The sequence below is a fragment of the Lygodium microphyllum genome, chromosome 22, assembly GCF_053477565.2.
Source record: "Lygodium microphyllum isolate KBCC chromosome 22, Lygodium_microphyllum_v1.1.10, whole genome shotgun sequence".
Lineage (NCBI taxonomy): Eukaryota > Viridiplantae > Streptophyta > Polypodiopsida > Schizaeales > Lygodiaceae > Lygodium > Lygodium microphyllum.
In genome coordinates this window covers 53,444,975-53,517,063 of record NC_141156.1, presented here as the reverse complement: position 1 = coordinate 53,517,063, position 72,089 = coordinate 53,444,975, and the positions used below count along the sequence as shown (strand labels likewise).

Below are 72,089 nucleotides of genomic sequence, written 5' to 3'. Positions count from 1 at the left end.
TCACTGCACCTTAGGTATATGCCAACGTTTACGAGAATTAGGATAAAGATCTAAGTTTATTCTGATGGTCTGAATCCATGATTCTCTTTTGAGTCTAGTCAGTGTCTGGGCTACGATGTGTCTGACTTTTTGTTCTTTTGAGTGCTTGATTACGAGGTTTCAAGGTGCCTAACTATCTGCATCTCATGAAGCTTTCCGTCACATGAGTGCGTCGGTCATGTTGAATTTTTTATGTAAGATGTGGATTGCTTGGGGAAGTCTGGTCTGGTCTTGTCTATTCTTCTTTTTTTTTTCCTAATATTTTTCTTAGTGGTGGCTTGTTTGGGTTTTACAAGAATTTTTCTATTTTTCATGGTTGTGTGTGTGTGGACATCATGTGTAGTCTAAATGGCATCAACCTCTACTCCCCTGATTGTGATTTAGCATGTGCCATTGCCTCCCAGGGGGTCCACTAGGGTTTACCATATGGTACCACGTGAGTGTAAGGAAGGGGGGTTATTTAAGGGAAGGAAGGTACATTTTATAAGGTAAGGTCCCATAAATAGGGGGTAGATAAGGGGTATTTTCATATATTTCTTGCACGCAAGTGACGTCTCCTTATTACTACTAGTGAATCCCCCGTGCATTGCCTATGCATGGCTATTCCCTTATCTTAGAGGCAGATTGTATTCGCCGTGTTGGTCTCCATTCAATTGTAGCACTTAAGTTTTTGCCAGTAGACAACAAGCTCTGCTACTCTTTCCTGGCATCATATTAAAAATAGTCTGGTTTGTTCTATGACCAACGCTTTTGCCTATCCACTGCCAATATCAGTGAAGCGTTATGTCTCCCTTTTTCAGCTTTCTTTGTACCTAGTGGCAATCAATTATTGACCACCGACGAGATCCTTTCACTTCTTCAAAAGGAGACATCTAATAGCCCTTTGGTGTGCAGCAAAGTTATTATTAGCTATGGGGTTTCTGTTGCTCATATCTCCTCTCCGATGTGGAAGCAACTATGTCAGTTCCTACAAGACTGATTCATGTGTGGAAAGCCTACTTCCAAATGTCTATCCAAGGAGCTTTTTACTGCATCTGTTCGGATCCTTGAGAGAGCCAAGTTTAATTGGGCTGCATTCATGTTGGCCAAGATGAAAAAACATTTTCAAAGAGTCAGAAAATGTCAAGGTAGTAATGTTTCTTACGATGTCTTTCTTTAAAAGATTATTATTTTTGCCCCTCCTCCTAGTGGTGTGCCAATGGCTTATCCTCTTCCAAAGCAGCCTCCACCTTCTATTCCATTTCCTCCTCCATTACAACCAAATTTAGATATGGAGGATGACCCTCCTCCTAGGTTTTTTCAAACTAAGCCTCGAAGTACCACAGGGCTGCCTAGTCCCTCTTTAGCTTCAGTTTTTGCATGTCCTCTCGTACAGGACATTACCCTTCCTGTTTCTAGCAGTTCCCTCCCTTCATTCCTGTCTTGTTCTAACTTATTTGCTGCCCAAAGGGATGGATAGCTAGATCAGCAGATTCCGTCTTCTTTACAAATGATGCTTGTGGCTAGATCTCTGCTTTCCCAATTGATTTTTGGTGTCCAATCTCTACATTGGAGACTTCCCTTACTTTCTATCTTTAGTCTATTTACACAGGGGTTTACAATTCATTACAAGACAAAGTTGATTCTCTGACTAATTAGTTGAGCAAAGCTTTGGAGAACTTGGTATTTGAAAAAGCTACCCTCAGTGACATTTGTAAAAACATATGATTGATTCTACTGCTTTGATGGATTCCCAGTAAGCTCAAATCAAAGAGTTAGAAGCTAAAGTGACTACCTTGGAAGCTGAGAATGTGTCTTTAACTCAAGAAAAGAATGTAGCTCTTGAGGACATGATAGAGTCAACTCGTAAGTTGGGTAATTTTGAGGGTGAATTGCAACGTTCCCAAGACATTGTTGAATCCCAAAAGAAGCTTATTGAAGAGCTTAACCAGCAAATTGTTGTTCTCTCTATTCCTCATCCAGGTCCAGTAGTTTCTTCTATCTTATCTTCTAAAGAGCTTGATCGGTTTATAGCAAAAGGCTAAGCTGTGTAATGGGTTTTCTGCTAAGGTAGAATGCCTTCAGCAACAAATAGACTATGTGCAAGATGACTTTACTCGCTATGCTGAATTGGTGTCACCTCCCCCTCCTTCTGGATTAAGTATAACCAACAGATGTTTGCCTTATATATTTCTTTAAGCAATGTGGATTTGGAACCTTCAAAGGATGGGTGGTCAAATCTATGGACTGCATAATATTTGCTGAGAGCTATCTTTAATAGATTTATGGATGGGCTAGTTTCACATGAAGCCAAGTTATTGTCTTTTATGTATCTCACAGCATATGTACAAAGTCTTGATGAGAAGAATGTGAATGTTTATGTGGGGGATGTGATTTTGCAAGCAGTCATGTATGTTCATTCAGTGGAGCTCTTGTTAGTAGAAATCTTGAAGACTTATCATCGAAAAATGTCCTAGTGTAGAGGGCATGCTTGGCATTTGCCTTTGGAGAATGATGCTTTAAAACCTCATCGTTTACGAAGTGTCTTTCACAAGTCTGATATCCAACCATTGAAAACTCAATTGTTGAGCTATATTGTTGATCCATTCACTACAAGGATATAGGGGAATAGCGACATGCAGTTCCGACGCAAATTAGCGGTGTTCCTATTTGCGTCGCAAATAGTGATAGTACTCAGATTAGAAAAAATGGTTCAAAACCAGAGCGCGACATTTTGCCACAAAGAGCAAAAGAGAGATCAAAATAGATCATGCATTTGGGAGGAAGAGGGAGAGAAAGAGAGAGAAGGAGAGCTTCTCACCACCATTGTTGCTGTTCACAAAGAAGAGGAGGAAGTGCACAAAGAGTGAAGAGGAGCCGCCGTCGCAAAGAGAAGACGAAGAATCCATCCTCGGGTCTTTGCGATGAGTGCATTGCTCCCTCTTGGTTTGTTCTTGTTTGTTCTCCTTTTCTTTTGTTTGTTTTTGTTGAGAATGAGATGCATTGAGGGAGAAAGAGAGGAAATAAGAGAGGGAGAAGAAGAAAGAAAAAGAAAGAAAGAACGAGAGAGAGATAGAGAGAGAAGGAATAAACATGAAACATAATAAAGAAAGAGAGAAATAGAGAGAGAGAGAGAGGGAGGGAGAGAGGAGAATGAATGAGAAAACACGAGGGGGTAGAGAAAAACAAAGAGAGGGTTTGTTCTTGTTCTTTTTTTTATTTTATTTTTTTACAATGATGTGCATTGAGGGAGAAAGAGAGGAAATTAGATAAGAAATGAGAGAGGGTGGAGAATGTGGTGCATTGAGGGAGAACGATAGGAAACAAGAGAGGGAGAAGAAGAAAGGAAAAGGAAGAGAGAATGAGAGAGAGAGAGAGAAAATAAACATGAAAGATAATAAAGAAATGGGGAAAGAGAGAGAGAGGGAGGAAGGAGAATGAGTGAGAAAACATAAGAGAGTGGAGAGAAACAAAGAAAAGGGCAACAAAGAAAGAGAGAAAGAAAGATAGGAAATAAGAGAGGGAGAATAAGAAAGGAAGAGGAAGAGAGAAATGGCCGTCGCGTTTATTGTACTCTCATATTCTGAAATTGTTGAGCAATATATGAAAGGTGAGATGGTGATTGTAGTAGTAGTAGTAGTAGTAGTAGTAGTAGTAGTAGTAGTAGTAGTAGTAGTAGTAGTAGTAGTAGTAGTAGTAGTAGTAGTAGTAGTAGAGAGAGAGGTTTTGTTAAAGGTGCACCTTGGGTGTGTTCGACGCTTCAGGAAGGCGCAGAAGGCTTATGTCTCCCGGCCCGGTAAAGTGAAAGAGAGATTGGACTTGGAGGTGAATAGATGGTTTTCTTAACATGCTTTGCGCTACCTCCTCCTACGCTCTGCATATCGAGTCACACACAAAGAAAAAAAGGTGGCGAAGTCCTGTGCAATACCACAGGACGGGGAACACTATGACGTAGGGTAGCTAGTCCCTCGCCCCCATGCATAGTATATTAGACTTTACATACCATAGGCCCGCTCGTAAGGGGGTGGAGAGAAACAAAGAGAGGGGCAACAAAGAAAGAGAGAGAGAGAGAGAGAGAGAGATATATATATATATATATATATATATATATATATATATATATATATATATATATATATATATATATATATATATATATATATATAGAAAATAAGAGAGGGAAAGATGAAAGGAAGAGGAAGAGAGAACGAGAAAGAGAGAATAAACATAAAGACAAAGAAAACATGAAAGACAACAAAGAAAGAGGGAGAAAACCAAGACTTTAGTTTACGTTAATTTTGTTGAGTTACAAGAGAAGAAATCCCTTCTCAAACAATTTAAGAAATAAAAAGAGAATGAGAATAAAAACAAATTGTTTATCGTAACGTAGAACAAATGGAAAACAATGAAGGTCGTGATGTTCAAAATCGCGAGGCATATCTTAATCAGCGTGTCTCGTGTCCTTGCTCTTAATGCAAGCTGGCAATTAGACAAAAACGTCGATTGTCTATAGAACACGTACAACGCTTCGATGAGTTTCAATCGGAAATCATTGATCAAGCGATCTCCGACTTTGAGCAAATAGTAAGAAAAGTGTATATCAATTATGCATTGTATTCACAAACTAATTGAATATCATATACAAAAACATTGGATGTGGCTATAAAATTATTATAGGGAGGTGGCATCTCATCCCAAGGAGGAGTGCACCTTTTGCAGCCAGTTAAAAGAGTTCGTGGATGTCCGATGGATGGAGTTTCTGAGCCAATCCACCTCTTGGAAGGCACTACCCAGTCTATATTGTCAATACCAGAGGAGAGGCAAAATTTCAAACTTTCCTATAACCTTGGAGCCTAAGATGGAGGCATTGATTGATGCATTGATGCCCATGGATACCGAGACATTTGATCCACTTAGAGAGGAAGCATCCATATCATTATATGATGGGTGTCGAGTATCTTGCCTAAAGACGTTGCTTGCACTCCTAAGTGTGCAAGTAAAATACGGGTGGAGCGATGCAAGTGTGACCGAGTTGTTCAAGTACCTTCTATGTATGCTTCGTTGATTTCTTTTTGGCACCATTATAAAAACCAATTGTGCTTTTTCAAGGTATTTTATGATTTCTTTTCAGGTTGCTAAAGTATCATATATTACCACTTGCAAATACCATGTCTGAGTCTCGTGATGATGCGCGACATGTTTTACAAAATCTTGCCATGGACTACAACAGTATCCATGCATGTGTCAACGATTGCGAGCTATTTCGAGGAGAATACAAGACTATGGAGACATGTCCAAAGTGTGGTGCTCATAGGTATCGACAGGACTTGCAAGGGCAAACCATCTCTCAGTAGACACTTTTCACTTATCCCCCATATATATCACATGTTTTATACGTCAGGCTTGGCGAGCTTGACAACATGGTATATGCAGAATAGATCCACAAATAGAGTCCAACAAATATCAGCAGATTCACGCACATGGAGCCACATTGACTCTACCTTTCCAGGCTTTGCACGAGAGCCAAGGAATCTTTGGCTCAGTCTGTTATTGATGGCGTGAACCCATTCGGTCTCCACTCAACTTCTTACAGTGTGTGGCTTATAGTTCTTGTTAACTACAACATCCTACCAAACACCATATTGGGGAATATGGAAATTTCCCATAAGTTTGGGACACATGGTCAAATCTTTGGATTTTTCATAATTTGAACACTATAACTCCAAATCGAGTACTCTAGTAGCTCAATAGATTCCATTTTTCAAGCGCTTTCCAATGATAGGTCACATCATACGGTTTTGAGAAACTTATTGGCATGTTATCCGAGTGCCACCTTTTTAGTATTCAAAAATTAGGAATTGGGAGATTCCTAAACTCACTAATATTGTGCTACCATGGCTTTCTACGAAGCAACGACACTTGATCCTTAGCTTGCTCGTTCCTGGCTGCTATAAAGTCAAGAATATGGACATCTATCTCCATCCATTAGTCGATGAGCTTAAGATTTTGTGGAAGGAGGAGGTCGCCATGGAAGATATGAGCAAGCACGATGGTCGATGGTTTGCCAATATACAAGCCATTCTCATGTGGACCATGCATGACTTTCTTAGATTCGGGGAGTGATCAGGTACGTAGGCTTCTGTTCTCGTTGGTAATATCTATCATAGCTCGTTCAAGATTGTATTCACAAGATAGAGGTGTTGGGATAGGTCTGGTTACCTCTCAAGTTATCATGCATGTCCATTCTGTGAGCCACAGTTAGACTCCTGAAGGTCACGAACCATGAAGAAGATGGTATATCAAGGACACATCGCTTTCTTGCCGGAGGGTCATGAACTGAGGGAAGGTTTTCTGGGACAACCTCCAGCACGAATGAACGCCCAAAGCTAGTACGAGCTGAAAATGGTCCACAAGGAGTCACATCCAAACAGAATGCGATGATTATCAGTTTTCTACCAGTTGCCATATTTGACCCACTTACAGATCAACCACTTGTTGGATCCCATGTATATTTTCAAGAATGTGGGCAACTTACTATAGGACCACATCACAGGAAAGAGAGACAGTGCAGGGGCACGAATGGATTTGAAGGAGGTAGGTAAGATGGAGGCACTTTGGCCGCATTTGAGTGTTGATGGTTGCTTGCAACTACCTCGCGCTCCTTGGGCTTTTTCCACTAAATAATGGCGCTTTGTGAAGCAAATTATCAGGTCTATCTACACTCTGATGGGTATGATGTGTTCTCTCAGATCTACATTTTCTAAAGACGACAAATTATCAGGGCTAAAATCCCATGATTGGCATAAGATATATCAGGTTTGTACTACAAATGGACTGTAAGGACCTTTGTATTTTGCTATTTGGAGTGTAGTTGTTGACCGCAATGCTTCTTCATTTGTGGCAGTTTGTACTACTGATCGCGATCGCAGGATGCCTTAGTCCAAAAATACGCAGGGCGATTTATACGTTGTCGAATTCAGTGCAATGGATCTCACAGAAGGAGATCAAGACATCCTCTATTGAATACGCAAGGCGGGGAGCAATGGAAACGGTATGTCTCTTTGAGAAATACCTGCCCACTAGCATGCTCACGATACAAACCCACCTCTTGGTGCATCTTGTAGATGAAGTGGAGATTGCTGGATTTATCCATACGCGATGGATGTTATCCTTGGAGCGCTTCATGAAAACCCTGGAAGGCTTTGTGCGACGAGATTGGCCACCAGAAGGTAGCATGGATGAAGGTTGGTTGGTGTCTGAGGTGTTAATGCATATTTTACAGTGGCCACCAACGGTGGATTCAGACAAGAGTATGCTATGGTCACTAAAGGACGATGATAGACTGTGACCAGAGATGTAGTTGGAAATGGGGTAGAAAAAAGGATGGATGCTGCAATGGAGGAGAAAGTGAATCGTTTTTGTATGTTGCACCATTCCTCCATGGATACACGGCTCGCTAGGTACGAGCAAGCCAGGAAAGATCGGGAAGAACCACAATCCGAAACCGATTTGATATCTCGAGGGCATGGAGGAGATACCACGGTTTATGTCAATGTGATGGTTACATAGAGCTTTGATCACAGCCTCTCGCGAAGGGATGGAGGTCTCAACTAAGAAGTGGAAATTCTCGAGGGGATGTAGTCCAAAGGTGACCACATGTTTTATAACCTGTCGTTTCTAAATTTTATATGTAACAACTAATTAACTATTCAATGTACAGTATAAAATATACAGTGTAGCATGGTTGTGCGGACGACATTTCGGCATGGAGTATATCAACAAAATGCGCTCCACAATGAATTGTGGTATCATGGCAAAGTTCAAGCAAGAGAGGTGACGGCGAGGCACAAATCCAAACACCATTATAGATGAGATGGAGTATTTTGAAAACTTGCAAAGTATTATCACGGTGGATTACCGTAGCTTCTCCATGATCCTATTCAATGTGCAATGGTTCAAAGTGGTACTAGAAGGAGCCAGGGCAACTACTTGATGAGGTCCATCTGGATTTCTTGAAATAGATTCTGAAAAAAGATGGATAGATTTGCACGACACGTTTGTATTGCCAGCCTATTGTGAACAGGTGTATGAACTCGTGTTTTTTAAATTTTATTACAACATGGTATATGTCACAAATGTTAAATCTCTCTTGTATGGGATTTTGAACATGTAATTTTCTATCCAAACCCCCGATAACCTCGATGGTGGTATATTGTATCTTCAGCTTCCCAAAGTGTGAGAGTATATGATGAAAGCAATGTTCCCAGTGTAGATGAGGATAGTATGTAGATAGAGGGATCGATATTGCAAGAGGTGGAGGCCACCCAAAGCTTGGAGCATGTAGAGGAGGCAAAATCAAGTAACAATGATGGAAAGATAGGAGGCCAAGAATTCTTTGAGAACGAGGTGGACTCATCCTTTTTTGGTGACCTTTCTATCGACCTTCCAGTGTATGCGGAGTTGTGTCAGGAGATTGACATGGGACCATAGGCTACATCATACTTGGAACATCCACCTACTCAATTCATTGATGAATCACTTATAAGGATACTCTAGAATATGCATTTTAAGTAAGATGATTTTTTTAAGAGTTATATTACCGTGCTTCGCTTGAATCTTTATATTGATTATGCTAACATCAATTTTTTTCTATGCAAGTGACCTTTGTGGATATTTAGATAGCACGATGAGTCGAGGGATGAGTGATGAGGAGCTATAGGAGATCTTCACACTTATGTCTCCAGATCAGATGGCTCAATTCAGAGATATGGCAGACTAGGAACTATCTCAGACACCATCATGTCGTTCCATTAGATCTACTTTGGCACGCTCTGATGCTTCGGTTTTCAGTAGATGAGGTCAATACTCCAAACTTGGGTCGGACGAAGGGAGTGGTTCTGGGGGATATTGTGGAGACATGGATACGGTGACCTCGTGGTTGGCTCGAGATACAGGTGCTACTCCTTGCTCACATGCAGGTTCGAGAGAGGGTGGCTCAAGTGGTTATTATGGAGGTACTGACACAATGTCTCCATCTCGTCGTTTTGCTGGAGTTACGTCACCTATGGGATTTTTCACACCTATGGGGATGTCTACTCCAATCACTCTAGCTTTTGCTCAACTGTCAAGTGATACCCCTATGGATGCTACTTCGAGAGATACCACCCCCATGGGTACACCAGATGTACAGAGGTCTTCCGGATATACCCAGGAGTACAGTCGAAAGTGAGAGAGGACACATCTTAGACATACCCCAGTGGGGTAGGAATACCTTGTAGATGATAGGACAAGAGCCGTCATCATGAATGATGAGGGGAGGAGAGTGATGGCTCATATGAGAGAGTTGTCTCAACAAATTTTTTGGCACAACGTCTTGGATCATTAGAATAACATACTAGAGGGGAGCAAGGACTACATAGTAGCATCCTTGCATGAGGAGTTTTCGGTACCCACCGGAGCAACAAATAGGTTTTCCACAGGCTGGATGATGGAGTGTATACGTGTGTACATGTCACACAGACAATCAGTCGTACACAAGGCACTTAAAAGTGGGGCCTCAAAGCATAAGTGGCTAGATGTAGATGACTGGCACCGACTCAGGGAGGAGGCTACAAATTCTCCAGGGCATTGGAGATAGTACCGTGAGGCAAAAGGGCACGACTGGAGATAGGAGTGGTCCATCATCTTGGGAGTGGCGACCACAAGACTTATCTGGAGGACTTTGTAAGTTTTTCTTTTGTTCTTCTCACTTGTTTTTTTGCAATATCGCTTGTACTAACAATCGTGTTTCCAACATTTATATTTTGTTTTCTTTACAACACTCCATTACAAACCGCAATCCCACTAGCCTCCTAGAGACTTGATATGCAGAGAGACATGGTCTCACTATGTTCATCGATAGATTGTATGCACGCAGTGGCCTAATAAGCCACTCATCTTTCTTGTCTGTAATTATTAATTTTAATTAAAATACATTATTGTATGGTAGACTGATGTGTAGTTCTTTCTTTTTTTGCAAAGTCCGTTGGATGCTCCTTTGTGGTGGGACAAGCTTTTGGATGGCGAGGATCTATAGCTCGTGTTTGGATCTGTGGAGTGCACATCCTCTTCTGTTTTGGTCATGATTTTTGTTATTTTTGAGGGTTGAATGGTTGATTTTTTATGGATTTTGAGTGATGATTAGTTGTTTTGGAAGTGTTTGAGAGTGTTTTGGATGAGGTTGATTATGTTTTGGAAGCTTATGATGATTTTTAATAGAGGTATGAGGCTCTGTGATGTTCTAATAGGTTCTGTTGAGGTTCTGATAGCTTCTATTTTGTTATCTTTTTCTTCCGTATGAAGCATGGAGTAATGATTAATGAAGGTTGAAATTGCTTGAAACCTCATTGAATGGTTTTTGATAGTTTGGAATGATTTTAATATGAGTTATGTGGTTATTATGCTTTCTGTTGACTTTTTGTGACCCTTTGTTGAGCTTCTGTAGAGCCGTTGTTCCTATTTTGTTCTGTTCTGTATGCCTCTGTAGGTGTTCTGTGTGCCTCTGTAGGTGTTCTGTGGAATGTATGTGTGACTTTGAGAAAGCCTTCTAGCTTTGGAAAGAGGTGAATGTAAGTTCAAAAGAGCTCAAGGAAGTGAAAGAAGAAGTTGTTGAAGACTCGAGAGAAGAGTGAAGTGACAGTGATGACCTATGAGGAGTCACTGTAGTAGCTCTGGTAATCTTTCATATCAGACACACATTTTGGAAGGGGCATCCATGACCAAAGAAGGATTATGATGAGTGATTATTGAGTATTGTAGTGAGGAGATGATGTATTATTGATAGAGGGAGAGAGTGTGTGTTAGATATAGCCAATTCTATACAAAACAATGTATCTATCTATGAGAGATTGTGAGAGAAAGTTGTGAAGTCTTTGAATATGAATCATATGTGATATTTATCCATTCAAAGTGGAGTATTTCTTTGTTTTTTTAATATCTATTAAAGAATTCTATGAAGAATATGAAGAGAATGATGGATTTTGTTAAAGTTAAAGCCGTGGGAGAATTGTTCCTATGAAGTTGCATGAAGATTTCTTATTCCTGGTGTTATTCTGCTTGTTGAGATCATATAAAAGATGAAAAAGATGGTTGTTGATGTTACAAGATAGATTTTCTTGTAGTGGAAATCCTATTTCCTTGGTATTCCTTTTAGGGCTCCACTCTTTGTCTTGGTTGTTCTCCTCCATGAAGTTTGACTTTTTTTTGAACATGTATGTCTCTTCATGATATCCAATCTTCTTAGAGTAATCTCATTTGAATAGATGTTTCAACCTATACTTTGTGTCAATATGTCCTTTCCTTCTACAATGGTAACATTCCTTGGGATCCTTCTTTGTAAAGAACATGGTGTCCTTTCTTGTAGATAAGTCAACGTGTCCTTTAAGTTCCTTCTCTTTCAAAATATTTGAAGATATGCACCCTTCAAGGCCAATAGGTGAAATGTATGCATTTCAATATTGAAAATAGCATTATCATTTGATGAAAATAGTCATAATGATAGTATACTAATACAAAATCCAAAAGAATGGGTTGTTATAAATGACTGCAAATTAGCCTCCAAAACTCAACCAAAACAAGGAAAAAATAGGAGGGAATACCAAAGTATATAGCTATCCGGCCTAGTTTGGCAATCTATTGCAACAAGTAATAGACTGCCAAAGTATAATGTTTTCTCTCCAAGACAATATTGAAAACTAAAATTACAAAAATGTTGAAATAAAGATAGTAGTATGTGTCAATCCAACTATGAAAAAATAGCCAAGAAAGAAAGCTCCCACTACCAGGGATATTCGAGTAGCGATTGAGATACAAAGAATGCAACTTGCAATGACTAAGCATAGACCACCGGTACCAAAGACTGTAACGAACTCAAAGTGTTAGTATACCATATATCACATAAGCATATACATCACTGACAAATTGCTGAGGTAAGCATTGGTATCCAAAGAATGTGGAATTAAATCAGTCCACAAGTAGGAGTAATTGCATCCAATGGTATACATGAGAGCATATACATGAACCAAGAGTCCCACTATCTCAAAGAACCAAACTCTACCAAAGAAGTACAAGTGTCTCCCCCTAGAAGCAAATCCATAATGCAAAGTGAGCAAACAAAGCTTAATCCATATATATCAAAGCATTTGGGAGGCCCAAGTGCATCACAAATACATCAGGAGCATAAGCATCCAATGAAGCTTCAATACCCATAAGTGAGTAAGCATGGAAGATCACAGCAACTAACTAAATCCCAAGTACATCAAATATAGCTCTCAAATCCAACTACCAAAGCATATCATAATCATATTCGGGATCATACATCAATGCTAGACATCATCATAGACATGTAGCATATTTAAAATACCATGTAGGCACAATAGACATTCAAAGCACGAAGTTCATTGTTGTATGCTTGCTATCCAAACTATTATTACCATAATAAACACTTTAATGACTAAGCTAATCAAGCTCTAATGAGCTCAAAATCCTTTCTACATCATCGATGCATCATTTAGGCATTGCAAACATTCTCCATAAGCATTAGTAAACCATAAACCAATCAAACACTTACTGTCTAAACCAAATGTGTTCTATTATATGTAAAAAAAAAGAAATGAAAACTAAACATAATTAACTCTATGAGTGCTTAGACCTATATCTTTTTTTGCACTCTTTGTTTCTAGCTATAGAACACCTAAATCCAATATTGTATAAAAAAGTTATGGAAAAAATATGAAAGGGTTGTCAAGCTGCCCATGACTTCTGCAACGTACTCTATATCCACTCAAAAATGGACAGCATGGCTGCTTTTTAGCTCAATAAACACTTAACAAGGCTCAGCTAAGCCCTATGAAGCTCCTCCATAAGCCAAAGCAAGCCAGAACAGTCCAGAGAAGAGAAGAGTCAATGCATACCTTGAGAGGAAAAAACAATGGTTGCCATGAAACCTTGACCTGAAGCTTTGAATCCTAGCTGAAGCAATAGATGAAAAAGCCCCTCAAATTCTCACTCTAATACCAATTGAAAGGTAGAGCCCAAGTGGAAGCACACAAGTAGAAATAAGAGCTATGGCGGATGGAGCAAGAGAGCAAGAGAGAGAGACATTGTATGTGGAAACTCCAATAGTCACAATGTGTGACCCACCTTTCCTTATTAAATAGTCACTGAAAGAATAAAGAATAAGTTCTAACTAATGGGTGCTCACCACCTACCACCTGTAGTATACATGCATGCCATCACTGTGTGTGAAGTAAATACAAGGCAGCGTGGGTATAAGCGCCTTTACCCCTAACAACCTTTGGGCTGCTAGTCCTTTTAATCAAAGGGGGAGGAAAAATATTTTTTTTTCTTTTCATTGACGGTAGAGAGAGAGAGAGAGAGAGAGAGAGAGAGAGAGAGAGAGAGAGAGAGAGAGAGAGAGAGAGAGAGGGTAAGAGTGATAAAGGGAGAGTATTAGAGAAGACAAAGAAGAGGGGGATTGAAAAAAGAGAGAGAGATTGGAAGACGAATAGAGTGAGAGAAGGTATTGGTGTTGGGAGAGAGAGAGAGAGAGAGATTGAAAAGAAGAATGGAGTGAGAGAATATATCGAGGTAGAGAGAGAAAGAGATATTGAAAATAATTACAAGAAGTAGAGGGAGATTGAGAGGGATAGGAAGATAGAGATAGAGAGAGGATAGAGATAGAGAGAGGGAGAGGGATTGAGTGAGATAGAGGAAGAAAGGTTGAGATTGAAAAAAAGAGAAAGAAAGGAAGGTGATTCACTCAAGACCTAAGGGATTTTCCAAGCTCTCAATCATATCAAGACCCTCTTGTCATCCAAAGCAAGGAGAAAGTGTCAATTCAAAGCTTCAAGAGCAGCCAAGATCAAAGAGCATAGGATGCACCACAAAATTGTAGAGGTCATGATTGGGACATGTTATAACCCTTAGAGAATGCAAGCAAAGATGGCCCCAAAGCAAAGAAGTCTGGGAGTAGGTCAAGAGATTACATGTTGCAAATAATGTCGCTCCAAACCAAACTTAGGTTCCATCTATCATTATTTTGTTACAGTTTAAATTGGATGGTCATTATTGAGTTAAGTTAAAATACAGGATGTGCATTTATACCCCCCAACTTTGGACACCTTGTGTTGCATTGTGACTCAGTAGGGTGGATCGATATTTTATGATACCCTAGAGGGGCATCCATTAAGGAACTACTTCTCTATGATGGGGTCGGATCTGCATAGTAGCACAGTAATCTGTAAAGGTAGCTTAATCCATGAAGATAGACTAAGGTAGTAAGCATTAGAAATATAAGAAATACTAGATAAAAACTAGTGAATAATGTTCCCTTTCACTTACTAATAGATTATATCCTAGTTTAAATAAATGCTATAGGGAAGTTTAGCCCACCTCCAAATTTTCCCTTAAAGAGGGACAAATCAAGAAGAATTAGACTCATAATTGTAAGAATATATGTGGGATCAAATTTTTCTTCAAGTGTTCCCTTTCACTTACTAATAGATTATATCCTAGTTTAAATAAATACTATAGGGAAGTTTAGCCCACCTCCAAAGTTCCCTTAAAGAGGGACAAATCAAGAAGAATTAGACTCATAATTGTAAGAATATATGTGGGATCAAATTTTTCTTCAAGGATAATGATTTAAAGTATTCAAAGCCTAAGAAGGGACCCTTTTGTCATTATCCTATTAAAGGTCTCATTACAACCTTGCCTACTAAATTTGTCATTACAATCTTGTCCTATTAAAGTTGTTGTTACAAAAAGGAATTATTTTTTAATAAAGAGAAAATCAATATGATTTATTAGTTTCATGCTACCTAAGGATTAAGACTAAGAAACTAGAGAAGAAAGGCCATTAAGTCAATTAGACTGTTCAAGTTGCAATCCAAATGATCATAGAAAAAGGGGTTTTGGTAGACTTGTACCCAACTCTTCAAATCAAAGGGATCATAGGTCCTTAAACAAGAAAATTAAACTCATTGAAAGATCACTAAATGTTATGACCCTAGAATTATTTACTTTAGATATAATCAAGAGGCTAAGGGCTAGAATAACCCTTTTTACCTCAACTTGACACTCAATAATCCAACGAAACATGATATTGGGAGAATATTGTCTAAAATAAATCCCAATTGTTTTAAATTGCACTAATTTAATACTTATATTTGAAAATTGAGATAAATTCAAGGACGCACTATGCCTTCCCCAAGGGTAGTTGCATGAGCCTTCACCAAAAGGCTATGTTTACCACCGCTCTAGATGTTAGGACTAGCTCCATGAGCAAGAGGTCTCTCTGTAAGGAGCGTAGTTAGCTAGGAGATGGCAAGGTGCAAAGGGGGCTCTCGTCGTTAATCCCCTAAGCATCAAAGACTAATCTAAACCCATGTGAGCCCAAGATGGCTTCCCATTTGGCCGTAAGGGTGGAACTTTGGTGATTATGCTTTAGACTAGCAAGTCCTATCTTGGATAGATGTATCGATGTAAATAAAACTATATTGCTTAATTTCTAGGAAGAGCTAACATGCAACCATCCTAGATAATCAAATTTAGAACCACATTTTACGGGACCGGAGTTAGAATTTGCCTTATGGATGGAGAGATTGGCACATCAACTCCCCCTTGGTTCTCACTCTCTTTGAGCCAAGTGTGACACAAGCTTACTTTGCCTTGGGATGAGTTGTGCTAAGCGAGCATCCATAAAACCGATACTAAGTGAACAATTAGGTGACCATAAAATGATTTTACGAGCCTTAAGTCAATCCTCCTAGAATTCGGGTAAACCTTCCTTTGCAAGGTATATTCGAGTAATCTTAAACAACAAAGTTTGCGAGATTATAAGGGAGTTTTGGACAATGCTAGCTGGAACATCTCTTGATGAACTATTGAATCATGCCATCGCGGAACCATTTGATAAGCATATTGTCATGCATTTTCGCAAAAACTGGAAAACACTAGCGTTGTATCTTATAGACGGGATTTTGTGTGCTCAATTAGTTCTATGACTATTTGTCTTATTGCTTTCTAGCTAAAAATTTTGTGCTCATTTAGACTAGGACTATTTTTTATATTGCTTTTTTATCTTTTGTGCTTAAGAACTTTGATTATCTTGGTCGAGATCGGTGTTTTTCTTGGACAAACTGGAGCTAGCTTTTGAATTAGGGCTACTAGACATCTTGAATGAGGTATATTTTCTTACCAGTTTTCTTGCGTATCATAGGGATTATAGATTCACAAGCACTTGACATTGCACTTGTCAGATACACTGCACTTGGGGGTTGTCTCTTGATTTTTTTAGTTACTTCCATGCCAAGGGTTGGATAAATGCACTTATTGCACTATCATTGAGTACTAGTACAGGATTATGCCCATTGTAGCTATACATAGTAAAACTTAGATGCACCAGCACTTGAGAGTATGTTTTATTATACACACATCATTTTTTGCACACATGAGAGTTGGGATATTCATCACTAAATTAGGAACCTTGAGCTAAGTGGGAAAGGTGGTTGGGTGAGTTTGAGAGTCATGTACGATTTCTTCAATTGTGAGATGGGTTGTCTACTTGGTCAACATCATGAGGACCATTATTTTCTTGAGAATTTGTCAGATATGGATGGGTGGAGAGTAGCTATTTTTTCTTTCACTATGCAATGATATGTGAGATTAAGGATCTTAAGGAATTGTGTCTACATCTTGCATGACACACCAGCACTTGTAGACATGTAGGCATAATAATCCATTCATAATTTCGTATATTTCATGAATTTTATAATTGCATGGCATAATTTCAGCTTTGCACCTCTTCTAAATCATGAATGAATGAGCATTGAATACAACTTCAAAGCATGCTTCAACTAAGACACATTGCATTGAATCAAACATAGGTACATTTGAAAAGGTAAATCTCATTTGAAGACAAGAGGGAGACTAGAAAAATACTTATCTTGCTAGCCATATACGTGTAGTCTTTGCTCATATGGTGCTTGATATTCATATATTTTTATTTGTTGTATACATATGCTATGGAAGGCATAAGATGAACTTAAGGAACAAAAGAGATAGTGCTTGGAAAACACTTAAAACTCTTGGAGAGATCTTAGAAAGAATAGGAGCATTGCTACACATTCAAGATTAATTCAAGCAAGTTGATCCAAGTATTGTTCTACAAGAGACCAAATTTTTAGTAAGGCAATTGTACAAGTACTATAGTCAGAGCAACAATTGGTAGAGGGATCAATGACAAGCTTGCATGAATAGGGAGGTGTACTAGTAAGAACCAATTTGCTCTTCACCATAAGTGGCTAATTCTTTTCTCTGCCAATAACTTGGCCTTTACAAAGGCCAACTACCATTATAGCTAAATTGGATCCGACAATAGTTCACAACAAACAAGCCATTGTACTCAACTTTTCCATCTTGGAGGAGTATAATAGTCTTGGCAACGCTTTTGAAGGATGCAAGGAGGATGGAGAAAACTATAGTTGCTTTCAGACTGATGTGTTGTCCTATGACAAATCCTACAAGTTTGATATGCATAAATACATAAAAGGGAGGCTTACCACAATCTTGGGAATATTTTGGAGGCAAAGTGTCCACTAATTTGATAGGATCGGGAGCCGTGTTTTTAGGCTAGCAACTGGAGACAGTTGGCAAAATGATGAAGGCAAGTGGCAGATCAACTGATGCAAGGGCTCAACTTTGCTCCATTTTGGAGATGACTCAAGCTTTAGAAGGGCATTCTAGAGAATATCCGCACAATCATGATAATCTACAAGGTTATGGGAGCCTCATTGAAGGTGCTCTCACATATTTTAGGGACAATATGTTATGGACATCACCTCTCCTCTTGTAAATATTTTCCTCTACATCAATACATCTTAACTTAATGCTTTTCCAAAAAGAAATGGTGAAAGGCTTTGACAACATGATTTTTATTTGTTATGAGATGCATTATGGTTAAGAGGAGAATATGATCCAACATATGCCCTTCAATACGATCACAAGTAGAGTCTCACCATCATCGTCCAAGAGCAATGCACATGAGATCCTCATGTGTGCATCTTATGGCGGGTGAATGATCATCATTCAACTTTTACCTATAACCATAGTAAATACTTGGGTCACACCTAGGGCTAGTTAGGGGAGTGAAATCCCTCCTCCCTTTGCAAACCTTTGGTCGTACCCAAGTGGGGTTGGTGGAGGGGGTTTATTGAAACCCCTATCTATGCTTGTTCGCACCCCCTCAAAACAAGGTGCTAACAATGTGTTAGCAAGTATAAGAGTATTGGATGCTTCTTGTTGGTTCTATAGCACCTAGTCCTTCAAATCCAATCATTTCATTACAGCTTTTAGCATCGAGGGCAGCCTCTAACAAATATGATAGACTTTTCTTTCATTGTTATTGTTGGCATAACAATGACAATACCTACCCAAGAGTGCTACTCCACACACAAAGCCTATAACAAGGTTGACACTTCACATCAAGCAAAGTAGCCTTGTCCATGTGCTTAGGTGTTGTTACATGATGCCAAGGACCCAAACATAACCTAGATAGTTTCCCTTTTTCTTCCAAAGCATATACCTAACAAGTTTTACCAACTTGTCCAAATACTTCTCAAGTCCAAGGTAGCAAAGGCAAAGAGGAAATCATTCTCCAAATCTTACTTTGAGTGAAATGTGTAAAGGCCAATCTGAAGATTTCCAATATATAAACCTATCTTTGATGTGAGGGGACACCCAATCTACAAATTTCTCGACACCATATCCGCAAAATCTTAAATAATCACAAAGGAAAATCATTGTATCATGCTAGCCCGATAGTTTTTGTCGATCATGAATAAGTTTCTAAAAAGTCCATTGATTAAACATACTTTTGGGCTCCATGTGGCAAACAATTGGCTAAACATGCAAAGAGCCTAGCAAAATCTACATTTCTCCGTCAATAATAGGGTATATGTGTGCCCATGAAGTGATGACCCCAAAAAGGAGAATAGTTGAGTCCCCTTTCAAAATCAACAACATTGATTGGATTGCGACATAACGAATGGCTGGGACTGATTAATAACTCTTCAAACAATTCTCCTGCGAGTCCCTCAACAAAATGTTTTTTTCTTCCATAGGCATACCAAAATTTCCTCCCACATCTATTGTCTACATTCTTTTCTGCCAATACCACTTGATCAAGCGAAATGCCCCTTCTCAAAACAAAACTAGCCGAGTCTTATATTCACAACATGATGAACCAAGTCTTAAACGTTCAAATAAACCAAGGTTTAGTGTGGAGTAAATTGCCAAATATCAAGAATAACCCTTGGCATTTTTGTGATAAGGTTTTCGAAAATTACGGTCCTTTTATCTATAATCTATTGAACTGCAAAACCTAAGGAAAAACTTACAGGTTATCCAGGCCAACTTTCAAGTTTCTTATGAGCTCCAGAATATGCTCTCGTAGAACACTCCAGATGACCAATTTTGGGATTGGTATAAACAATCCCACAGAACCCCTCGACTTTGAGGCTCCCGTTTACCTCTACTTTGCTCCTGCACTCCCCCACCAGAATTTCAAAGTTGCCCATAACCTGGTTCTTTCATAAAGACTGTAAATTGACATTATACATAAAATGCATAAAATGTTAAGGCAGGGTGAGCGCTCATCATTGTGAAATGTTCTGTTGTCCACATGTATATTTTGCTCTTGCGCCAGTCCAGATCAATAATGCCAGAGATAGAACAATCAGGGGGGTTTGCCTCATCAATTTGCAGTCGTTTTTTCGAGGTCGCATGGAGGCACCAAACTTCAGCCATCTTTTCTTCTGTTTGCTGTGAGTGATTTTTGTGTTTTGGATTTTGTAAAACCTTGTAACAGTGCCATCCTTGAATGTCACTCTACTACCTGCTCATTGCCACTCGTTGTGAACCCTTCATTTATAAAAAATTTTGCAAATCACTTGGGAAGATATAGACGTAATGTTATCTCTATTGGGGAACCATTAGATGTCATTCTGTTGCACCCTTTACCCTACAGCCCCAAAACTCCAAAATGTTGTTATGACATGACAAACTCCAGAAAGGGACCCATACAATTTTGAACATTAAGATGTGAGATCAAATTGTGCGAGTCTAAATTGCTTCCTACGCAACTAAATAATACCTTGCTACTTGGATACTTGAGCCATAGAGGACAGACGTTGATCATCACACTGCACATTTCTTGCAAGGTCATAACTGTATGAGGCAGCCTTGTCCTAAACAAGCCAGGATTTTTTATTCACAAAGAACGTTACATGGGACAGTTATATGGTAAAGTACACAACCAGTTCTTTCACCCCAGCAAGAGTTTTTACTCGGAAAGCTTCGCCCGATACACAGTTGTTTAAGTAATTACTTCCTTTTACCCTTGGTGAAAAAGGAGGCCATCTCTTTGTGTGTCGTTTACAATTCATTTTCTTGTTTGCAGTTTACTCTCTGACCTCAGAAACGATGAGAAATTATTATGCAGGCATAGATGATTGCAAGTACCTCAGCTGATTGACACTCCAGTTCCAAACACCGCTTTTTCTAAATCTTCCACACTCAAAATTTTAAGTCTAGCAAAAACTCAAAAGGCCACCTTGAGTGGTAAGCATATTCAAAGGCAAATCTTCCAATGCCAACCACAAACTTAGTTTGATTTCAAAACCCTCATGATGAACTAGCAGTTCCCTCATCAATAGGAATGGCATCCAATTCTTTCAGTCCCCTTTGACTTGAACCAACCATTGGAATCTGCAAATTGGTTAGTTTGTTATACAACAGCATGTACCTGGCAAAGGAGTGAGTGAAAACGACGGAGATCTTACCAGAAAGAATGAGCCATGAATGGCAGAAAACTTGAAAATTCCTTCCCATGGCAAAAGGGAGGAATTGAACCCACAGCCTCACAGGCACAACTCTAGACTGTGGGCTCCATTTCAAGGACAACCATTTATTGCTTGATAGATATCCTGTATAAGAGTCACGATAACTTTTTAAACAGTACAAGCTGAAACTCTGGTTGATTTCAAAAGCTACACAAGGTTTTATGGGAAAGCTTGATACATTACTCCAAATAAATATGGATCTTCCTGTCTATCTTACATAAAGAAATGGTACAAAGATGACCTTGAGGACATTCTCAAACTTCAGCAGAGCTATTAAAGGCTGAATAGAAAAATGCCTCAAATATGACAAATCACCAGCCACAATGCCTCGTAAGGGCATTCAAACTGAAGGGGGCCTTCATCTTTCAACTGAAGGAAACATGGTATATGAATGTGTTCTCTGCTTTCAACCTTAGTTGAAAGCTTATTTCAATGAATTTGTAAAAATAAATAGCTCATAGGGGAACAAAGACTGTCCCGTGTGATGTACATCACAGCCGATGAAAAATTGGTGTACATGACAGGTGGAGGAAGTAAGACATAGCCACCTCACAGCTGAACTCAGCACATGAATTTCCTACAGGTGTCAGCTCCACAGAGGCAAGGAACCTCCTTGTTTTCAGGATCAAATAAGTAATCATATCTTCAAAACCACACCATATTATAACGTTAGAAATCAAGTTTATGTTTACTACAGTACAAGAAATTTTGTTTTGTCCACCCGAGAAGAAGGATTTAAAGAAGGGAAAACAAAAGCTATAAGAAAACAAAATACTGATCACTTGTCAGCTTACGTTAATTCTTCTCCCGCATTCAAAAATCTGCGAGCAATTAGCACAATACATGTTTCTCCTACTCCATTCATGGAAAAGATGCGGGCATAGCAGTTTGGCGCACACTAAAAAGAAACCAAGTAAAAAGTCAAAGTTCATATTCCGACAGAAAGTGTCACAGATACTAATCCTACAAGAAAAATGCAAGGGAACTTGGAATTTTCTGACTCACAGAATGATTAATGAGACGTGCGACATTTCCCGCATCAGTTGCATCAATTATGACTTCATCACTTATCTTGAAAAACTGCAAGAAAATGCAGACACCCAAAGTGTATGTACTAAGTTAAAGATCCAGTCAGGATATCAGGCAAGGCAAAATGCAGAGAGCAAGCCACAAGTGTTTGAAAAAGACATCAGAATACACACATAGCAACCCTTTCCCTGCATACTGTATCTCTTTTCACGAAGGTCTGCAATACTTCCTCTCACCAATTCTCCCCGATACTCTACCACCTGCATGATTTGAACATGACTCCAATCTACCAGAAAACTATGCCAGCAAATACTTCACACTTCAGAAATACTACACTGACCATTTCTCCCTCTTGAATAGGCCGCCGAGCAAAAAGGCCCCATCCATGTATGGCAGATTTACCTAAGCAAACTCTGCTTTTCTCTGTTCTCTGAACAATAACATGCCAGGATGAATTCTTGAAAACTTTGACATGAAATGAAATAAGATAAATTTTGAAAATGGTATATGACCTGCAGATGAGATAGCCGTTCCTCCAAGGATGATTTTTCTCTAGGATTGAACTTTTCCTGCCAATATAAGAGATGTCAGAGAAGAAGTATCTGGAAACTGTCACATGAAGCACAATATACCTTGAACCTTTTGTAAAGCCTGCTTACTCTTAAGTTCCTCAAAACTTCAGGTGAATGCCAACTGTAGCCACCAACTGTGTGGGCAATCGCTTTGCTTTCTAATTTCTGTAGACAAGAAAACTAACAAGTGAATAAGACATACAGAGGTTATACTCAAAAAAGAACACACTTATGCCAAAATGAATTGTGTGCAGTGGCTACAATCTAATAAACACCAGTTTCCACAAGAGTATGCCTGCATAGACAGGTAAAACCACCCCCCCAAAACCCTTTTCCAGCCCAATCATCACCACCATGACCAGTAGGACCCCTCACCAACATCATCTTCCCTTTGGTTGGAAGGATTCATTGCAGCTTGCTCTACTATATACACCATCATTTCTCAAAGATGCTTATTGAATTGACTTGTTTGCTTGAGATTGCAGCTCAACTTCTAAATGGACACCACCTTCAGCAAATTGGAAGTGCACACCACAAGGAATGACAGACGTGAAACCAACTCCCGAAGTACTAGAAGCTCTAAGCTACAAGGTTCTCATATGCAATCAAGTTGTTTCTTTTATCATGACAGTTAGTTCTTCCATCTCAATGTTGATTTCTTGCCTCATTTTCAAGGCATTGTCATAGCATCATTGAAGGAGGAAGAAACATGGCATACAAATCACAGCTGCTGAAATCAAAGTATGAAAAATGATGGTGCATTGATATGCCTTTGGAACATGTACTAAGCAAAGCATTATCTAAGACTCATTGAGAAGTTAGGTATCAGATATTGATTTCACACAAAAATCGTATTTGTACAGCTTATTCACCATGGCATTACCTTACTACTAGAAAGTTTACGCTGGATACCGTATTCTAGGCATCTGATAGCATATGAGGCCTCACTCTGCCTGCTAACCAAGCTTTCACTAGTCCCAGCTACAGTGTTTGAGGTAAAGGCTGCATTATTCCCTTCTTTCTCATTAGACATCTCTCCGAGTTGAATTTTCCCCTCAGAGGAGCTTAGAAATAACTTTGCATCAGGATCAGGAGCCCTGCAAGATTATCGGACATAGTATTACAACATTAAGAGGCAAGCATTCTGTAAATAAGAAGCTCACATAATTATAGAACATTTCTAGAGACGAGAAATGAAACTGTGTGTTTTGCAAGTTTTTGTGTTCAATATTTTTTTATGGGGCACAGACCTGTGGTTAGCACAGTAAGTTATCTTCTTGTTCAGCCAGGCTCCACCTTTCTTCTTCAGACTGTGCAACTGTTTGATAGAATAAGAAAGCCTATATTACTATCTTCCAACACATTAAGGCCATTACATTGCATGTGAATGTTACCTCAATTCCAAGACTTTATATGGATACAGTATGTGATTTTGCATGTTCTTCATTACCTCCATGCGGTAGCCTGCCCTGGATGCACACATCACATGGTACATTGCAGTGCATTCGGCACACTGGATACACACCCCATGTATCTGCTTGCACACTGCACAAGCCTTCAAAACACAAAAAGCAAAACTGTCAATGCAGCCACACTCAAAGTTCACATGTCTCTATGATTGCACTTGCAGAGCTATTATGATTCGCTTGATGTTTAAAGAAGGATCAAAAGCTAAATAGTGCCTATTTCGTTCCATATAGCTGCTTTATACCAAAGTGCAAATTCCAACACACTTGTAAGCATCCTCTTGATCAGAACCAGGTGAGAACAAAATTCATAAGAGGAAAATTTGGAATATTAGACTAACAGCTGCGTACCTGACGGAAACGAGAAGCATCAATTTTTGTCAGTCCATCTGCAGGCTCCATACTCACAGCATCTTTAAACGATACTTCTTCTATGAACCATGCACATGTTATGTGAACCCAGAATCCATCGATTGTTGAAGGCTTTAATGCACCACCTGATTAGCTAATAAGTTTTTATAATTCTGTGATTTTTGCCTTCTTAAGTAAGTGCGAAGTCACATGTTTAGAAAACAGAACCAAATCCTGCTTTTTACCCTTACCTTTCACAGGACAGAGGCAGCAATCATGCTGAACCTGAGGATTTTCACAGATTCGGCATACAAATGAGCCATTAGATGCTCTCTTACCATAACACTCTTCATGAACTGCTATTCCACACCTGCTACGATACAAGTCACACATAAACCTGAAAGTTGGATGTCTCTATGCAAATCGTATTATCATTAGACTCAGAATGCTGTTTGCAGACATATTCAGATTCAGAGAAAGACCTCACATTATTGACTGGTTTTTACAACATATCAGTTAACTCATTAAACAGCTTAATCCCATGAATATAGACTATTTCACAAGATGCCATCAAGAACACACCTATTGCAGATAATAATCTTGTTCCAATCATAATCTTCAACCCAACGACAGACTGCACATCTTTCTGCTGTCCAGTTTACTGCAACGGGCTCATAAGGTGCTGCGAAAAGTTACAAGAGTCAATTTGGGAGAACATGGCATGTGAGATTGTTGATAGGTCACACGATTTATCATCCATTCTATAACTTGAGAGCAAGTTGTATTGCGTAGAAGCTCACTCTGCAAGCGGGACCGTAACTCTCGTTCACGCGGCCGTGTTGGCAAATGACTATCTGATTCAGTGTATGCCAGACCTGATGCTCCATGCTGTAGCATAAGATGTAACTGCAAGCCAATAAAAATAATTTAAATCAGACCAACATTGCCAAAGAACAAAAAGGTTTCATCCTTCATGGCTTGACAGTGTTCTACCCATGACAGTAGTGTACGCTTTGACCCTTTTAACTTGATGCTCTCTTTCCATTTCTTCTTTTTGCTCCCCGTGTGCCGCTCCCATTTTGATGGACCCATAATCTGGCCCTTGTTGCATTGCTCGCACTCACATAAGACCCTTCCATCAACAAAAGAACTTAAGGGTTCATATGGAAAATGAACAAAGAACATAAAGATATTTACTCTCCACACTATACATTCAAAGTGCCAGGCAGCACTTGTTTATTCCCTTTTATTTGCATTTTCATACCATGGACAGCACAAATTGAGCATACAAGCTGTGAGCAATTGTTGAAAAAGCTTCAGTGCCTTACTGGTGGAATCTGGGCAAATATTTCCCTTCTACATTTCGACAGACTACTGGAACTTCATCAGGAACAACCACGATATTTTCAGTATTTTGCTTCCTGTGGGAAAAAGCAGATGGCATATGGAAATGAACTTTAGCATGTCATTATTCCCTTGCTAAACAGTACTACATAGGTATCTTCTGCGCTTGAAGGTAACACATGCATTGATTTTTGACATGCAAAAAGAAAACACTTACTTTTTTTGCGCCACCTTGTCATGCAACTTGTGATTCTCAAGGCCAGACTGCACCCCCTCATTGGTTTGGTCCTACCAACAATGATAAATATGATTTTATAAATAAACAGAGAAAATTTTCACTAAATCAGAATTGGCAAATAGATATGTGAATATCATTTCCGAGTATCCAACCACAAACATGAATGTTTATGCTTCTTCACCAGCAATACTCAGACCTACAAGAACTGAGGTTCAGAGGGTGGTTGTTCCATACATGCATACAGTTAAACCAACTGCAGTCAGAACTTTCTGGGCATCAAACGATCATGAATCAGCATAATCAGCCAAGAAAGACCAGACAAAAACTTAAGCAACATGCATAAGAAATCTGCATTGCTTTTTTGCATTTTGCATGTTGCTGAACAGTCACAAATCTCATCGTAGAGATTGACATGCAACTGTGTTTTAAATAGTTTCACTTATTTGCCTTTTTTAAAGCACAATATCTTTACTGAACCAATATGAACTTGGGATCAACTGCAGAAGCCTGCAGCAATACTACAGTAATGAAAAGGATAGCAAAAATTATGGACAAAGATTACTGTGAGCATAATCAGAAAGGTAATTGGAGATGATGATCTCCATTTGCTAGACATCCCATCTGATGCTGGGGCTTCTCAATGAAAGGTAGGAAACTGTGCATTCAAGGCTGAGTGGAAGAGCAAGAGAGTATCAAACACCCCGTGGACATATTACAGACCGATTATGCACAATATTATTTGAGACACAGAGGAAACGTAACAGGCAGCCACTGAGAAAGTTAGAGCAGCTAAACCTTGTTTGCAACAAGCAAAACCAAAACCGACAAGATTTGCATAAGTGGATTGACGCAAATGGCAAGTGAAACAGGACCATGTTGATGTGGTAGACACAATAACAACGAACTACAAGCAGTCAACAATGCTGCCAGTTCTATTCCTGTCACAAATACGACTTCTGTAATTAACAACATTATCACCAATCAGTGCCACAATACATTGTGGCCATAAGAAGCATTGTTCACACCATGTTGTGTGCATTTTGCAAGAAACAAATAACCCCTTGCATGAGGGTGATGTGCTTACAAGCAATATTGTCAAAGCATGTGCCACGGGATCAATAGCTGGCATACATAATAGGTATTGTAAGGACCAAAAATATATTTTACCACAAATGCCGATCTAACACATAACCACAGGCACCAGAAAAAAAATGTTATTGATTATAATTAAAAGCACTATATTAATAATATTAGAGAAAGAGAACGGATTCAGAAATGAAGATCTTCATTTCCACCTACACTCTAGAGTCAAAAGTCTAAAACCTAAAACAAAAACATAACTTTCTCCTACTCAATAAGGACCAAAAATATATTGAATGCCCATCTAATACATAACCATAGGCACCAGAAATGTTTCAGCCTATTTCGCGTTTCAAGGTTTCAACATTTGGCTTGGCTTTTTGTTGCATTGCTACCTAGAGATTTTGAGATTTTTTTTTAAAGCTATTTATTATAATTAAAGCACTGTATATTAATAATATTAGAGAAAGAAATAGATCCATTATTAAAAATATTAGAGGAAGAAAATAGATTCAGAAATAAGATCTTCATTCCACCTAGCCCCTAGAGTCTAAAGCCTAAAGCCTAGAACAAAAACATAAATTTCACCTACTCAATTAGAGATTAGCCTTCACAATTTTCAAATCACAACATATAGGCTACAAAATACGGCTAATACCTCATGCAAAGTAAAAGTGAAAATTGATGTTCATGGGTATAATTCTTGCGGGGGATGCTTGTGGGGAGGCATTTGTTGCTCAAGCAAAAGGAGGCCCAAGGTGGAGGAGGTGAGGGAGGAATGTGTAGAAAAGATGAAGGAGTAGGAAAGTGTGGAGGAGGAAGAGATGAGGTGGAGGCAGAGAGGAAGGAAAAGATGGAGCAAGGATAGATGGACAAGGGGAGGAGATGATGCACAAGGATGAGAAGGTGATGAAGCACATGAGGGTGTGGGAAAAATGAGAGCTGAAGAAGAAAAACAGCGTGTATATTCTCTTTTTTACGAAAACTAGAAAATAAAGTTCCAATTCAAGAAAAAAAATGATAGTTTTGTGACCCTGTTCTGCAAAACGAAATGAAACATTAAGTGTGTTTCATTGTTTCACATTTCACCAGGGTGAAACGGGTATTTGGGTTACTAAGTGCATAACCTATATTTGCTAACTTTTCTTTAGCACCAAATGTTCTATCCAATGAGGTTGGAATATTTGATTGCTTCTATTTCACACTAGCTATTTACTTGCAGCACTCTTTAATAGCATGATAGCATCAAATGGCGAACTGTTGGCATTAGGCCTAGACATGCACCACTTGATGATGATCCGAGCTTTACCTTGCCAAAGATCATCCCAACATAAATGACCTTTGACAAAAATGTTACATCCTTGGACATCCTGATGGTGCTGGTAACAGATGCTGGCAACATTGTTCACAATGGTTATAAAATAACCTATGTGTGAATGCCCCAGTGGACCTTAGGATTAGCACAGCCAAGTAGTACTTTTAGGACTCAAGGCCCATTGCACACATTATTATGCAATCGCCACTCTTGGACTTTAGGCCCACTGGTTGAGCCTCCATATACTTGGACAATGTGGGCTGGTAGTAAGGAACACCCTCTTGAAACATCATCATGACTATGTGCTGCTGGCAGCAGGCTCCAAGGTGAGCCCGTATGGCTCTATGGCCAAGCAGTGAGTCTGATGTCCATTCCCTTTATGTTCTAAGCCGTGCGTATAGCTTATGTCATCTCTCATGTACAATTTGGATCCTAGGGAAGCATTTCATTGGTATCAAAGCAACTCAAAAATTATATATCCCTCTCATCTATTCTCGCTCACATACTTCAACTCAAAGCTCATCAATATCTTTCGTTCTCTCTATTCCCCCTCTCTCTCACTACTCTCACTCCTCAACAGCAATGCTCACCATGGCTTCTCATGAAACCAATCCATTTCAGGCCCCTATCATGAGCAAACCCATATGCATGGAGGATGTCCCAATCTTGAGCACATGCGTGAGCATCATTCCAAAGCCTCTTCTTCTTCTCATGGAACCAATCCATTTCAGGCCCCTATCATGAACAAATCCATATGCATGGAGGATGTCCCAATCTTGAGCACAAGCGTGAGCATCATTCCAAAGCATCTTCTTCTTCTCGTCTAATGTCGTCACTTGTGGTGACTGCAAGCACAGCTAAGGAAATGCAACAGTTGAGCTTCGCACTCCCCACTTTACATTTGTGTGCGCAGTCATTCACATCTCAATTCCAACATGATCCCTATAAAGGTGATAAGAGCAACATTATCTCACGGCTAACCAATGGACAACATACTTTGATTTAAGTCAATTTGATGAAGTGCAACGAATAGAACAAATATGAATCATGCTTTAGAGGAAAAAATACATTTGGTGGGCAAGGCTGTGCCCCAAGTCCAAGACTTGGGTAGAGTTCCAATCCGTTTTTCACAAGTGACTTGTAATTGACAACCACACTGAGACCTTTGCAAGTTACTTGAGCTCAACACAGGGAAGTCCTTGTATCCATACTCACAATAATTCAAGGACCTTCTACACAAGACAAAGGCCTTGGATGGCCTGCATACATGCCTACATGTGTTACCTTTTTGAATTGCCACCAAAGTACCAAAATGAGGCCTTCTGTAATTGCCTTAACTCATTGGAGAATGTCTACTATGCGAAAAAATCTAATAATATTTTGGCAACGAGCAAGGATGGCTAGTCAATGAGATCCATTGAGCCACCTCAAGTTCAAAGTCAAAGAAAGCCCCTACAGCAACAATTTCACATCAATCCACTTCACATTAATGAAAAGTAGAAGGAAAACAAATGCAAGCCGATTTATGCCAAGGATTGTTTGAAAGCTTGATGTATCGCATGCCATCAGACTCACAACTTTTCAAGGGAACAAGGATTATCCAAAACATAAAAAGTTAAAGACTAACTCAAGGATTGTACCATATCAGCCTTGGAAATCAGCAAATCCATTTCTAACCCCAATGATGTTTCTTATGTACGTTTTATTCAAAAAAATCGTTGGTCTGCATTGCAATGCAATTCCTTTCTATTTCACAATAATCTAGATAATAATTCCAATGTTGGTAAATATCTTAATTTGTTGTCACATGAATTCGTTAATTTCTTTCTATTTGAGTTGCCTAATGGAATTCCACCTTCTCACAAAACATTAGATCATAGGATAGTGTAAAACACATAGTTTTAATGCACAACTCAATAAAAGATGAGAGAACCCAAGAAAAACAAGAAGAAATCCTCAAATCCTAATCACAACAATTAAATAGAGATTTGTACAATATCGCTCCAAGAGCCCAAGTATGAACCACCACTCTGAACCTACGAAGTTATCTAACTATCCTTTTCGAGACAGCTCTTCACTCCATACTTATCTACCTCGAATAGTCCTCATCTCAATCAAGCCATGAACACTCCAACTTATGAAGAAACCTATGGAGTAGTTGCTAGGGTTTGCACTGAGGAAACACAAATTGTACAACCACGACTGAAACACAACAATACAGACACAAACATGCAAACACTCAAACCCTAAAAGCAAAACTCAAAACACAAGCACAGAAATAAATGTAAGTAAAAGGAGAGAAAAAAGGCAGCTTTGAAGTGAATGAAAACTATAAATGAATGAAGAGTATACAGAGTGCCCAAGGGTAGAGTAGTAGTTTCGCGGAGAGTGACTTCCATCAAAGATGAATCCCAAGTACTACAACCACCAGTTGGAGATGAGAGAGTAATTAATGAAGGGCAATAGTTTGGTCACCAAAACACGGCAATCGAAGACTGAAATCTAGTAAACGCAGCATTGTACCACCAAAGAAGGCTGAAAACCAATCACAGAGGCAAAGAACTACCAGGAGACAACAAGAGAGGTGGCTGATGGCTGAAATTTGCATGGTAGAGTTGTGAAGAAAACTAATAGGGTTTGCACTGAGGACACACAGTGTATGACCAAGACAGAAACACAAAGAGACAGACACAGACAAAGAGGACAAAACTCAAACCCTAAACGCAAAAACTCAAAACTCAAACACAAAAACTCAAACACAAACAGAAGAAGGGAGAGAGAGAACACAACTCTGAAGTGAATGAATGATGTAAATGAATGTAAGAGTGTACAGTGTGCTCAAAGGCAGAGCAATGTCGGAGTGTGACGTCCACCGAATCCCAAGTCTGTGACCACCAATCAGAGTGTAGGAGTGTTGAATAGTGAATGGCAACAAGCTGGTCACCAAAACACAATAGTCTGGAGGCTAGAAACCGGTAAACGCAGCAGTGTACCACCAATTGGAGGTTGGAAACTGCGCACAATCTGTTGTAAAAAGCAGGCTGAAACAATGTCTGATGTGGCTGGCAATGACTGGATGATCAGATCACAGCAGATGATGATGTCGCCAGCAGCTGACGTCAGCATGGATGAAGGCGCCAGCAGCAAGAGCAAACACGGATGGAGTGGTAGCAGTCTCGAGGACTAGACAACCATGTGGGAGGAGCCTGATGGCTGAAATCTGCACGTGGAGTGAGAAACCTGCACAAACAAAATGAGGCTGAATGGGGGCAGCCTATCTATTTATAGATGTGGAAGGGCGCCCCAAAAATTAGGGTTTCCACTGAACTCTCTCGAACCGCTCCCCGTTTTAGGATTTTACTCTAAAAGAGCATTTTTTAGTGTGTTTTGGGGTTGTTTAAGAGGCTAATCAACAAGTAATACATATTTTAGCTCAATAAGAGTGAGAAGCTTGCACAAAAGGGTAAAGACTAAATGGGAGCAGCCTATCTATTTATAGATGTGGATGGATCCTCCCAAATTAGGGCTTCACATAAACTCTCTTAACTATGCACAGTTTTTGCATTTTTCACTAAATAACCATGTTTTGTGGCTGTTTAAGAAGCTAATCAGCATGTAATCCATTTCTTAGCTCAACACCCCCTCTCAGACCCAAAACAAGAGAGGTGGCTGATAGCTGAAATTTGCATGGTAGAGTGAGAAGCCTGCACAAAAGGATAAAGACTGAATGGGGGCAGCCTATCTATTTATAGATGTGGATGGATCCTCCCAAATTAGGGCTTCACATAAACTCTCTTGACTATGCACCGTTCCTGCATTTTTCATTAAATAACCATGTTTTGGGGCTGTTTAAGAGGCTAATCAACATGTAATGCATTTCTTAGCTCAACACCCCCTCTCGAACCCAAAACAGGGCTAGAAAGGAAGGCCAACTGAAACCAGCCTTCCTTCTTGGATAGGGTGGGTTAACCTGATTAAGCCCTTAATTAAGGCAATAAATAAATGCACGTAAAATGAAATGCACACTTTACCATAACATTCTTGGACAATAGACACCCTGTTGGCCCCAAAATCAGCGCCCCTTGCGGTATTTCTTTAGCTTTCATTCAATTGAAAGGAATACAACTCGAGATTCTTCAATCTCCTCCTGGTAACCAATTGCTCTTGCTGTCATAAATGACCAGCAAGCCTTTTGGGTCATTTGCCCCTTGATTCACCCAGGACTTCTTCTCCAATTTGACCCTTGGCTGGCCAAATGGTGCCCCAAATCAAATCGGGATGGACTGGCTCTTGAAATCCCTTGATAATCTTCAATTATCAGCTGCTGATTTCAGTCCCTTGAGCCTTCAATCTCTGGCACGGATCCCAAGGTGGCTGCTAAACCCTGATTTCCGCTGTAAATTAGGGTTTACTACAGAAATTATAGATCAGCCCACCAAAAATGGCTGAAATCTCCTCCAAATGGCTAAGAATTGCTGAGAATGGCTGAGCATAGGCTAAAGGAGATGAGAGAATGCTGTAGAGAGAGAAAATTCTGAGATTTGTCGTGAAGAACTGATCAAAATCAGTTGCTGCCCTGCTGTACTAGCCCCAAACGGATGCACCAACAACAATAGGAGTATCAGAGACTGTGATCTTCAGGAGAAAGTGCATCAGCAGCAATTGCCAGCTTCCCAAGGTCAAGAATATGCGATCTACATCACCAAAATGGTCTCCAATGGCTGGCAAATGGCCCCAAAAACTGGCAGTAACAATCCAACACTTCTTTCCAACAGCTCCAAAATGAAAAAACAATATTTCCCTCTCCCTTCAGCCCCATTTAGCCTTTCCCCCACTTCCATGGGAAAGTTTTGCCAAGTGGCAGCTTTCTTGATCCATTTTCAGCAATTTCCAGCCATTTAATTAATATTCAGAATTAATTAATTTTAAAAATTAATTCAGCCCTTAATCCATGCCCAGAAAATTGACCTTGCCCATCCAAAAATTAATTGGCTAGGCCATTTGCAACCCAAAGTGATCCCTTGCATTAATTGACCCTTGGATAAGCATTAATCCATTAATTAATGCCTAGTCCCTAGTTTCACCACACTGACACTTAATGGCCAATTAATGGTCCTAGGGGCAAATTGACACCAAAATTCACCTAGAATCTAACAAGTGTAACTTGTTACAACTTTTGCCTTTGACACCCATCTTTTTCACGGGGTCCTTCGGCCGTCAATTGTGAAAAAGTAGCTTGCACCTCACATGTGCAACACATGTGCATCTTTTAATTGCACATTTGATTAATCCTTTAATCAAATGTCAAGTAAACATAAGCAAAGCATCAAATTTTCACGTCCTCGTGACACCAACCCAATTATTGCTTACATCAAAATGACACTCACAAATGATATCTTGGTCGATATCAAGGGACTCTCCATTGCACGTGAAGTTTGGGTGAAACTCAAAGCCTCATATGAGAATACGACTCCTATCAATCAAGCCCATCTCATGCAGAAGTTGGTTAACTTGGAGCTTGATGAGTCCAAGCCCACCTCACAGCACTAGAATGCATTTATTGGGATTTTGATTCAGTTACAAGATGTTGGCTTGCAACCTTTTTATCCCAAGTTGAAGGCTATCTTCTTGCTCACAAATTCATGAGAGGGCTTGATTGTCTCATTAAGCAACAACCCAAACTTGACTTTTGATGGTGTGCATGGTTCTATTCTCAATGAAGAGATTAGATGCAAGGCAAGTGGGGGCAATAGTGGATCAGCCTATAATGTAAGAGGAAGGACTGAAAATAAGTCAAATGCCACAAATAAACATAAAATCGCAGCAAAAGCAAGGAAAAACAGCAAGATGTAACTTGCTACCAATGTGGACGCAAAGAATATAAAAAGCCTGATTGCAAGTATTTTAAAAAGGAATAAGAATGTAAAAGTCAGATAAATGCAAAAGGCAAAAAGAATGAGAAAGATAGCAACTCTACCCCTAAAGAAATAGAGAAGGCAAATGTGGTATCTAGGGTTGTCATTGAAGAGAGAGAAGAAAATGAAGATAGTACAGATTTGCTTGTTGCGTATTCAAATCCACATGCTATAACAATAGAAGACATGTATATCACTAAAAAGGATGTGATAGATGCCTTGTCTGCTCATGATGGTTTGTCACAATCGTGGATTGTTGGCAATGGTGCTTCATTTCGTGTAACTCCATCTTTGGAGTGTTTCTCTTCTTATGCAAAAAGTCACCTTGAAAAAGTTTACCTAGGGAATACTATGCATGTGACATAGAGGGAGTTGGCACCATACACCTAGCTCTTGAAAATGGCCAGGAATTGATTCTTCATAATGTTAGGTTTTTTCCATCTATAATTAAATTGGCTAGGCCATATGCAGCCTAGAGTGGTCCCCAGCCTCTGTTAACCCTTAGACTGGCATTATTTAATTAATTAATGCTAGTCCCTAGTGTCATCACCAACACTTATTGGCCAAATAACTGTCCTAGGGTCATAACTGACACCAACAGACTCCCAAAGCCCAACTGGCATAACTTATCACAACTTTTGCTTTTGAAACCCACTGCATCCTTGGGGTCCTTGGCCTATTACCATGAAATACTATCATGGGCATAACTTATCACAACTTTTGCCTTTGAGACCCACTGCATCCACCAAGTCCTTGGCCTATTACCATGAAATAACTACCATGTGCATCATGTGCTAAATAACCTTGCACATCAAATGTTATCAGCAAGATTAAAGTATCTCAAAATTTCACATTCTCATAAAGAAAGCCATTCCTAACAAATGGGTCTTAAAGGCACACAAAGAATATATATATGCTATGGAAAGGGTACATTAGATCTGCAGGGATATTGTGATGCAGACGTGGCAAGTGACTCGGATACTCACAAGTCTACTAGCGGATACATTTTCACCTTGACTAGTAGGGCAATTTCATGGTACTCAAGGTGATCTAGGTAGGGAGATAATGTGTCGAGCAACTTGTTCAAAAAGAATGTGATCTAATCCCTGTCAGACTTCAAGGAGCCAATAATCAAAACTCAACAAGTAACTACGGATATTCGGTCAGCTTGACTTTCAAATCATCCCCTTCCTTAATGGAAAACTCTTGAAGCTCAAAATCAAGATTGATACATTGACTGCGATCTCACACTGCATAGCAATCAATGAGATGACTCCAACACTCAGATGCAATGCGAAAATATTGTAACTAAGAGTGAAATTCAGGAAGCAACCCCAGTATTAACTCAACATTGGCCATGGCATTGCAAACTCTCCATTGACGGATGTGATCAGGGTGAGCTAATCAAGGGTCAGTACCAACGACAAGGTCCCAAAGTCCCTGAAATTGTAAACGCCCCGAACAACGTAGTATGCTTAACAATTATGATATTCGCTTGTTTTCGAGATTTAATACAAAAGAGAATGAACACTTAAAGCTGAAAATGAAAATTACTCACAAAATTACAGCCATGAAAATGTAAAAGTAATGGAGACAAGATTGAGGGTTGAAGATGGGCAACAGGGCTTGCTTTTTATTGCTAAAATGGAAGAAAGAGCTCGAGAAGGAGGTGCTGTAATGAATTTACAGGCTTGCTGTCCTGTAAAACAGCAGTGATAGAAGAGGGAATATGGAGGAATTTGATAATGGAGAAGTGGGGGATGATGATGGGGATGGATGGGCCAGTTTCTGGCTATCTGTGGGTGCTGTACATGAGTTTACAGCAAAGAAAAATGATGCTGAATGAAGAAAAACGAGCTTTTATTTATAGGAGGGGGAAGAGCTAGTACAAAAGGGGAAAGTGGAGTAGCACAAGACAAGTGTCCAACCACATGTCATGAGATGTGACAAGTGGTGGGACACTTGGAAACTTGTGTGACAAGTGTCTTGACACTTGTCTCTTCTCTATGGCCTTCCTTTTTGGGCTGAATACTATCAAGAATAGAAACAACCAAATTTAGTAAGCACAGTCAGAGTACAGAATTTACTATTTTTAGAATGACATCCCTATTTTTTAGGACTAGCATTTTTAGGCTAATTCGAGACTCCTAAAATTTTGGGACCTCCTAAAAATTAGGGACCCCCCAATATGGGTGTCATATGAAAGCTTTTTCCATGTACATCACAAAAACAGTATCAGAATCTTCATGTGACTTTCCTATGCAAAGAAATGTGCAGTTCAAGCTTTCAGCCCACACATGCACATTGTACAAGCATTTCATGATCATGACATCTTGTTGATTGTAACTGTCTGTTCTAGCGGATCTAGCCCACACTTCAAGGCATCAATCCTTTCTGTGTGAGAGTCTAACCTTGATATGCGTGAGTTCTGGTCACAGGAGCCCAATCGGGCCGAGCCCAATCGGGCCATATAGGTGGAAGTGTAAACTATCTTTTCTCTAACCCACCGCGTGAGTCCACCATAACCTGTGACCACTCATCAGTAGCCAACTCCAATGCACTTTTCTTTATATCTAATTAGTGCAAAGGAAACAAATTTAATAAATCATTATATAGACAAATTAATGAAAAAGGATACAAATTCTGTTTCTATAGAGTTGTGACAGTCCTCTCGCTTTTATTCAGATGTCCTCAACTGAAAAGCTTCTTGATATGGCTGAAGAATGTCTGGGTAATCCTCAATGAATTTTTCATCTACCCACTGTGCATCTGTTGTGGGTAGATTCTTGAATTTTAGTAAGAATTCTCGTGTCACAAGGCCACTTCTCGTGTTTCGATCCTTGTGAAATAAAATCTGTTGAGGTTCGAAGAGTTGCTCTGTTTCTTCAACTTCTGGGGGATCTTCAATAATGGGTTACTTTGGTTTTGGTCCTATGTAAGGTTTTAGCAAACTTACATGAAAAGCATTGTGTATTTTCCAATGAGCAGGAAGCTCAAGTCGATAAGAAACTTCATTTATTTTCTCAATCACTTTGAAGTGTCCAAAGTATCTACTGGAGAGCTTTGGAAAAGATGAATTTTGACCGGAACCTTGTTTGAGCCTGCTTTTATCAAACTTTAGCAAGACATATTGACCTTTTTCAAAAGCCAAAGGTCTTCTTCGTTTATCTGCTTGCTTCTTTTGTCGCTCTTGGGCAACTTTGATAGTGGCTCGAACTTGATTCATTGTTGTTTTTAAATCTGAAGCAAACTCATCAGCAGCAAAAATCTTATCTTTAGTGTGAATAATTGGAGGAGGAATCACTTTACCCTATACTATTTCATTTGGAGCTTTCCCTATGGATGAGTGCACTGTATTGTTGTAAGCAAACTCCAATAATGAAAAATATTTCTCCCATTGTGACTTATGTGCACTAACATAAGCTTTCAACATATCCAAAAGAGTGAGATTCATCACCTCTGTTTGGCCGTCAGTTTGAGGATGAAAAGCTGAGGAGAACTTTAAAGTGGTTTCCAAATTCTCAAATAAAGCACGCCAAAAGTTACTTGTGAATTTGGAGTCTCTATCTGAAATGACCTCAAAAGGCATACCATGTAATCTGAAGATATGTTGAATGAAAAGTCTTGCAGCTTGTGCGGATTTCAATGTTTTATGACATGGAATAAAATGTGATTGCTTGCTGAATCGATCAATTATGACCCAAATCATATCATGACCTTGAGGTGTTCTTGGAATACCTAAGATGAAATCCATTGTGATAGATTCCCATGGATCTTTGGACACTGGAAGAGGTTGCAACAATCCTGGAGTCTTCTGCCTATCATTCTTGGATTTTTGGCATACTAGACAAGCCTCAATGAAGTTATATGTATCTCTTCGTAAAGTTGGCCAATAAAAGTAGCGCTCAATTGCACTTAGAGCGGCTGCCCTCCCTCTATGCCCTATATAAGGGGGTTCATGACTTTCTTTAAGCACCTTTTGTCGAACAGGAAGAGTGACACAAAGGCGATTGTTCATGAGAAGGTAACCGTCTTTGATGGAATAATCTGGATGAGAACCTCCTTGCTGTAAATTTGACCAAATTGTTGCAAAGTCAGTATCTTCATTATAAGTATTCTTCATCGTTTGAAAATCTTCATGATGAGCCACTGTAATAGTTGCAATGCGAGGCACTCTAGAAAGTGCATCAGCAACTACATTTTGTTTCCCTGGAGTGTACATAATTTGAAAATGAAACATAGACAAGAAATTTTCCCATCTTGCATGTTTCTTTTGCAAACGCTTTTGAGTCTTGAAATACTTCAAGCTCTGATGATCAGTTTTAATAAGGAATTCATTGCCTAAAAGATAATGTTTCCATATCTTTAAACCATGAACCACTGCTAAGAGCTCCTTTTCATAAATGTTATACCTTTTTTCCACATCATTTAGACGACGGCTTTCAAAGGCTACGGCATGGCCTTCTTGATTTAACACTGCACCAATACAATCACCGCAAGCATCTGCTTCCACCACAAATGGTGTTACCAAATCTGGAATGATAAGAACAGGTCCAAAAGTAAGAGCTGTTTTCAGCCTTGTGAAGGCTGCCTTCTCTTTTTCCTTCCATTGGAAAGAGGTCTTCTTCTTTGTAAGGTCATGAAGTGGAGAAGCCATTTGTGCAAAATGCTTGATGAAGCGGCGATAATAAGAGCATAAGCCAAGAAACGATCGCACCTCATGTATTCTTGGATTATCTTGATCTTTTCAGGATCCATCTGAATCCCTTCAGAAGAGATGACATGCCCAAGGTAATTTATTTTGTGCATGAAAAATTCACTCTTTTTACCATTTACCAAGAGTTGATTTTGTTGAAGTAATTGTAGAACAATCTCCAAGTGTTGATGATGCTCCTCTTCATTCTTGCTAAAGACAAGAATATCATCAAAGAAAGTACCGACATATTGTCGATGCTCTCTAAAGATGCGCTCCATCATTCGATTAAAGGTGGCTGGTGCATTGGTTAATCTGAAAGGAACCACCAAGAATTCATAAAGACTGTATAAAGTGCGAAAAGCAGTTTTGTGTATATCTTGTGGTATTTTACCCTAATTTGATGATAACCACTCTTTAGATCAATGTGGCTGAAAACCTTGGAGCCTCCTAGACGATCCAAAATGTCGTCAATTCTGGGAATAGGAAACCGATTCTTCATAGTGATTTTGTTGAGGGCTCGATAATCAATGCACATTCTGAATGTGCCATCTTTCTTTTGAACAAGAAGAACCGGTGAACAAAATGGTGAGCTACTTGGCCTAATTAGCCCACGGTTGAGTAGGTCTTCGACTTGCTTTCTAATTTCTTCTTGTTGAGGACGGCTCACACGGTATGGTGCTATATTAGGAGGAGAACTACCCGGAATTGTATCAATATGATGGTCTTCTAGCCTTTCTGGGGGAAGTTGATAAGGAAGATCTTTCGAAAAACAATCTTTATACTTTTCCAAGAGCTGAAATCACTCTTGGTTTTCAGCATTCATATTATCTTTTACATCAGTGACATAAAGCAAACAACATTGAACACAATCCTTAATTGCTCTAGAGACTTGCATATGGCTTACCATAGGTATGGTGTCTCCAGAAACTCCAGCTTGGATCTCGTACTTCTTGCCTTTGTTGGTGAGTTCTACCTTCTTTTTCTGAGAGAAGATGGTTGAATCTACTCTATGATTCCAGGGCATGCCAAGAATCACATCACAACCATCAAGGTCTTCGATACAGAAGGTATCTTCGTCACTGTAGCCTTGAATTTGAAACTTAAGCTTGCCAATGTAGGGTGTCACAGTCTTCACTGTGTCACCTTCATCGGCATTTAAAGCTTGGCGAACTTCTGCCGGAGTGTCCATCTCTTCATTCTTTAATCCAAGCTCTTTAGCTAATTGCAAGAAAATGACATTTTCATTCGCCCCAAGATCTATCAAGAATAGTGCTTGCCTACCTTGCAACTGTCCCCAAGCTTTTAATAATTTGCGCATCTCTGGAGTGTGAGTTGTGTTTGCAACTACATCACTGATAGCATTGATTTTCACTAGCGACTTAGGCTTGTTGTCAGAAACCTTGCTTTGTCCTTTGTTTGGACATTGCTTCGCTATGTGGCCTGTTTGTTCACATTTAAAGCACTTCCCTTCTTTCATGAAGCGTTGCTTTTCTTCTTCGGAAAGTTGCTTGGCTTGTGGGTATAGATTGGAGCGAAATTGAGGAGCATTAGGAGGTGCATAAGGCTTCATCTTCTTTTGATTTGATGGCTGCTTTTGCCGCTGGTTTTGTCCTTCATTTGGGGCTGAATACTCCTCATCATCAGCTACTCTCTTGTTATCATTCTTTTGGAATGATTTGTTGCCATTGTGCTCCATTTCCCATATCTCAGCATGGTCAATGAGTTCCCTGAGACTAGAACAATGATAATGATTAAGAGCATACGAAGTTTAAAATGCAAACCTCCTTGAAACTTCCTAAGCTTTTCCGAATTGCTGATCTTTTTGAAATGTTGGACCTTCAAAAGTAGCTCCCAAAATCTCTTGGTATAGTCACCAAGTGACTCATTTTTCCTTTGCCAAAGCCGATCCCATTCCATTTTTATATCTCTTTTGAAATGAACAGGAAAAATTTGGCTTTGTATCATGCGAACAAAGGACCACCGTGATTTTGGGACAGCATGATCGTATTCCAACCCCGTCCACCAAGTATGGGCTAAGTCGGTCAAATGTAAAGCTGCAAACTTAGTCTTTTCTTTTTCTTTATACTTGCACGACCATACAAATTTGAAATTGACGAATAAACTTCAGAAGAAGATCAGGATTTCGGGAACCATCATACATACTGAACTTGATCTTCTTTTCAAGTTGAGATAGTGACTTAGTCTTCTTCTTCTTCTTATGCCTTCGTCCATGCCCGGATCTTGAGGTTGAAGATGATGAAGTGCTTGATGGGGATGAAGATGGAGACGAGGGTGAAGAATGTCGACGCCTTTAACGATGATGAGGTCTTCCACGAGAAGGGTGTGACTCTTCGTCACTAGAAGAGGGTCCATCAAAGTAGGCGCCGAATGACTTTGAAGAAGAGGATGAGCTTCGACGCGATCTCTTTCTTTGTCTTGAAGTAGAATGGGACTGCCTCTTAGAAGTAGTTGGACTTCTTGATCGGCTCCTTTCATTGGTATGGCTTTGTCTCCTTCAAGCAGATGGACTTCTTTCCTTGAATTCTTTGGGATTCTCAACTTTTTCTACTTTGAGAAGTTGCTCACGAATTTGTTGATTCTCCTCTCTAAGACTTTGAATGGCTTGAAGGATAGCACTCGACTAATCCATTGAGACTCTAAGAAAAATATGCTCAAGCACTCAATGCAAGGGCTAAAAACAAACAAACTTATAATTGTAAGCACTACCAGTGTTGGGGTGAGGACTGAGCCAAAGCTCTGATACCACTGTAAACGCCCCGAACAACGTAGTATGCTTAACAATTATGATATTCGCTTATTTTCGAGATTTAATACAAAAGAGAATGAACACTTAAAGCTGAAAATGAAAATTACTCACAAAATTACAGCCATAAAAATGTAAAAGTAATGGAGACAAGATTGAGGGTTGAAGATGGGCAATCCCCCCCCCCCCCTCCCCCCGAAGGAATGTATTTCTGCTCAACCCAAGTCCCATAGGGAAGAGCTCAATTACAATCAACCTGAGAGTGAGGAGAAGTAATTCTCACTCTCACAAGATCATGCAAAGATATACAAACACACATGCATTATCTATTATGCAATGATAAGAACTGATTTCTTTACAGCATGAGAGAAGAAAGAGGGGAATTCAGCCTTTCTCCATCGTTGATCAGCAATACATGGATAGGGCTTGCTTCTTGTTGCTAAAATGGAAGAAAGAGCTCGAGAAGGAGGTGCTGTAATGAATTTACAGGCTTGCTGTCCTGTAAAACAGCAGTGATAGAAGAGGGAATATGGAGGAATTTGATAATGGAGAAGTGGGGGATGATGATGGGGATGGGTGGGCCAGTTTCTGGCTATCTGTGGGTGCTGTACATGAGTTTACAACAAAGAAAAATGATGCTGAATGAAGAAAAACGAGCTTTTATTTATAGGAGGGGAAAGAGCTAGTACAAAAGGGGAAAGTGGAGTAGCACAAGACAAGTGTCCAACCACATGTCATGAGATGTGACAAGTAGTGGGACACTTGGAAACTTGTGTGACAAGTGTCTTGACACTTGTCTCTTCTCTATGGCCTTTCTTTTTGGGCTGAATACTATCAAGAATAGAAACAACCAAATTTAGTAAGCACAGTCAGAGTACAGAATTTACTATTTTTAGAATGACATCCCTATTTTTTAGGACTAGCATTTTTAGGCTAATTCGAGACTCCTAAAATTTTGGGACCTCCTAAAAATTAGGGACCCCCCAATATGGGTGTCATATGAAAGCTTTTTCCATGTACATCGCAAAAACGGTATCAGAATCTTCATGTGACTTTCCTATGCAAAGAAATGTGCAGTTCAAGCTTTCAGCCCACACATGCACATTGTACAAGCATTTCATGATCATGCCATCTTGTTGATTGTAACTGTCTGTTCTGGCAGATCTAGCCCACACTTCAAGGCATCAATCCTTTCTGTGTGCGAGTCTAACCCTGATATGCTTAAGAGTTCTGGTCACATGCGCCCAATCGGGCCATATAGGTGGAAGTGTGAACTATCTTTTCTCTAACCCACCACGTGGGTCCACCATAACCTGTGACCACTCATCAGTGGCCAGCTCCAATGCACTTTTCTTTATATCTAATTAGTGCAAAGGAAACAAATTTAATAAATCATTATATAGACAAATTAATGAAAAAGGATACAAATTCTGTTTCTATGAAGTTGTGATAGAAATTCAAGCACTTGTTGCATGAGGTTTGACCAAGTGGTAAAATTCATCACATTAAAACGAGTCTCATCGGTGAAAGCATTCTTGGGGATTGCAACAGAAGTGGTAGTGCTAGAAAATAGAGGTGTGTAATGAGGATAGGGTGGATAGAGGAGATAGGGTGGAGGAGTCGGAGCACACTTGGGAAGGAATCCTAAAGTGTCCAACATGCATACAAAAAGTGTGCACAATCATTCCAAATGTGGACATCGGTGTATTGGGTATGGGCATGGTAACCGCATGAAAAGCCCAAGGTGGAGGGATAAGGGCGTATGGAGCAAAGAATGGAAAACCCTGCGTAGGAGTAACCAAAGGGATCTGTGACGATAATCCATAAGCAAAGAATGGAAATCCTTGCATCTGAAAGGTCGTATAGAGGGGTGGTGAGTGTCCAAGGATAGTGAGGGGAATCCCCATCACAGCCATCCTTGAGTGTAAGGATGTGGTCCAGTGGGGCCCGGGGGTATGTGGAAGGTGCAGTGTTAAAAAAGTGGTATTCCCCCTAATGATACACCGAGAGGTGGAGTGAATAGAGAGTAGGGAGTGGCAGTGCGGTGAATAAGAAAAAGCTAGGGACGGAGATGGAAGATCCAACCCCTAGTATGCTTTAAGTGAAAGTGAAGTGTAATCCAAGATTTTGGAAGGAAGATATGAGTATATCAAAATGTGGGGTGATAGTGGTGGGATAGGAGAGAGTTGAGAAGTGTGGCTTACTTGCTCAAATGAAACAGATGGTAAAGATATACCTAATAAAGGATAACTACTTCAAGAGCCTCCTCTATTAAAGTTAACATACTGAAAACCACCTGGGTCCTGCACACCAAAAGGAGAAACAAAAGAGGGTTTTGGCTCATACAACTCAAAAGGGTTATATAAATCTGACATAGAGCCTAGTTGTGATGAGGTAGATGGATTGTCAAACATGTCGAATGTCGTGGTCCCTTTAAGATTAGAGAGAGAGCCACTCTCATCAATCGATCCAGATGTAGCACTCATTGGAGACATGTAAACCTAATTATACAAGATGTACAAGTATTCCTCAAACTCCTCATCTGTAAGATGGCCAAAACGTGAAGAAGAAGATGGTAAAGGTGAAGGTGTGTCTACCTCCTCCTTGAGACCACAATGCCTTCTCACAACCTCCAATGATGGAAAACCCTGATACGGCATCATAGAATCCATAGAAGAAGGTGTCAAAGACATTATACAAATCAATGGAGCATGAAATTCTTGAGAAAGAGGAACGATTTCATGTGAGTTTCTAGTTAATTAATGTGTCTTTTTGAGACAGGGGCGACCGCAGAGATGATGCCTAGAGTAGAGGGCGGCAGTAGGAAGCTACAAACATAGTTGTAGGAGGAACCGCCAACAAGTAGAAGATGGTCGCCAACTATTGCTTGGGGAAGAAAAGACCAAACGCAAGCTGCAGGACTAACGCCTCATGCTGAGGGAGGGTTGCCACCTGTCGCCTCCCTGATGGAGAGTCAAACACAAGGAGACAATTTGTGGGCTGGTGATTGTGTGTATCTTTAAATAGCCCCAAAACACATGTAAGTAATGAAAACTATAAAACTAGTGCGCACTTCAAGAGAGCTTCAATGGTCTCCAAAAACCCTAATTTTTTGGGATACCCTTTAACATCTATAAATAGGAGGCTTCCCACCATTCAGACTCATCCTATTTGTGCAGGTTCTGACTCCTCTTTTGCATTTGGACTCTCTACCCGACACTAACAACAAATTGACAAAAATGTTTGTGGCAATATTAAACACAAAGTTTACAGTAAAATTAATTGTAGCATTGATATAAGCATTAAATATCAAAATCATAATAATATTAATAGCACATTAACATTCAAATTAATGATAACATTAACATTAAAATTAAATCAACAAAAATTGTGATATCTATACAAGCTACACGAGCACCCATGGCCAAATTTATAAGAATTCTCTTTATTCTTTATTTGATTGGCCAATCTATTTTGCAGTAGAACTCCTTTATTTGTCTATTAAAAGAGGGAGTGTGGTCACAATCCATTATCTATCCATTTTTGTACTTGCAAATTCTTGGTGTGAGAGAGGAGGCTTGTGGAGTGTGTGAGCTAGCACTCAACCATTGTACTCTTGTCATAGTGGATTCTTATCCCCCATCACATCTTGTGCATTGCCTCTTTCTTCAATCTTGTATCTTTCATTATTCCACTGCATGTTTTGCTCGTCTAACACCTTGTCACCTCGATCAAACCGCAAACATTTTGGCTCATCTCAATCTCATGTGCACTCCAACACAAGGGTAGACTTGCTATCTATTACTGCTCTCAACTCCACACGAACAAAAGAAGAAGAAGACCATACACATTGCTGATTGCCACAATGATCTTTCCAACAATCGCCATCAGCCTCATTTATCCGCCTTAATAGATCATGTAACTAACTCTTCCTTCAGCTTGAAATGTTGTTTATCGCCTTTTTAACACATGCAACTACCCATAAAAAGTGCCACATCACCAAAATTAAAATGTATTTGCACAAAAACATCATTTTCAGCCTTTGTTTTTTGAGCCAGCCTGCTGCTATGTTCTTGAAGATGCAATCTCTTTGTCCACAACATATACAATCTATTGCCCACAACCTATTGATGGTAGTACACGTCTCACCTCTCACACAAGTATCTCACCTCCCCTATGATCCTTCTCTCATGCACTCCCTTGGCCATGTCATTTGCCTCCACCAATCCCATTGCCTACTTGGCCTCTAGCATATCTATATGGGTGGCGCCCATGTGGATTACAAATAGAGATGCTTCACAAGCTATCCCACATTATGGGTGGTATCCAGGTATTTCACTAGGATTGATCCTAGGTCCAAGTACCACCAAATACAAATAGCTCTTGAGAATATTCCAAAAACTACACTTTCTATCTTGTATGGATACTATCAACTCTTGGTTCTATCTTTTGGGTTGACAAATGCTTCCACAACTTTCCACTAAATGATAAATGATCTCTTTCATCTGTTTATTGAAAAATGGATAGTTATTTTCCTTAATGACGTACTTGTTTATAGTAAGCTACTAGAGGAATAGGAGAATCGTTTTGTGTAGCATCTTACATCTCTCAAGGCAAGAGCACTTATCTGCAAAGGTGAATTCTTTCATACAAAGCTGAATTATTTCATACAAAGCTTTCGTACCTCCGGCATGTCGTCTCACAAGATGGCACTGAGATTGACCCCAAAAATGTATGAGTAGTCCTTAATTGGCCTAAAGAACCATTAGGCAAGTGAAATATTTCTTAGGTTTCAAAAGATATTTTCAATCCCTTGACCCATGTGTTCACCAATATTATTTGGGCCAATGAACTTAGTCAATGTTTCCAAACATTCAAATAGCTAGTTATCAATACATCGATGTTGGAAATCATAGACTTGGATAGATCCTATGAGGTTCATATGGATGCTAGTGATTATACTTCAAGTGTTGTTCTATATCAAAATAGCCCACTTATTGCATTTAAAAACCGTAAGCTCAGTGATACCTAAACACACTATACAACTCAAGAGAAGGAATTGTTGTCCATCCATGCGCTTAAAATATGGCATTATTACTTGTATGGTACATGGATATTATTTAAAGTGACAGCATCCATTGAAATCCTTTTCAATCAACTTGATCTCTATGGCTCTAAGGCAAGATGAGCAAAGCTTATGCAATCAACCCAATCTCTATCGTTGTAATGCAAGATGGGCAAAGCTGATGCAAGAGTTTGAGTTTGAGATTTGTCGTCATAAGGTGCAACCAACAAGGTTACCGATACTCTTAGTTAAATCCCAAAAGTCTATGCTAGGTCCTTCTTTGATATCTCAACCGAGATCTATCTTTCTCTCAAGGGGGATTGCCAAATTGAATCCTCACTTTGGCGAGATCTAGCAATTAGTCAAGGAGAGACCTAGTAGCCCAAGAAGCTTTGGCAATCACTCAAAAGTTGGCTACTCAAAGAAAGATGGTGGAAAAATATTTCAATGAAGAGGATATCTACAAGAAAATTTTATACACGTTTCATAACGTGCCGAGCATAGACAATGGCAGTTCTATAAATGAGGTGATTTTATGTTTACTTGGTATGACAAAGACCTTTTGGATATTAGCAGAGATTAGAGCAATCAATAATCTGCAACAAAACTCATGATAGTATCAAGAAGCCCCAAATGAAGGTATTGTTGACAGGTCAGCCATAACCAAAATTATTGTCTTTTTTTGTGAAAACCAAGATAATATCATGAATATCCCATAGACAAGTTTAAAATCCCCAAGAGAAACAATTTGCTTGCCACCTTTAACCTATGTCTTTTCACATTCTTGATTGTAGATTGCCGCTTGCTATCAATTTGTTTTATTTCAAAGTTCTTCAAAATTGCACATTCTTCAAGTACAATGTATATCATGCTTCGTTGGGTCAAAAACAAATCCTTAGAAACATGGCCCACTCAGCTCAATGTTCAATAGGGTAGGTGCACTATGAATCACCTAGAGAGGATTACTCCCAAACTCCCCTATAGTAACAATCCAAATTTGGACCCAACAGCAGGGCCATCCATCCTCAGCACTAACTGTCTTCAACCCTTCATTGCATTGGTAATAGTTCAGACCAACAACTCCAACAGCCCTCATACAATTATTTCAAAGACTCAAAGTAGGTCATTATGCACTAAAATGAAAAGACAGGTTGGAGCAATTGCAACTCTGCTCAAGTTCAATCTAGTACTCATACATTCCAAGCCAAACAAAATCTTCAAGTGAATAATTCAGAAGCCAAATAAAGCGCGATGTAATGCCCAAAGTCCAAAGAACAAGCTCCTCATCCTTTTGTTTCCTACCCTTGTGTAATACATATTCTGGTTTCATCTAATTGAGCTGTTACTTCATAAACAGATAGCAGTTTAAGCTACACACCTTGTTTCTTGAGGACTGTGTCTTGATGTTCCCTTTGATATTGATAGAACTTTGTTTGGAAACAGAATCCTGTGACCTTTCTGCATTGATTAAGGGGTGAACTCTCTTGGAAAACTCTCCACAGTCCTCAAAACCTAATTCAACCAAAATAGCTTCTTCGATAGCCTGTTTGAAATCACTTGGCCTGCTTGCAGTCTGCCCCTGAAATCTAACAAGTTACAAGACTTGCAGGTCATTGAAAGCTTGAGATGATTCACTAAATGCTTCAAAATCTATTGCAACGTCCAAATGAACTGGCCTTAAGCAGAAAGCATTTGATCGTCTGGAAGAAAACACACTTTAATCAAATAACATGAAGCACACCACATGAACCTATCCTGTGATCTTCAGTCACTTTCCAAAGCCTGAAAATTATCTGACTTATCACATCAACTGGCAGACACACTTGCAAACTCACCTGTTCAGGTTTTCCATGAAGGGAAAGACCATTCCCCGCTTTACCCATGCATAATCCTGTTTCAAAAGAAGCATAATATACATGAGGTACATCCAACTAAACTTTCCATACATCTTCAGCATTTTTGGTAGGGCATACCCGCTCTTCTCCATTCACTGCTGAAGGCCCATAAAACATCACACACAAGCGACTTTTGATGCTAGCCTTGCGAACAGATTCTGGAGCCTCTTTAGCAGGATCTACAACTTTGGCTGGCCAAAAAAAATCCTTTGTATTGCCTGCCTTTGCCCATACAATATCCCCCATTTCGAACTTGAATAGCAAGGGCACAGTGGCAACATATAAATTGCTATCACCTTCTAGTTCTTCAGTGTTGCTAGAAAGCTCTGAACCCATGTTAATCCGTAACTTTGACTTTTTCACAATCTTACAACTTTTGGCTCCTAACTTCTGGTCAATGTCAGGTTTTAAATTTCTGTTACAGGTATTAAGATCAAAAGAACTATCCTGCCTATGAGAACTGATCCCATCATTGTGGCCGAGGTTTGAGCTGGGAATGCTTGGGATGTCAGGAGTTGGTTCTGAAATGCGCTGCTCCAAAATGTGAAGTGATTTGCTCTCTTTAGAAGTTACCTTTTTCAGCTTCACTGGTTTTGAGACTTTGCCTCTGCTTTCAAATTCGAAAAACACTTCCTGTCGAGGTTCTCTTTTGCCTCTTTTCCAAGGGTCTTCTAGAACAGAATCACGAAAGCGCGAAGGTAAAGCTTGAGCTCTGCCGCGACGACTTCGCACTAGTGGAGCTACTGAAGTGACCATTTTAATATCCATTTTGCTTTTCAAGGTACCTGGTTTTTCAATCACACCATCACTGATTGTATTATCTGAGTCTTCTTCCTCATCATGTGAAGGCAAACCTGCCATGCATGGTTTTTTCACAGCAGAAAAGGAAGCCTCTGTAGCCTGTACTTTTCGCATCTGAACCAGAGTGTCTTCAAGTGTATCATCTGAGTCTCCTTCTGTGGATTCATACTCGTGTCGGTGCTGACGTGGACAAGTATGCTTATTCAAGGATGATGTTCCCTTGAGACAGCTGATATGATTAGCCTTAGGGCTTCTAAGCTCGGCTTCAATTCCTGATGCAGCTTGTACAAGTAAATCAAGAGATGATATTTCTCTCATTTTCCTGCCAGGCTCATATTCCATCACTTCACTACTTCTAGAGGGACTTGTCTCACTACCAGAGTCTTCACTTCTGAACTTCTTTCTTCTTGAAAATCCATCCTGGAAACCACTATAAGAACTCTCAGAAGCCACTGAAGTTTGCAACAGAGATGAACTACCGCACCTTTTGTTTCTATCAAACAAAGCCGGAGCCACAAATGATGGAGATTGCCTTGCTTGAAATCTATGTTTCAGACATGCACTTTTAGCAAAAGTATCAACAGAATAAGGTGCCAAGCCTTTAGCAGCTTTATCCACAGTGACACTGCGATGAGTGGGACCAAATCTTCTCTCACTGTCTACAGCCGTTCTCCACAATCTTTTTGTTTCGGTCTTCTTTGCTGGCTTGTTTTGTCTAGCAGCATAGTCTGGCGTTACGCAGGGCTTCTTGTACCCACTAAACTTATTTGACTTTGCACCATTCAAACGATCAGATTCCAGTTCCGATTTCCTCTTTTTAGGCTTATGATCTTGCTTAGGAAACACACCTTTCGTACATTGGATGTCCTCTCCTGTGACTGAATGAGAAGTTTTCAACTTCTTTGCAACAGGCTCGGCCAGCCTGATTGCAGGGCTGAGTTCTCTGGCACTGCCAACCTTTTCACTCTGCCGATAGGATTCTCTCATGCGCTCCTCGTAAGGATCCATGGATAATGTCACGCCCCTGTTAAATTCAACGCCTGGCTTCCGACCTGCTTTAAGCCCGGCATCGGTCTTCAAGTTGGCAAGTTTGGAGGTGTCAGCGAAGGAGACGGTAATGTCTGTATTTTGGCAATTCACGGTGGAGTTAATTCCTGTCAGACGTTTTCCATTGCTGCTGTCTCCGTACAATGTGAGCACTCTCTTCTTATAAACATCTGATTCGCCACAAGTTCGTCTCTGCAAATTAGGCGAATGCTCCTTGACAAACCATTGAGGCGCACGCTCAACGGCAAAAGGCTCCAATCTCGAAGGCCATCTATCAGACAAGGAGTTTCCAGCTCGTTGCATATGCTCGAAAGGCTCCAATCTGGTAGACCATCTGTCAGGGAAGAGGTTCTTCTCTCGAGGAACACCTCCATTATCCCCTTCCGAGAGACCGCTGCCTCTCTGCGTGGAGACCCGGGGCTGGGACAGGCTTAGCATTCTGATCTTTCTGTGGCCAGGCTCGCCTTTGCCATCGGCGGCATCAAGGAGGCTGAGAGCCTGACCGTGGTTGGGGGGGAAGCCATGGTGAACGGGCAGGGGCGCCATTCTGCCGGCGAGCTCCTGCGGGGGCGTGTCAGCGACCCTGGAGAGGGGGGCGAGGAAGTCCGCAGCCAGGCGCGAATTCATTTCGGACCTTTGGTACCGCAGGGCGTCGAGGTTCCGCTGAGCGTCCTTGGCCACAGAGCTCATCGTGTCGAGCCGGGCCCTGCACCAGGCGATAACCTGGTCCACATTTTGGCTGCCATGGAGGGGATCCGGGTCGCGGTCGTCGTCCTCCGGGTGGAGCATCGTCCAGGAGGGAGAGACATGCGCTCACATGCCCGGGAGGTAGAGACGGGAGGGGGAGGGCGGCCTTGCTCCCCCTTTAAAGACTTTCTTTACTCAAAAAAAAAAGGGGCGGCAACAATGCGCAGGCGGAAGGGGCCTGAGGCCGCCGCGGAGGCGCCATGGCAAATTGCCGTGGTGATAGGAAGGGAGGGAGTAGATCTTGCAGGTAAAAGGCCTAAAGTGTAAAGGGGGAAGGCGCAATGGCGATGTTGAGAGACGGCTATGGCGGGGGGGGCGGCGCGAAACGGGAAGCTCGCTGCGGCTGGGGCGCAAAAAAGGACGGGGAGAGGGAGAGAGAGAGAGATTGGGGGGGGGGCGGGGAGGGGAGAGAAGGTCTGGTTATGGGGGGAAGAACATAGGGGGGAGGGAGGAGAGAGACAGAGACAGAGAGAGAGAGATTTTCAAAACGAGGGAGCTATGGAGCTGCGGCAGCTCGCGCAGATCGCAGGATTCAGGCGCAAAAGGGGTCGTCGCACGCATCGCAAGTTCGCTGCCAGTTTCTCTCTCTTCTTCTCTCTCTCTCTCTATCGCTTCAGCGCACACGACGCTTACGTGTCCAACTTTGTCAGAGCCACGTCAACGCCCTGGTTGCGACCACTCCAGGCCCTTGCTGACTGGACGTGCCACGTGGCCCACCCTTGCTGACTGGACATACACCGTCAACCACGCTTGCTGCTGAACCTGCCACGTTTTCCTCTAGCGGCGCCCGTGCCAGTAACCCCCGCCACGTCAGCCTCGCATGTGGCATTTTCCGCCACAAGCGAATTTATTTTTTAATTTATTTCTCCGATTTTACCGAAGTCTCCGGCGTTCGAGCAAAAGTTGCTCTCATCAAAACGTTGTTGGGTACCGTCCCTCTTCCATCATCCCTATCCACATAATACATTCTTGCATCTTTTTTGCATCATGTTTCCAAACCACACGCATGCCACGGTCTCTAACCCATATAAAGATACGAACCTTCCAACTTCAGGTTATTTCGAAAGTTACGAAAATATATTATTATAAGGAAATAATCCCAAAGCTTTTGGGGTAATATATTGTCTTTATATGTTACTCTCTTAATCGCATCTTCAATGCTTTTCAAATTATATACTAACTAGTAACGTGTATATATATGTATGTGCTATTCTTTTAAACACATCTTTAAAAGAGCTCCTTCCGACTCATCTTGCTTAATTAGCCTTGATGATGATGATGCCAGACCTTTTTCATGGCCTTAAACTGACTAAAAGGCTTGTAAGGAAGGAATAGGTCTTATCATGCCAATGCTCTCACTATGAGCCATCCTCCTTTTAGTGAAAGGCAATAGCACATACAGGTCTTATTTGTTCCTAGAAATTAATGAAGAACAGCTCTATCAATATATGGCAACATTTCAATGCAGATACAATTGCTTACTAAAAGTTGCAACCAAACCAAAATGAAAACACATATTTTATCGTTTAGAAGGAAACATCCAAACCTAAACCCCAAAGGACTAGAGTGTGGCCAACCCTACATGGTAGCTCCACAATCTTTATCTTTTAGAAGGAAAGAACCTAGCCTAGACCCCAAAAAGTGTAGCCAAAACCTACATAGCAGCTCCACAATTTTCCTTTCTTTTATAAATCAATCTCTCTCTCTCTCTCTCTCTCTCTCTCTCTCTCTCTCTCTCTCTCTCTCTCTCTCTCTCTCTCTCTCTCTCTCTCTCTCTCTCTCTCTCTCTCTCTCTCTCTCTCTCTCTCTCTCTCTCTCTCTCTCTCTCTCTCTCTCTCTCTCTCTCTCTCTCTCTCTCTCTCTCTCTCTCTCTCTCTCTCTCTCAAAATACATGTGGGGTGCAAAAGGCATTTCTTATTGAGCACAATGTACTAGTTAAAGGTATCACATCCTTCTTCAAATGGATCATTTTCCGTCATTGGCTCTCACTCTCTTCTTCTCTTTAACAACTTTGTGTGTCTTCGCATGTGCGTTAGACATAAATTTCTTATGTTATCTGCTTTGCAAACTCAATTTGCTTTTCTCACTTGGCTTGCGCAGGTTTTAATAACCCTTTTTAGATAAAAAGTCATGATGCATAGGTATACACTTGCAAAACGACCAAGTATGGACAATACATACATAACACATCTCCCGTAGGGGCTTTTCGTGGAATGAGCATGCTCGTGGTGCATGGACATGATTCCCTACCTTCCCTCCAACTCCCAATATATCACCTTTCCTCAACAATAATGGAAAGCATGTCTTTGCAACCACATTTTGGCATTAATGTCATGTTCTATTATGTTTCAATTAGTTTAATGATGTGGGAAGGACATTAAAGAATAGAAAAAAGCAGAACCCCTAGCTTTTGAAATTTGGAACTTAGCTTTAGCTAAAATTGTTGTTTTATGGACCATGCTTTACAAAATTACACATGGTCTACAAATTTAGTAGTTAAGGGATTCTTCAAGTTTCAACATCAAAGCCACTATGTATAGGGAGTATAAAGAGAGTTTTCTTCACGAGCATATAGGAGATCTTAGGAAAGCACATGTGGCAAGGAGTAATATAAATAATGGCAAGGACCTACAATAAGAGAGGAGAGGCTTTTGAACAAGTGACAAAGAGGGGGAGCCTCAAAAGCTTATGGGACAAAGATTAGAAACAAAAGTATGCAAGAGGGGCATCTGTTCATCAAGTTACACTTACTAGTCTTTTAGACCCGACAACACAAGTCAAGGAACAGTTGTATTCGATTAGAGGAAAACAAATAAAGAGGCTTCAAATAGATATAGAGGAACGCTTGCAAGGCACACTTTTAACTTGAGCTTGTGTTGATCACCAATTTGACAACAATATATGTTGTCCAATGTCAATTTACACTATATCAGTACAAAGAGAAAGAAAGAACAATTATGAGGCTTAGACTAACAATGAAAATTTATATAATGTGGTATCTAGAAACTACATCATTGCCATTAAAAAATGCACATTGGAGAGTTGGAGTGTTTCCCTCCTAACATGAGGCTTGTACCCATTGTTCAATGTGCATCATCATCCTAATACTTAGGCTCCGATTCCCAAATATGATTTACAAACCCAAGAGAGAAGAGAGAATCCATGCTTGTGAGAATGAGAACCATGAGACCAAGCCAAATAGATCCCACAAATCATGCACCCCAAAATCTATGTCGTGTATGACAAAAGAGAGCTTGTCAAGTCAAAGCAATCATTAAAGCATGAAGCAAAAAGATTGTGTCAAGAAGACTAAAAGAAAAGTACCATGCACCAACAAAAGGGATAAGAAGCACAACGAAGAAAAAGAGCAAAAGATCAAAGGTTGGCAAAGAAACAATGAAGAAATTTCGGCTGACAACAACGTTTTATCCATAGTGGATCTTGTTTCCCATAGCGGCTGTAAAAACCCTACCAATATGTAAAGTTTCAAGCCTTAAACTTGACTAGGTTGCGAAAGAGCTAGTCTCCCGGGCCATGTCATCATGTAGGGGGGGCAAAAGCCAACAAGGGTAGAGACTCATCATTTGAGGGGGGGTGTTGAGAATAGCAAATGATGCTTGCTCACATCCCTATTCAATTTCTTTTTATTAAAAAAAAAAACAAACAAACAACCAAAAAACCAAATCATACAATCAACCACACCCCAAACCACATATACACAATAAAAATTAAAATAATAATAATAATCACAAATAAAAAATAATAATCATTCTAATAAAAACAAGAAATAAATAACAATAAAAACAACCAAAGAAAAAAAAGAAGAGAAAAAAAAAGGGGGGAAAAACAAAAAGAGAGAAGAAAGGAACTCAACCAAAGAAAAAAGAAGAGAGAAAAACAAAAAAGAAAAAGAAAAGAGAAGAAAACAAAACAAAATGAAAAAAAAAAACACGTACCTGATGCTCATTTCCTCCTCCGCCTCCTTCTCCCCTTCTTCTTCCCCTTCTTCCTCCCATTCTTTCCTCCCTTTCTTCTTCCTCTTCTCCTTCTTCCTCCTCCTTTCTTCCTCCCTCCTCCTCCCCTGCCTTCATCTCCCTCCTTCTCCTCCTTCTTCTCTCCCCCCCTCGGCCATCTTCTTCCCTGTCGCCCTGCTGCTACCGTCGTGGAGTCCCGCCACCCGCCATGGATCACCCTGCCACTACCGCCGTGGAGTCCTGCCACCGCCGTGGATCGCCCACTACCGCCGTGGAGTCCTGCCACCGCCGTGGATCGCCCTGCCACCCGCCAGAGCTCCTATCGACTGTCAACGTCACCGCCCTGCTGCCGCCTCGACCGCCTGTCCCACCTCTCCTCTTCTTCTTCTTCTTCCCTCTTCTTCCTTCTCCCCCTTCTTCTCTTCTTCCTCCTCCCCTTCTTTCTTTCTTCTTCTTCTTCTTCTTCTTCTTCTTCTTCTTCCTCCTCCTCCTCCTCCTCCTCCTCCTCCTCCTCCTCCTCCTCCTCCTCCTCCTCCTCCTCCTCCTCCTCCTCCTCCTCCTCCTCCTCCTCCTCCTCCTCCTCCTCCTCCTCCTCCTCCTCCTCTGCCACCATGCGACGGCCCATCTCCCCTTTTCTCCACCCCTGTTAGCCCCCGTTCCTGCCTTTTCTCCTCCGTTATTTTCCCGCTGTGTACGAGTGTACTAGCGGGCGTTCACGCGCTTCCGACTTGTTTGTGCGGTGGTGTACTGCAGACTCGTTGTTCACATGTAGTCATCCTTCGATGTTCACACGTAGCCGGGTACTGCCTTGTATTTTCCAACCTGCAAATATATAAAAATACATAAAAATAAACAAAAAACACATAAAATTTCCAAAAATTTATTTAAAATTTAAAAAAATTATAGATTTTTTTAAAAAAAGTACCAATATTTCTAAAATTATTTGGAATATTTTTAAAGTGAAAATGCAAACAAATAAATGGCAAAAAAGTTAAAATCTGAAAATTACTTCAAATTTACATGAAAAATGAGTGAAATTCGTTAAAAAGTAGTAAAAATATAGAAATAAATCCAAAAAAAATCCCAAAAATTCCACAAACCCCTACCTCTTTTTCCACTAATTTCTCAATTTAAAAATGTTTCGATAAAAGACAAAAATACTCTTTGAAGCAAAAAAATCCTAATTTTAATACTTCACTTCATAAAAATTTATTTTAAATCCTAAAAATCATGGATGAATTAACATACATTGTGGACACTTGTAAATGGCTGAAAATTCATTCGAACACTTCATAAAATATCCATGTGTTATATATCCTGATTTAATTATTTAAAAAATAAAAAATAATAATAGAAAAACATAAAAATAACAAAACAAATAAACCAAACCAAACAATGTACACAAAATAAACACACCTAAAATAAAAAACAAAATAAAACAAAATAAAAATAAAAATGAGATAAAAATCAAACAAAAACACTAAGGTGCTTTATTTTTCTCAGTTCAGTGGTCTTTGTTTTTGTTTAACTGGATTCATTGCTTTTGGGAGACTACTCCGTGCGCTTTCAATCCATTACATACACACATGTACCAAGTATTTATTTTGTGAGCTTTATTCATTTTTATTACTCCCTTAACCACAATTAATTGCTAAAATGAACTATATTCACCCACATTTTCCACGCGCATTCGCGCTAAACACACAATTTAATAATAAAAATCAACCAACCGTTCACTTTGCACGTGATACGTGTGCTTAAAAGACACCTTAATTTTAAATAAAAATGAACCGACCGTTACAAAAAAGCATGCGCTGACAAAAAAGCGCTTCACATCACCATTAATTTTTAATTAATAAATTTGCATTTAGAGATCCCAGTTTGGGAATCGTAGTCTGGGTTTTGTTTAAGCACCATTTCACCCTAATAAATTGTAATTAAAATTTTAAGAAGGAACCACCGTTTTCTTATTAAGATTTATAACCTAATAAAATGTCACCCATTGTTAATAATTTCTTAAAATTAACCCTTCATTAAAACAATTCCCTCTCATACACTTTTTTTCCCCCTTTTTAATAAACACGCTTCGTGGGATGGGTGCGTAAAGTCCTCTTAGTTGAAATCGTTGGTTAAGGTTATGATTAGGTCATGATGTACATTTTTATGGTATTATGGTTTGTCTATGTGTTACGATTACGGGTACGGTTTGTAGTTTTTCCTTTCTTTCTTGCTTGATATGAGGATTTGGGTGCCTATTTATTGCATCGCATGAAGTTTTCGATCGCACATGTATAGAGGTCATGCCGAATTTTTTCTAGGATGTGGGTTTTTTGGAGTGGTAAATTGGTTAGTTACGTCTATGTGTGTGTCATTCTTTTTGATTGATTTCTTTTCGATAGCCCTTTGGTTATTTTGCAGGCATTCTTTGTGATTGTCTGTGTTGTAGTGTGTGTGTTTTACATCTGAATGGCGCCTCAAGACTCAGTCAGAGATTACTAAAATCTCAGAGGAGAAAGAGAGAATGTCCAAAGAGGCTCAAGAGTTTCAAACTCTTTTAGATGCAAAACTCTCAGCCTTACAAACTGCTCATGACACAGTGGAATCACAAGCTTCCCAAATTAAGCAGTTGCAAGACCAACAGACGCAGTCACGGTCTGTTCCTCCAAGCCCCAATGTTCCTCCGATTTCTTCTATCTCTAAGCAGGACTTGGCAGTTCTCCAGAGACATGCCACATTGTGTCCATTGTTCCAAGATAAAGTGGAAAGATTGCAGTCTAGGATGTCCTTATATATAAAGCTTTCAATGATGGATCTTCCTTTTCTAGAGGATGGTTGGAGTGGGGCTTGGTCTCCTGAGTTACTGTGACAGAAGTGGTCCGTATAGTGTTTGAAGATTCTGTGATGACAGATACCATGTTGCTGTCTTACATGTATCTACGGGGTGATCTGTTGATTCCAGATAAAGTAGATATGGCTTGGTATGTGGGGGATGTGGTTTTACAAGCTGTTTTGTATGTCAACTATTTGGAGTTGCGGATAGATGACATGTTCTAGTGTTACTCCTCAAAACTGGCTACTTGCCCTGACAATTCATGGCACTCAATGATTGATTTTGTGGTCTTGAATCAACGTCAGAACACAGCTTCTACTTATGTACAGAGCACTAACCAACTGAGGGTGGATCTTCTAGCTCATCTTTTCAAAAACCATCCATTTGATTCAACCTTTTTTTATGCTTACCAGAGAAGATCTGTCTTAGGTCCCTTTGTTCCTAGCCTATTATACTATCAACAAATGGCTCATCGCTATGATACCTATCTTTCCCTTTATAAAACAATTCACCAGCAATCTTATCTCTTCTTTTCCAACCTCAATATTTTCCTCAAATTCCCATATTTACCTATTGCTCTTTTATCGAAGATAGAGTATTTTCCCCTTCTCCACCATGCCCTGCTCCATCTATCCATATACCTTCTACTTTTCCTATTTATCAATTAACACCTTTCCTAACTGATTCCCTTAAGTTTTCAGCCACTCCTTCTTTAACTTATTTCTCCTTTTATGATTTTTCCTACCCATCTCTTCATCCTCTTTTACTTATTCCACTTCTATCTCCTGCCACTTCTATTTCTCAACCCCCTCAGTTGGTTAGTGAATCCGAAGGGTTTGATCAGCAGATTCCAAGAAGAAGAGGATGGAGCTCGATTGATTCTCTTACGGGACCCCAGATAAACTGCCCAATAATTCCAGGAGATTGGACAACTGCCAGTCAAGCATACCAGAACTACCTTCATTTTGCTCACCAATATTCACAATCTCTAGATCCTTCAGTGAGATTGAAAGATCATTTTGCTTAGTATCTAGCATACATGCATAGGCATTCCCATAGTGATCAAAAGGCCATTCCAAAACTTTGTATGAATGTCAATGTGAACATTGATTCCCAACAGTTGGATGTCCATGCCCTATGTCTACCTAGCAGATACCTTGTTTTGCTAGAAAAGATGTGCTGCTTACAGTTATTTCAAAATCCTCCAAAGACATTTGTAGGTGAATCCTTCTCTATGGATCATTTTTAAAACCACCAAGCGTTCAAAAGGGATCATCTTCATTGATGCTTTGCAATGTATTTTGGATGATTCTTAATGATATATATCTCTTTTTTTGGAGGTGTCATTCAGATGGTTGTGTTTGTGTTTGTGTGTGTTGTAATACTTGTATGTGATGAGTTCGTGCTGGTTGAATAATTTTTTCGAGAGCTCTTTTCAAACTATTAATGGTGGATGGATGCCTATGGTGGAAAGCTGAAGAAAAACCTCTTATATCCTTTACAAATTTGTTATGGCTTTTTAAATGATTAATCAGAAGAATTAATGAATAACAAAGTTTTCCTTTAGTAGTATTTTTCTATCAGATACAGGTGATAAGTTGGGGTCGTGGTTTGGAGAGATTGTTGAAGATACCGAAGAAGATAAAATTGAGCTCTTTAGTGAGCTTATATTCTTCTTTTCCTTAGGTCGCGAGGACGCTTCCTTTCTAAGTGTGGGGATATGTTGAGAGTAGAAAAAGACTGAATTTTTGACTGATTTTTGTTGTTTTTGAGGACTGAATGATTGATTTTTGATGGATTTAGAGTGATGTATTGTTGTTAAAGGAAGTATTTAAGAGTGTTTTGGATAATATTGATTATGTTTTGGAAGTTCATGATGATTCTCAGTGGAGATATGAAGCTCTATGATGTTTTGCTGAGGTTCTGATTGGTTTTGTATACCTTCTGTATAGCTTTTTTTTTGTTCTGATTGTCTTCTATATGAAGCATGGATTGATGATTGATGAAGATTGAGATCTTTTGGAAGCCTATTGAATCGTTTTTGATAGTTTGGAGCGATTTGAGTATGAGTTACGAGGTTCTGATGACCTTCTGTAACCCTCTATAAATCTCCTGTAGAGCCTCTTTCTCTGCTCTATCTCTGTACTATAACTGTACTGTAGGTGCTCTGGTACTGTACTATACAGTTTTGTAGACCTTCTGTAAGTGTTCTGTAGAAAGTATGTGTGAATTTGGGAAAGTTTTCTAACTTTTGGAAAGGATGAATCTAAGTTCAAAAGAGCTAAAACAAATGGAAGAAGCAGCTGCTGAAGACTGAAGAGAAGACTGAGTGACAGTGACAATAGTGAGCTGTGAAAAGACACTGTAGTGGCTCTAGTGACTCTGCTGAAGACTAAGTGATAGTGACAATAGTGAGTTGTGAAAAGACACTGTAGTGGCTCTGGTGACTCTTCATATCAGACATACCTCTTGGGAGGTGCATCCACGACCTAAGAAGGATTATTGAGAGTTATTATGAGAGTATTGTAGTGAGGAGATGATGTACTATTGAGAGAGAGAGAGAGAGAGAGAGAGAGAGAGAGAGAGAGAGCCAAAGATAGTCAATTTTATCAAAACAGTGTATATGAGAGATTGAGAGAGAGAACTATGAAGACATTGAAGATGAATAATATGTGATTGATTTCCATTCAAAGATGGTGTATTCCTTTGTGTTCTTTGTTATATTGGTGGATTTTATGAAGATGTTGAAGATTATGGTTGATTCTATCAAATCCATGGGAGATATCTACTATGATGCTGTGTGAAGATTTGCTGTTTTCTTTGTTTTGATGATCAAAAGAATGAAACAAAAGCTTGTTGATGTTAAATGATAGATTTTCTTGCAGTAGAATCCCCTTTTCCTTGGTGTTCCTCTTAGGACTCCACCTTTCTCCTCTGCCTCTCAACAAGTATAAACATCCTATGGCGGGAGAGAAAGATTGATTTTTGATCTTTTGATAGAGTACATCATTTTGCCCGCTTCTTGTGGTGATCGAGAGCACAAAAGTTTAGAAACTCAAGACCGACAATGCTCCTTCCGTCTTTGACAGTTTCAAAATCCCGTTCTTTGGAGAAATGAGAAAGCGTTTCCCCCAACAAATTGTGGAGTTTTTGAGATTTAAGCTCTTTAATCTCTCAATTAACAATCATCCAATTCATTTGCTATGCATTCACACTATTGATAAGTGGTTTCATTAAAATTGAAGAGCCAAATGACTTCCAACGTGTTTTGGGTCTCCCTTGCTTTTGCTTAGAAAACTCTGGTGCCTCTTTATTTTTAGTGCAAATGCTTCATTTTTTGCTTTAGTTTTGGCACTTAGTTGCACCTCTTACTTTTAAATGTAGTACATGCCTTGCCATTAGCAAGGGTCTTGGCATCAACTCCGTCAATGACAATCTAGTTCTCTTCTTTCCACTTGATGTAATTATTGTGAGAGTATTTTGTGAAGCCCCGTATCCTGCTCACAATGATCTTCTGTCTCTCTAGAAACTTGGACTTGGCTCCATGAAGAGCTTCATGAGCATATACTCCATTGTTGTCTTTGCAATGAATAGAGGTAAAAATGAGCCTTGGAGTATTTAGAAGACATTTGTAAGAGCTACTCATCATCATAAACAACTTGACCTCTTCGTATAGTTGGAAATCACAACAAGTATTTTGTGAAGCCCCTTATCCTGCTCACAATTATCTTCAGTCTCCTTGGAAACTTGGACTTGGCTCCGTGAAGAGCTTCTTGAGTATATACTCCATTGATATCTTTGCAATGAATAGAGGTAAAAATGAGATGTGGATTATTTAAAGACACTTGTAAGAGCTACTCATAATCATAAACAACTTGACCTCTTCATATAGTTGGAAATCACAATAGTACCTATAAAAATTTTGATTTTCTATGACAACAACCTACTTAGAAAATTCAATCCATTTGAATGTTAGAAAGAACTACAAGCAAGGTTGAATCACTGCCTTATGGCGGTTAAGATATTGCTATTGAAGCAATTGAATGTCATTGAGAACCTCAGGCACAAATGGTTAGATTAGGTGTTCAAAATTGACAGATGCTTTGCCAACCATGAATGAGTGTTAGAGAGCATTGACTAAGGATTTGTTGTAGAATCTGCAAGTAGACGTGAATGAATGTCATCAAAAGATAAATTTGAGTGAGTAACAATCAGAGATACATTTGAGGTCCTAAGATCCATTTGAGGTTCCTTCCAATCGTAGAACCTTATTTCAAAAATAAATGTCTCAAACTACATAGAAGTAGAATATGCTGTCCACTCTAAAATTTGAGACACCATAGCCTCAGGCTCCCAGTTGAAGTAGTTGCATTCAAACTCACGAAGTGAAAAATGCAAAGAGAATTTAGGGAAGGAGAAGAAATATTAGTATGTTCCTTAAAGCCTCTTCAAAAGCCTATTCTATCCCTTAAAGCCTCTTCAAAGCCATCAACAATGATGCTCTACTTGTTATGTAAGATGTTTAGAATTCCTCTACACAAGCCATTGTTCGAAGAAGAAAATAATCTTGAAAGAAAATGAAGTTATAAGGGTAATGTCTAGTGGTGGATAGAAGTATGATGAGAAATTTTTGAGGTCAAAAGGATAAAAGAGAAGTATGAGGTGTAGTATTGTCTATGGATAGAAGAGAAACTAGGTCTCAATGAATCATGGGATTATGGAGCATTCAAAAGGTATCAATTTGGCTATGCAACTTGACATATTCAACTTGAGATGCCAAGCTTGCAAAATCGGAAGTCGACAAACATGCACATGAAATCGAAGGCTAAGACAATGAATAGTTTTAAAAATGACTTATACTAAATGAAAGGTTGTTGACTATAGTAAGGCCTTGTGTGTGTGTGTGTGTGTGTGTGTGTGTGTGTGTGTGTGTGTGTGTGTGTGTGCACAAAGAAGTCCAACTAATTTGCAAAGCATACATTACATGGTTGTTTGTTTTTTGAATGCTTATTGAGTAGTAATGCATATGTTATAAACAACATTATGAGGAATTGTCTTTCCATGCACTCCTCTCATAATTTTTATAAGTGTAGCCACCTACCATGTTAGAAGTCAACTACAATGAAAATGTCGAACCAAAGCATGAAGCTAAATAATTGGTAGCTAAATCCAATTTATCACATGAGCATCATTCACATGGCACTTGAAGCACAATGACTCACACGTTAAGTATGCCATGCTATGTACAAGCTCTTTTTCTTATAACATCCTTCATGTACTAATGGTAGTGCTCACGAGTAAGTGTGTATTACATGTGCGACCTTACAGTGTGTGCTTGTGTTCATACTAGTGTATGTGTTTGTGGTCTAAAATAAATTTGTGTATACCATTGTAAGGTTCTGTGTTATGTACCCAAGTTCATGTATTGTGCATATAAATGTGCTTTATTATGTGATCTAGCTTTTGGGTGTTAGGGTGTTATGCTTGGGTGCTCTAATGGTTGTGTTCTATAATGTTGTGTTCCATGTACTGATGATCTTGTTCTACAATGTGTGCGTGTATGTGCACTTGTACATGCGGGTAAGGGTTTATTGAATAAGATGTGTTTAGTTATGCGAAAGAGTGACTAAGAGGATTTGAATATAGTACATACTGTTGTGTGTGTGTGAGTGAGTGAGTGAGTGAGTGAGTGAGTGTGTGTGTGAGGATGAGGTTTATGCAAAGAGGGTGAGTTCAACTAATTACTATAAGAGAGCTGCAGTCAATGAGTATCTTGCTACTATCTTGCATAAGAGGTACCAAAAATTGAGGATGTGTGTGCACCAATAATTTTGTGTATGTGTTTCTTTGTGTGTGCTCACGAGTATATGTAGAAAATGAGCACATACCAATAATACAAATGAGAGAGAGAGAGAGAGAGAGAGAGAGAGAGAGAGAGAGAGAGAGAGAGAGGGAGGGAGGGAAAGAGAGAGAGTGTGTGTGTATGTGTGTGAGGTGTCCACCAGGCTCATTCCAAGGTGCACCTTTATGTAGTCCATAGGTAGGTTTTCAAAATGACGTTGCCCAACACTCCCGTGGAACATCACGAGGTTTGTCACTTAGACCCCACTAAGTCTACATCGCAATGAAAGTGTTCTGAACCCACTAGGATCGACCAAAATTTTTGGGTTCCTAAAATCAAATGAGTCTCCTAATAGCCCAATAGCATCAATAATTTCAAGTTCCCACTTCTACAAGATTACTCGATCTGAAGCGGACTTGCAATTGCACTTGGTTCAAAGAGAATGAGAGATGGAGGGGAGTGCAGTACATCAACCCTCTTTCCCATAAGGCAAAATCCCATTCTGCCTCCCCTAAAACAATGCAAGTTAGTTCTACCTAATTATTAGTCGATCAATTTATTGCCTTCCTATTTCTATTGTTGATTTAGAAAAGCTCCTAGCTAATCGGGATCACCCTATTGTAGGATGGGGGTTATGCCCATCCGCTTTCTGTTTGATGATGGAATCATCTTTAGTTTTTTAATTACCTACACCACATTTATTGGAACATATACAACCAGCTTCCTTGATTAGTCTGTTAAATCACATGTTCATTCATGTAATTTATCTCATAAACACACATACAATTCAAACAATCCTTTAATAAAGCAAACTTCTTTATTATATTGAAAGCTTATTACAATTTCCATCTTTTTGACCCTGCAGAAGATACACAAAATTCCACGAGGGTATTTTGCCCACCAAGATTCCACCCTTGTAGCTAGTATTTAAGGTTCTAGGATCCCATCCTGGGTCACAAAAGGGCTCGTCAAATTCTAGGAACAATGCAGGATTTACATCCAAAGCCCCCCGTGGCACCTACATTTCCTACTATTTGAGACTATCTCTATTGATAGACCTTTTGCTAAAGGAGCCAACCTAAGCCTCACAAAGCGATAACCATGACCCCTTGAAGTAAGGTCTCACAACTAGCTTGGGGGTAGCCTAGTGCGATCCTTCCTTTTATCCTGTTTGTTAATATTTTCAATCAGAGATCTAGATTCTAGCAAACACAGACAGTCGTTTCAAATGTATATCAAATAATGTAATGACAATCACACCATCGTGCAATTTAGAGCTTCCATAGCCAAGGTAGACCTTATCCTAAGTTAACCTTACATTCTAATGAGGATTCTCGTCCCCATAAAGAAGTGTCAAGTATATCTCTTACAACATGCTAAGCAAGGCATGAATTTTCTCTTTGGGCTATCTTACCCAACATAAGCAAATTTCCTTAAAGAAATATATTGTGCCAATAACTCAACGAGATGATTACTGATCCTTTAAATAGAGTTTCAATTTTCATAACAAGTGTTAGTCAACACTTAACCTTGTCGCGTTTGACCATAACTATATCGATTGCGCATAAAGACATATGTGCAATAACCTCTCGCAACTATTTTCAACATGATTCTACAATTTAGAATCTCAATTAATCTAACTGCAACTCATAGTGATTAATCGTTTATGCATATATACTAGTATGCTTTCTAGATGAAGCTGTTAATTCGTATAAGTAAAAAATATGAAAGCTAATATTTTATGTAAAATTTCACCATAAACCTTATTATTTTATATAGCAAAATAACAACCTAGTAATGAATAATCTGGTTGGGCATGACGATATTGGGAGTGTTGTCTTTTTCCCATGCTTACGTTAGCCATACATGATGTTCCATTGGTAGTGGCAACTCCGACAACCTAGTGCACTCCCGTATCTCTAAGCCAATTGCGGCGGTTCCCATGGTTCTTCCACCTCGTCGCTTTGGAGCCATCGTCAACGAGAGTTTTTGAGAGATATGGAAGGCAAAATAAATTTGAGATGGGAGAGTGTAAGAGAAGATGGCTTAGTTGAAGACTGAGACAGGGGGATTGAGCTAACTGTCTCCCTCGCAGCCTCTCGAGGTAACTCTCTCTCTCTCTCTCTCTCTCTCTCTCTCTCTCTCTCTCTCTCAAGCTACTTGTCATCGTAGCCTCTTGGAGGGGTATCCTTCTACCTCCCTCTCTCTACCTCTCTCTCACAACCTCTCAGGGTCTCCTTGTACTTTTCTAAATTGCTCCCCATGCTATATATTTATAGCTAAACAAGAGAAGATGGGTTGTGACTAAGAAGAAGAGCTATTTATGGAGGGGATTTTGGAAAAATCAGTGATTTGAAACTTCTAAGATGCAATCTAATGCTCAAATAAAAAATCTGATAGTTTTGTTGGCTCCGAAAGGAGGGTAAAACCCGAAGACATTGACACTTGATTAGAAATCTTCCATATCACTCCTTGTTCTTCTCCCTATTTGAAATGTTATTTTTTGCTTGTAAACTGCGATTGTGACGCGCACGATTTTGCCAATCATTCTTTTTTTGTTATTAAATCTTCAAAACTAGCTCACAAGTAAGTCTATATTGCATGTGCTACCTTACAATGTGTGCTTGTGTTCATACTAGTGCATGTGTTTGTGTTCTAAAATAAATTTATGTATACCATTGTAAGGTTTTGTGTTATGTACCCAAGTTCATGTATTGTGCATATAAATGTGCTTTATTATGGGATCTAGCTTTTGGGTGTTAGGGTGTTATGGTTAGGTGCTCTAATGGTTGTGTTCTATAATGTTGTGTTCCATGTACTGATGGTTCTGTTCTACAATGTTGTTGAGAGTGGAAAAAGACTGAATTTTTGGTTGATTTTTTGTTGTTTTTGAGGAGCCTGAATAGTTGATTTTGATGGATTTTGAGTAATGATTAGTTGTTTTGGAAACATTTGAAAGTGTTTTGGATAATATTGATAATGTTTTGGAAGCTCATGATGATTTTTAGTAGAAATATGAAGCTTTGTGATGTTTTGGTAGGTTCTGTTGAGGTTCTGATACCTTATGTTTAGCTTTTGTTTTGTTTTGATTTTCTTCTGTATGAAGCATGGATTGATGATTGATGAAGGTTGAAATCTTATTGAATAGTTTTTGATAGTTTGGAATGGTTTTAGTATGAGTTATGAGGTTCTGTTGTTCTTTGACGACCTTCTGTAACCCTCTGATGAACTTTTGTAGAGCCTTTGTTTCTGTTCTATTCTGTTCTGTAGATCTTTTGTAAGTGTTCTGTGGAATGAGGGTGTGACTTTGGGAAATTTTTCTAACTTTTGGAAATGATGAATCTAAGTTCCAAAGAGCTAAAAAAAATGGAAGAAGCAGCCTGTTGAAGACTGAAGAGCAGACATGAGTGACAGAGATAGAAGCGAGATATGAAGAGACATTGTAGTGGCTCTGGTGCCCTTTCGTACCTCCCATGCCTCTTGGGAGGTGCATCCATGACCTAAGAAGGATTATTGAGAGTGATTATTGAGTATTGTAGAGAGGAGATGATGTACTATTGATTGAGAGAGAGAGAGAGAGAGAGAGAGAGAGAGAGAGAGAGAGAGATAGCCAATTCTATCAAAACAATGTATCTATCTATGAGAGATTGAGAGAGAGAACTACGAAGACAATGAAAATGAATCATATGTGATTTCTTCCATTAAAAAATTGTTGATTCTATTAAATCCCTGGGAGATATCTACTATGATATCTAAAGGATGAAATAAAAGCTTATTGATGTTATAAGATAGATTTTCTTGCAATAGAAACCCTGTTTACTTGGTGTCTTTCTTTGGGCTCCATGTTTTTGGTGCACAGCCGGGGAATCTTGCCACCAAAAAGCATTTGAAGAGGCTGAAAATGAAGGAAATGGCATTGTTAAGAAGAGGAGAATTCAATGGATGCTTGCAAATTTCCTTCTTCCACTGAAGAGTTGGAGAATCTTATTGCCAAAGCCACTTTCTACAAGAAGTTCATCCCATAATGGCAGAAACATATTACCATCATGATGCAAGCTCTATGTGGTGGACTATTTCCTCTTTCAGTTGAAGCAATAGAGACATGCATCTTAGTGGCAAATTGTTTGGGAACAAACTGAAGAGTAGAAAACAGAGAGAATGACCATCCATGGAAGATTTGGCATTCATTGAGAAGTTTCTAGACATCATCAAGTGGGAGATTGAAGAAGCTTCAGGAGTTGTGATATGTGAAGGTTCACAAAAATAAGAAAGAAAAGCATTGGAATTTTTTTGTGGATGCTCAACAGCAAGATATGTGGATGCTTGGTGCACTAATAACCTCCTTTTTGTTCAATTAGCAACCCATTGGAAGTTGGTAGACAGAGTGTTCTTTACAACATACACTATTGAAACCATTGGAAGCTGGCATTATTATGATGATGGCACAACAACGATCCTAAGAAGAACGAGTTTTGATACTTTCAGAACGGAATATCTCCCCCTCTGTAGTGGTTTGAAAGCTAAATTCAGAGATGTTGAAAAGAAGGAAGTAGAAGAGATGTTGGCCAGAGAATCCTCCAAAGACTGAAGTCCCCCTCTTCTTCTATTCTGCTAAGTACAAACCAGCTGGTTGGAGCCAACCCTTGATGAATAATGCAATCAAGAGGCAAGTGCTGGAACGAGTCCAGAGGTATGTGAGAAGAGAGAAGGCAAGAATCAAGGCTGAGAACGAGCTCGTATAGCAGAAGCCTCCTTTGACGCGCTAAAAGCACTCTTTACAGAAGTCCCCATGGTGACTCAAGCTTCCTTTCCTAGTCAAATTCGTCCTAGAAATATTGATGACAGGCCAGCAAATGTAGTCCCATTGCCAATTTTTAAGGGAGAATACAATGAAGACCCCAATCTTCATGTAGCAAAGTTTATGGTAGCATGTGTGGCTAATAATGCCAGAACCCTTGAGCATTGGCTAGCAATATTCCTCGCCACTTTCAAGGGCGTGGCATTTCAATGGTATGAGAGATAGGTAGCAATAACTTTTGGCACATGGGACGATTGGCCTTCCTCACTAAATTCAGGCGTGAAGGTTTTGAAGAGCGGATGCAAGAGGAGTTCATGAACCTAAATCAGTCCTCTGGAGAAAGAGTAGAAGCTTATGTCTCGCGAATGGAATCCATCCTGAAGAGATGGACTAACCGTCATTTCGACGAAGGTATTCAGAAAGGAGTGTTTTTCAGATAGAGGCCTACAACCAAAAGTTCGCAAGTTCGTGGAATTGAGAAGACTAGTTAATTTTCAAGCTGCAGTGGAAGGTACAAGATTGTATGATGAAGTTGAAGCAAGGCTATCAATGACTCCTGGAAGAGGAGTTTTACCTCCTCCCATGCCAGGAATGGTATACCCACCAAATGCAATTTCAGGGATAGTTCCCTACCCCTATCCCTAGATGCAAACAATGCCGCAGTATAATGCACCTAATCCACTATGGTTGCCACAGACGACCGTGCCTCAAATGATGGTTCAACCACAACAACAGTAGCCTTAAACAGTTCCTTCAATGGCGACTCAATTACAGTGGAACCCTACCAACTGGAATAAACAACCCCAAGTCTCAACAAGAGCTCTGAATTAGTTGAAGGTGAATACCGCTAATATATCTACTCCTGTAGGAGCTGGAAGAGATGTGATGCATTCTAATACATGGTGCGAAAAGTGTCATCAAGCGGGACATTTAGTCACTGAATGTACCCAAAAACCAACCATTCCTGGAGCCTTCTGTTCCTACTGTTTGCGGAAGAACCATACAGAGGATATTTGCTCTCTGAAAGAGATGCACGAACGAAGTCAGAAGAATGAAAATGCAAGATTCAACTTGCTAGAATCCAAAATGACAACACTGGATATTGGACCAAAGGCTAGAGAATTTGTTCCTAATTTCGGTCCAAGGAGGTTTCCCTCTCAAAGTTACAAAGGACCACAGTCTGGCGGGTCAGAAATCAGAGGTGGAATGTTATAGGTGTGGAGAAAAGGGTCATATCTCTCCGAATTATCTAAACCCTAGACGATCTATGGATTACAAGCCCTTATGCAGCCGATACAAAGGAGAAGGCCACACTGCAAAGGATTGTCCAAGTCCAGCCCCTGTCAAGGTCAATGCCATTGATAGCCAACAGAAGGCATAAGAGTCTGCCTCCAATTTGGTAGAGTTGAAAGTTGCCGCTATCACGCGTGCCAAGAAGAAGGAACTAGTTGTCCACAAAGAGAACAACTCTCGTGCTAAGACTGTGAAGTTCAACCTGTCAATAGAGGGACAGAGCAGTATAGGATAGAACATTGCAATATAGAGCACTGCAGTACCACAGAGAGTCACAGAGATAGTCCCAGAAACAGGACTAGAGGTCCAGGAGATAGACAATACAGAAGCACCTCCGGAAACAGAGGAAGTGCTGATGCTACCATTGCTAGAAGAAAAAGAAAAGATGAAAATGGGTGTAGCCCCATTCCCCAGCACGCTGGAAAAGCCCGTGGATCCTATCAAAGAATATGACTTGGTAAAGACCTAGACACTTTTAAACCAAACTTAACATTCCGACAGTTGTTGATGCTGTCTCCCAGTTGCCAAAAGAAATTCAAAAGCATCTTGACTCAAAGATGGGGATTAAGGATTGTTCCTTCAACAACGACCAAGACCAATAAGGCCCCCGAGCCTGTAAAGGAAGTAGATGTGGTTAATGCCTTCCTACATCATGGAACCCTAGAGATTAGTGTATGGATAGAAGGATGCTTTATTTCAGATGCATTGATTGATGGAGGCTCATCAGTAAAAATAATGATGGATGTGACAATGAAGGACTTAGGTTTGCAAGGAATTCAACCTACACAGTGGCTTATCAGATTGGCAGACCAAAGCAGAATTAAACCGTTGGGCATCCTCCCATACTTAAAAAAAATCCTTGCAGGAAGAGAGTATTGACTGACATATTTGGTGGTCAAACCAAATTCTTATGGGACCTCATACCCTCCACTGTTGGGAAGACCTTGGCTTTTTGAAGCGAGAGCCAGGACGGATTGATTCAAATGAACCCTAACCCTAGGCAGAGGACCCAACAAAGTGGTGTTGAAATTGTATGGATCGCAAAAAGGCAATGGATCCACATCCATCGAAGTTATAACTGGCTCCTCCAACAAAGTAACAGATGGTACATTAGGAGACGAAGAGGCTGTTAAGCAGATATTTCCCAAGAAAACAGAGGCACAGTCCCTAACAGTGGGCAATGTAAGCCAACTACCAAGGGAAGCAAAGTCATTATCCATGGGAGAATACCTCCTACCTCAACTAGAATTGACATCTGAAATCACCTTTGATAGTGAAATAGAAGCATGGATGTACTGTTCTCCCTATTACATGGCAGTCACAGAGACAATAGCAGAGACAGAGCCAGAGATAGAAGCAGAAGCAGAAACAGACACAAAGGCAAAGGATCTGTTTTTCTTTTACAGAGTCTCTACAGAAGCAGAGACAAAGCCTCCAGAAGAAGAGGATGAAAATGATGAGGAAGAAATGAAGCAGGTTATGAAAGTGTAGTTGAAGAAGATCCTCTGATAGTGGATGATCTTGTTGAAGTCCTTATAGAGACCTTAGAGGCTGAAGATCTCGGGTTGTTGGAGGGAATGACCATGGTTCCATTTGGGTTGACCAATGGACCACAAAGTATGTAGAATCTGAATAAGCAATGGATCAAAGGCGTAAAAATTAAGTTCACCAGTGGCTCCTATCGCCCTGACCATTCAGTCCAGAGAAAAGATGATGATGATGCCCCTTGCCAACAGAAGTCAGAGCTATCAAAGCCCCGGCTTCTAGAAAGTCAGTGCTATGTGACATTCCTAGACGCATCCTCTGAAGATGAATACCTAAGTTAAGAAGAAATTCGTCCTTTCACATCTGCTTTGTTCATCAAGAAGGACAGGGCCTCATGATCCACATAAAATTTAAAGTGGGTGGATAGGAGATAGTGGCGAAACTTCTCCAGGGCAAACACCATTGCCAAGCACTCCAACTCTGTCACTGTGTAGTTCCATTCCCTATCAGTGACTTTTCGGCTTGCATAATAGATCGGTTGATCCAACTTCGAGGAGTCCTTTTGGCAGAGGACAGCACCTAAGC

General features: G+C 39.8%; 1 protein-coding gene across 5 annotated transcripts; it reads right to left on the bottom strand.

Annotated features, from left to right (window-relative positions):
• Nucleotides 1-21,055: 21,055 nt before the first annotated feature.
• On the bottom strand, nucleotides 21,056-51,823 carry LOC148017157 (histone-lysine N-methyltransferase ATX4-like). 5 transcript variants are annotated; one of them, XM_087663535.1, is made up of 20 exons: nucleotides 48,766-51,818; nucleotides 48,628-48,683; nucleotides 48,171-48,378; nucleotides 25,937-26,007; nucleotides 25,704-25,796; nucleotides 25,369-25,507; nucleotides 25,176-25,281; nucleotides 24,958-25,057; nucleotides 24,627-24,745; nucleotides 24,376-24,521; nucleotides 24,009-24,113; nucleotides 23,809-23,876; nucleotides 23,442-23,655; nucleotides 22,646-22,723; nucleotides 22,499-22,555; nucleotides 22,327-22,416; nucleotides 22,160-22,246; nucleotides 21,963-22,037; nucleotides 21,752-21,855; nucleotides 21,056-21,600 (listed from the first exon to the last, which is right to left on the bottom strand). In XM_087663535.1, exons 1-20 carry the CDS (start codon nucleotides 51,322-51,324, stop codon nucleotides 21,519-21,521), a joined length of 4,557 nt encoding a protein of 1,518 aa, XP_087519661.1. In that variant the 5' UTR covers nucleotides 51,325-51,818; the 3' UTR covers nucleotides 21,056-21,518. The 5 variants fall into 5 exon arrangements, 1 of the variants encoding a protein (XP_087519661.1); XR_015687973.1 differs by lacking the exons at nucleotides 21,056-21,600; nucleotides 21,752-21,855; nucleotides 21,963-22,037 and having other exon boundaries at nucleotides 22,327-22,409; nucleotides 48,766-51,821; XR_015687975.1 differs by lacking the exons at nucleotides 21,056-21,600; nucleotides 21,752-21,855; nucleotides 21,963-22,037; nucleotides 22,160-22,246 and having other exon boundaries at nucleotides 22,328-22,409; nucleotides 23,471-23,655; nucleotides 48,766-51,822.
• Between the last annotated feature and the right edge of the window lie 20,266 nt (nucleotides 51,824-72,089).

Bases quoted from the DNA above. Each gene is read 5' to 3' on its own strand.
- LOC148017157 (XM_087663535.1), bottom strand. From the start codon at position 51,324: ATGCTCCACCCGGAGGACGACGACCGCGACCCGGATCCCCTCCATGGC. The intron at 23,877-24,008 runs GTAATGAAGAAC...TCTATCAAACAG, and splicing joins GGGCAGGCTACCGCATGGAG to TTGCACAGTCTGAAGAAGAA. The intron at 22,417-22,498 runs GTCATATACCAT...GTTATTGTTCAG, and splicing joins AACGGCTATCTCATCTGCAG to AGAACAGAGAAAAGCAGAGT.